This window comes from Dromiciops gliroides, chromosome 4 (genome assembly GCF_019393635.1).
Source record: "Dromiciops gliroides isolate mDroGli1 chromosome 4, mDroGli1.pri, whole genome shotgun sequence".
Classification (NCBI taxonomy): domain Eukaryota; kingdom Metazoa; phylum Chordata; class Mammalia; order Microbiotheria; family Microbiotheriidae; genus Dromiciops; species Dromiciops gliroides.
In genome coordinates, this window is record NC_057864.1 from 213,959,507 (window position 1) to 214,031,015 (window position 71,509).

The 71,509-nt window shown below is 40.8% G+C and overlaps 3 protein-coding genes across 5 annotated transcripts; 1 reads left to right on the plus strand and 2 right to left on the minus strand.

The window, feature by feature from the left end:
• Positions 1-4,625: 4,625 nt before the first annotated feature.
• NPB (neuropeptide B) lies at positions 4,626-8,151 on the minus strand. The gene is made up of 2 exons (XM_044000181.1): positions 5,064-8,151; positions 4,626-4,837 (listed from the first exon to the last, which is right to left on the minus strand). The coding sequence occupies exons 1-2, from the start codon at positions 5,295-5,297 to the stop codon at positions 4,709-4,711; spliced, it is 363 nt and encodes a 120-aa protein (XP_043856116.1). The 5' UTR covers positions 5,298-8,151; the 3' UTR covers positions 4,626-4,708.
• Positions 8,152-8,905: 754 nt separating this feature from the next.
• Positions 8,906-36,917, minus strand: ANAPC11 (anaphase promoting complex subunit 11). Of its 3 annotated transcripts, none has more exons than XM_044001631.1 (4): positions 36,745-36,882; positions 35,025-35,084; positions 33,457-33,583; positions 8,906-9,535 (listed from the first exon to the last, which is right to left on the minus strand). In XM_044001631.1, the coding sequence occupies exons 3-4, from the start codon at positions 33,563-33,565 to the stop codon at positions 9,390-9,392; spliced, it is 255 nt and encodes an 84-aa protein (XP_043857566.1). In that variant the 5' UTR covers positions 33,566-33,583; positions 35,025-35,084; positions 36,745-36,882; the 3' UTR covers positions 8,906-9,389. The 3 variants fall into 3 exon arrangements, with proteins under 3 accessions (XP_043857566.1, XP_043857567.1, XP_043857568.1); XM_044001632.1 differs by having other exon boundaries at positions 35,025-35,117; positions 36,745-36,878; XM_044001633.1 differs by lacking the exon at positions 35,025-35,084 and having other exon boundaries at positions 36,745-36,917.
• A 21-nt stretch (positions 36,918-36,938) lies between these two features.
• ALYREF (Aly/REF export factor) lies at positions 36,939-46,310 on the plus strand. Its single transcript, XM_044001630.1, has 6 exons — positions 36,939-37,313; positions 37,810-37,941; positions 39,353-39,500; positions 40,101-40,164; positions 40,267-40,444; positions 40,643-46,310. The coding sequence occupies exons 1-6, from the start codon at positions 37,074-37,076 to the stop codon at positions 40,655-40,657; spliced, it is 777 nt and encodes a 258-aa protein (XP_043857565.1). The 5' UTR covers positions 36,939-37,073; the 3' UTR covers positions 40,658-46,310.
• Positions 46,311-71,509: the final 25,199 nt, after the last annotated feature.

A 71,509-nucleotide genomic window follows, 5' to 3' on the forward strand; every position in this document is an offset into this window, starting at 1 on the left:
ATGAAGAAATCAAAGCTATCTATTGCCATATGAAAAAATGTTCTAAATTACTATTGATTAGAGAAATGCAAATTAAAGCAACTCTGAGGTACCACCTGACACCTATCAGATTGGCTAATATGACAAAAAAGGAAAATAATAAATGCTGGAGAAGCTGTAGAAAAATTGGAACACTAATGCATTGTTGGTGGAGCTGTGAACTGATCCAACCATTCTAGAGAGCAATTTGGAACTATACCCAAATACCACTATTAGGGCTTTTCCCCAAAGAGATCATAAAAAAGGGAAGAGGGCCCACATGTACAAAAATATTTATAGCTGCTTTTTTTTGTGGTGGCAAAGAATTGGAAATTGAGGGGATGCCCATCAATTGGGGAATGGCTGAATAAGTTGTGGTATATGAACATAATAGAATGCTATTGTGTGATGAGCAGGCAGATTTCAGAGAAACCTGGAGAGACTTACATGAACTGATTCTGAGTGAGATGAGCAGAACCAGGAGAACATTGTACACAGTATCAACAACATTATGTGTTGATCAACTGTGATAGACTTGACTCTTCTCAGCAATACAATGGTCCAAGATAGTTCCAAAGGACTTATGGAAAATGCTCTCCACATCCAGAAAAAAAAGAACTGTGGAATCTAGATACAGACTGAACCATACTGTTTCTATTGTTTTTGTTGTTGTTTTTCTTTTTTGAAGTTTTTCCTTTCTGCTCTGATTTTCCTTTCACAGCATGACTAATGCAGAAATATATTTAATGTGATTGTACATATATAACCTATATCAGATTGCTTGCTCTCTTGGGGAGGGAGAGGGAGAGGAGGGAGGGAGAAAAATTTGAAACTAGAAATCGTATAAAAACAAATATTGAAAACTATCCTTACATGTAACTGGAAAATAATAAAATACTATTATAAAAAATGGGAAAAAATAAAACAAAAAGATTCTTAGGTCACTATAAGGAGTGGAATTAAGTGACTTGCTCATTGTTACATCGCTAGTACAATCAGAAGTGGGACATAAATAAAGATCACAATACCTCCAAGGGAACTCAGATCTAAATTAGAGTTTGGGTCTTAGGTTTTTCTGTTAACCCCTTTTTTACCTCCTACATCAAAGTGACTTGCCCAGGGTCACACAGTTAGTAAGTATCTGAAACCAGATTTGAACTCAGGAAGACAAATCTTCTTGACTTCAGGCCCTGCCCTCTATCAGATGTTCCACCTGGCTGACCCATGAGGGCAGTAGAGGATAGTGAGTGGGGCTGTAGGGAAGTAGATTAACAAAACCCTTCCAAAAACATGCTGGATACTTAATAAATGCTTATTGACTAGACTACTCCCTGACTGGCCCTCCTCGGCCTCTTCCCTACTTTATATGCTTATAGAAGATCCAGGCACAAAATCTTATTCCCCTTCTTGTTCTCTCCCTTCATCTCTATCCCACATTGTAGTTAAGTCATTATCTCTCTCTGGCACCTAGTTCCTGTCACTCCCTGGACATTGCAGATCTCAATATGACAGCCAGGAGATTGAGCAAGAATTAGTAGAGCTCAATTGATCCTGGTTCCAGAACTGAAGGAGAAGGGATGGGAGTGCTCTAGGTCATGACCATAGAGAGAAGCAACTAACTGGTGACAAAGTGGATGTGGTTGGCCTGCAGCAGAAGACCCAGTGGAGGTAGTCAACCAATCAGAACAGGGAGGGCCAGGTCCAAGGTGGAGGTTCCTGCTATGAAAGAGAAAACCAGCAGGGGGCGTAGATTCTGGTCCAGCCTCCAGGCAGCTCTGGAGAAGATCCCATCCTGGTAGAGTATCTCTAATCTGCAGTGAGTTTCAATGAGTTTCCTTACTGGGATTTCCCTTCTGCAGTAGTGCCAAATTCAAATAGAAACAGATCCCTATGAGCCACATATTGACTAAGAAAACCATAAATTAATAGTGCTGGCGTTTAGTCATTTTCAGTTGTGTGCAACTCTTCATGACCCCATTTGGGGTTTTTTCTTGGCAGAGATACTGGAGTGGTTTGCCATTTCCTTCTTCAGCTCATTTGACAGATGAGGAAATTCAGGCAAACAGGGTGAAGTGACTCACCCAGGGTCACACAGCTAGTGTCTTTGTGACACTACCTGGGCTTAGAGAATCCATACTCTATTGAAATTGGCTTTTAAAAGCTAGCAGATTTGGGGCAGCTAGGTGGAACAGTGGATGGAGCACCAGCCCTGGAGTCAGGAGTACCTGAGTTCAAATCTGGCCTCAGACACTTAACACTAGCTGTGTGACCCTGGGCAAGTCACTTAATCCCAATTGCCTCACTACTAAAAAAAAAAACTAGCAGATTTAAGAACTTTTGCAAGAATAAGATCAGTGGTGCTGGGATAAGAAAAGAAATCACCAAGTTAATATACATTTTGCTTAAGAAAAGGAAAAATGATAGCTCCTGTAGAGGATATGGAAAAATGGATGCATTGATATACTAATCTTGGAGTTGTGAATTGGTGCACAACCATTCTGGAGGACAATTTGGAACTATGCCCAAAGGACTATCAAAACTGGGTATACCCTTTGATCCATCAATACCACTGCTGGGTTTATATCCCAAAGACATCCAAAAAAGAGAAAAAGACCTATTTGTACAAAAATATTTATAGCAGTTCTTTTTGTGGTGGCTAAGAATTGGAAATCAAAGGAATGCCCATCAAAATACATTTTTTAAAGCCAATTCTTCCAATTACATAGTAACCCTAGTCCCAAAGCCCATTAGTATGGGACTCTCTCTTTGTTGGAAGAGATCAGTATCTTAAGCCTGGGGGAGGGGCAGGGTGAAGTTGGTGAGAGCTGAAGAGAGGAGAGCTCGCTTTTGGCTTCCAGAAGCCAGACTGCTCAGAGAAAAGACTTTGGGAAGAAGCCAATATGAGGGAAACTAGCAGTCTCCATCATGTCCCTGTCCCCAAGCTTGCTAGACAGTTTGAGGAATTCCCCTTTGGAAGAGATCTCAGGCTCTCTTTCTGTTGGTTAAGCTGAATTACCCTGCTCCCAGTGGAAGAGCTCTTTCACTCTTTTGTCTGATATGCATTCTCCAATGTGTACTTTCTTTGATTTCTGTTTGGCTATGGAACTGGATAAATGAGGTAAGGTTTTCCCCCCCTAAGTGTTGTTCATTGTGGAACTGGTATTTGGTGGAAAAGGGGTCAAGCCTTAGATAGAAAGCATGGGGTCCTGCTTCTTACATTAATGAAACAACAATCAGAAGTTGGATTGGACTTGAAAACCACATCCTCTAGGCTAACTAATTAAGGGAGCAGATTGATATAATTCTAGCCTAAATACTCCCTCTTTCTAAGAACAGCAGAGTGGCCAAGGTTCTGGTCCCAACTTCCTGCTTACCCTCCTGGCAGGAAATAAAGTCTCCTCTGGAGAAAGATGGGAAAGAAGTCTATTCTTGTTCCCTTGGAATAATAATACCCCCATGCTATGAATGTGGAGGTCAGCCTTCCTATAATAGGATCATAGATTTAAGCCTGGACGAGAGACCTCAGAGGCCTACTCTAATTACTTAATTTTACAGATAGGGAAACTGAGGCCTGGGATATAAAGCTCAAGGTCATACAAGTAGAACTAGGACTTGAAATCAATCAAGTAAACAACTATTTCCCTCTGTATCACTATCACTTTTTTCCCCTTTAATTCAACTTTATTTTCAGGTCCCTTTCATAAATTCCTTCCTTTCCTCTTAGGTTTCTTTTACCCTAAGACTGAGTTATCGGGGGCAGCTAGGTGGTGCAGTGGACAAAGCACCGGCCCTGGATTCAGGAGGACCTGAGTTCAAATTTGACCTCAGACACTTGACACCTACTAGCTGTGTGACCCTGGGCAAGTCACTTAACTCTCATTGCCCAGCAAAAACCAAAAACAAACAAAAAAACAAAAAACGAAGAATGAATTATGAAGATCTCTCCTTCCTCCCTTTTCAGTTTAGTTTTCCCCAAACCTGCTGATCCAATTAATGAAAATTAACCAGATAGGGTCAATATTTTCTTTCCTAGCAATATTTGCACGTTAAAAGTATTACTGGAGGGGCAGCTAGGTGGCGCAGTGGATAAAGCACTGGCCCTGGATTCAGGAGGACCCGAGTTCAAATTCGACTTCAGACACTTGACACCTACTAGCTGTGTGACCCTGGGCAAATCACTTAACCCTCATTTCCCGTCCCCCCTTCCCCCCCCGCCCCAAAAAAGTATTACTGATGAAAGACAGGGAGCAAGCGTGATTCCTTCCCCAAGCATAGCCCCTGCTTTCAAACACAACAGAAAACCCTCCATGGGAATCACGACCAATGACCGAGTCCACAAGTAATGGAGTGTGCGTTCCACTTGATGAGGGAAAACGAAGCGGGCAGGACTGAAACGTAACGGGAACCTACAGCGCTGTTTTGCGTTTGGCACATCTCAGAAACTTTAAGGCTTCACTCAAATTTAAGAACTCTAGAGGGACCCTGCCCCGGACCTTATCCCTGACCCTGCCCTTGCCCCTTGCCCCTCCTCCTCCATACTCGTCCCTAGGAGCTAGCACACAGACTCTGAAGTTGTCTCATGTTTTCACTTTATTCATTTTGGGGGGAGGAGGGGGAGGAGGTGGGTTGAGACGCCGAGGCCTCAGCTCTTCATTTCCGTCCCAGGGATGCTGGGGACAGGATTCCTTCGTCAGGTGCTGAGACAGTCGGCCGAGTCCAGAGACAGGAAAACATCTGCCTTGCACTGGAAAGTCCCGAGTCCGTCTGGGAGCAGCTCGCAGCTCTGCAGATTCGGAGCGATGTCCTTCACACACACCGCCTGGGCGGGGAGGGGACCGGACGAAGATGAAGAAGGCATCCGCACGGCAGGCCCGGCCTCCCCCGGGGCTCCCTAGCCGTCCCGCGGCTCCCCCGGCGGTCCAGCGGCCCGCACCTCTTCCAGACCCATCCCTTCTCATCACCCGCCACCCACCCCAGCCCTCCGGACCCTTCTAGGTCACCCTGCCTTGTCCCTTCACGGGACCCCCCAGTCACCCAACACTCACGAGGTTCCGAAGGCTGGTCCGAGGCTCGGCAAAGGTGCTGCTTGCAGGGGCGTCCAGCACCGGGTCAGAGCGCCGGGCATACGGAGAGCGGCGGATGCCGGACAGCAGCCCCGACGCCCGGCCCACGGAGTAGTAGCTGGGGCCGGCTGACTGCTTGTACCAGGCGTGGCCGGGTGGCACCAGCAGGAGGCCGAGTGCCAGGATGGCCGCCACCAGCTTCCCGGAGGAAGGCATTGGGGAGCGCAGATGAGACGGACGGACTCACGACGGACAAGCTGTAGCAACCCCTCCTTCGGCCACCAGAAGCTCTGAGTCTCGGAGGAGCTCGACTGCTCCTTATATCAACATTGGGGAAGCGCACGCTGCGTGCGGAGAGGAGGGGGAGGCGGGCCTGGGGGGCTCCGAGCCCTCCCCGCCCCCCAGTGCAACACCCCAAACACAGCAAAGGCAGGAGGGAGGCGGGAAGCCGCGGGGGAGGAGGTGAGGAGCGGGCTCGGAAGCTTGTCTAAAACCCGGGCAGCACCACCTCCACTTGGGGAAAGGGTGTCCAGCCGGAGTTGTGGGAAGTTCTTTGCTCCCCTTCAGAGAGATGGAAGTGTGCAGCCAAAAAGCTCTCTCTGGCCTGGGAACCTGCAAAGTCTGGCCATCTCCTAGTGCAGCCACGCCCCGGGACTGGCTCAGCCCAATTCAGAAGGTGGAACCTGACGCTATCAGATTTAGTAGCTCAGGGGACACAAAGACATCAGGCCGACTGGATAACAGATGAGTTTTCTAGTCCAGGTGAGAACCCACACTCACGAGCCCACGAATGAGCTAGGCTGGATAACCGTAGAACCTAGAGCCGGCCATAGAACCATCCCAGTTTTCCCAAATATAGTCTGATGTCCCGCCCTTTCTCATGGACCCCTCCCTTTTACACAACCCAAGGGATCAAAACCCAATTTGTTTTAGAAGGCACACACACCAGGTAAGGCGGAAAACGTGGGCTGATACCCAAAGGATTTCAAGTATTTGCAGTTTATCCTAACTTAGCCAGCCCTAAGAACCCCAAGTTCAGATTGGGGAAAAGAAAGAGCATGGTCCGTTAAGGGTTGGGGCAATGGTGACAAATTGTGTGGCCAATTTGTTCCTGAACAGAATGATACAGCAGGTGTATAGCACGGGATAGGATCGGGCCAGCAAAGATATCCAATCTGGGCTGGTGGTAGAAAGTGACATTAACTCATTATTTGAAGTGAATAGAAAAGCAGCTCTTTGATATCAGCATTTAAAATAGGTTCCTAAACAAGGAGCACCACAAAGATTCCATGGAGATTCTGAAAGCTTAGCAGGGTGTTTCATCATGGGAGGGGGGGGTCTGTTTGGGTCAGTGACAATCTGAGAGACAAAGGGGAATGGTTCCAAAATACAAAGTCTTGGTAGCTTAAGAACAAAGGCCATTCTGGGGTGGGTGCCATTTCCTGGAACACCAGAGAAGAAAGGGGGGGGCAGTTCTAAACCAGTGGGTTCCCATAACTGGCAGAGGATCTGAGAATGACAGCCAGAGATTGGGAAGCCCACACTACTGAGATGACCATAGGAAGCAGCATATTTCAAGGAAGTTTTTAAGACTGGAGGGCAGACAAGGAGATGGACTTCCCTAATCTTTTTTTTTTTTTTTTTGCTGGGCAATGAGGTTTAAGTGACTTGCCCAGGGTCTCACAGCTAGTGTCAAGTGTCTGAGTAGTATTTGAACTCAGGTCCTCCTGAATCCAGGGCCTGCACTTTATCCACTGCGCCACCTAGCTGCCTCATCCCTAACTATTCTTACCTAAAACCTATTGCCCTTCTATGGTTGTAAGGCTAATAAAAGTAGGGTTACTCTCCTTTAAAGGGTATTCAATACTATCTGAAGAGTATTCATTAAATGTATACAGTGTGCATAGCATTAAGGGCCCTGAGAAATACAAAATAGGTTTGAAAAGACCTGCCCTCAAGGTGTCTACAGTTTGTTTTTTTTTTTAATGAGGCAATTGGGGTCAAGTGACTTGCCCAGGGTCACACAGCAAGTAAGTGTTAAGTGTCTGAGGCCGGATCCGAACCCAAGTACTCCTGACTCCAGGGCCGGTGCTTTATCCACTGCGCCACCTAGCTGCCCCATGTCTACAGTTTTTGTTAAGACAACCTATACTTTTTGCTGCTTCCCTGGAGAAATACTTCCAGCTCAGCCATGCTATGACTTTGGAAACATCCTCCAGCATCACTGACAGGCAAGCCTAGCCTGCTTCCTAAAGCTTATCTGAATTCTGAAGGAGACAGTGGGAATGGAAAACAAGCTCTCTCTATATTGAAGTTGAACTAGATTATTCCTAAGGGGCTTTTTTTTCTCTCTCCAACATTTTATGATGTCACAGGGCCAAAAATGACTATAAGTAACCTAAAGGAAAATGACAAACCCATGACAAGCTGGGCGTGCCGGTATTGTACTTCCTATTAGGGACACTGAGGCCGGCAGATCTCCTAAAGCTGGTAGTCCTGAGCTGCAGTTTGTTTACACCAAGTACTATGTTAACATGGTGAGCCCAAGAGTGAGGGTGGGAGTGGGGGGGTGGAGGTTGGAGGATGGTCTCAAGTTGCCTAGGAAGGTTCAAACTGGCTTAGATTAGAAATGGAGGAGGTCCAAGTTCCTATGCTGACTAGAATGGGACTGGACCCATGAATTTATAATCTGAGCAAGACAGGGAAACAGTCTTTAAAAAAAAGAAACACTTCATATCACTGATCTTAGTAGTGTCAAAATCTAGTGACCAATCATTATAAGACATGGCCAATGTGTTGATTTTACTTAACTGTAATAATTTGTTACGAGGGAGGGCTTTAGTGGATCAGGTACCATTAAGGTGTTACAATGATATGAACAAGAGTATTAATAAAATAAATGAAAGGGGGGGGGGGACGACAAATGACCAGCTTCAATGGCCAATATGGTTCCAGATCATATATTTAGAAATGGAAGAGACTTTAGAGGCCATAAGAGTCCAATTCCCACATTTTACAGGTGAGAAAACTGAGGCACAGAGACATTAAGTGACTTGTGTCCAGGGTCACCATAGGAAGTGTTGTTGTTTTTTAATTTGGGGGGTTGGGGGGGCAATGAGGGTTAAGTGACTTGACCAGGGTCACATAGCTAGTGTCAAGTTTCTGAGGCTGAATTTGAATCCGGGTCCTCCTAAATCCAGGGCTGGTGCTTTATTCACTGCACCACCTAGTTGCCCCTATACTAAGTGTTTGAAGCAGAATTTGAACCCAGGGCAAGTCACTTAACCCTCATTGCCCTGTCCAAATAAATAAATAAATAAATAAATAAATAAATAGAAGAATTTGAACCCAGGTCTTCCTGACTCCCAAGTCTAGTATCCTCTCCCCTATAACACACTGCCTTTCAAAAAAGCCCTGACTTAGACATGTTGAGGCTTGAACTTGAAGCTTCACACATACAAAGCATGCCTTCTACAATGAACTACCTCTCATTTTTCTTGTTCTATTTATCAGGGCTTTCATGGAGCCATTCAGGGGCAGAAAGTCTAGCTCCATTTCTGTCTGATTTCTCATCCTACAGAATTCACACCCTCCCTATACCCTTTTCCCACTCTGCCAGCAAGTAAGAACTTCTCTCAAGTCTGGCTATTACCCTGGACTGATATACATGCTGCAAGTTATGCTATACATGTAGAAATAGCTATTGTGTGTCCTAGTCATTGTTTTGTCCCCCTCCTAGTGTTTGTGTCTTCTTAACCTGTTTATGTCAGAGAGCCCTAAAGCAGCAGTAAGTCTCCTCTCATTTTTACAGGAGGGCCTCACTGTTGTTTCACAGAAATGTTTATTCATGAGTATTTTCATATCAAGATACATCAGAGGCGTATAAACCTATCAAGTGAAGAACTGGGGTGCCCTAGAGGCCTTTAGCAAAGCTCAGAGAGTTTAATGAATTTTAGTTCTCAAGAAAGTTTCAACACTGTCAATGGAAAAAACCAAAATCAAGTCAAGTCCTATTTCCAACCCTCTTATAATCAAAGAAGCCTAATCCTGTGAACCTACTCCAGCTTCTATGTGCTGGAAGAGAGGGTTAAAACACAGAGGAAAAAAAGGTGACTGTGTGCCCACTTTGTTCCCCATGTCGTTCCTATGATGTGAATGGTCTCAATGTTCCTGTTAAAAGGACCAAACCTACAGGAGTGTAAAAAATGACCCCATTTTGTGGCATGGGAAGGGGAATCTATAAGCCCAAGGTTACAGAGTTCTTCACCACATGACAGGTTTGAAGATAGACGTCACAGAAAGCATCAGTCATTCCTTGAACTTCCATTCTTGTCGACACATGGGACAATGCTGCTGTACTTGCTGAGAATTAAGCCACTTCAGAATGCAGTGCATATGGAAACAGTGTGAGCACTGTCCCCACACAAGAGGGCAGTCATCCCCAGGTACCTTACCTGCCAGAAAAAAAAAAAAAATTTAGGTGATAAGCAGCAAGTTTGCCATCTAAAGTTATAATTTACTGACTACACGAAATTCAACTATTTTATTCTTTTATCTTTAATTCAAACACTTATTCAGTGTCTACAATGTGCGAAGTACGTATACCCTTCTACCTGCCCCTATGTATACCCATCCATTTTTCCTTATTCACAAAACTGCCATGTTTTCCCCCTCCATCTTTAGGAACAGGGTAGTAAGTTAATAACAGTGATAGGTTGAAGGAGCTGAGGCACTTTACCTGCAGAAGAAAGACTTGGTGGGAGACACCATAGGCATTTTCAAAAGCACATTTAGGCTTGACCTAAGAAAAAATTTCCCAATAATTTCTTTTCTTTCTTTTTTTTTTGGGGGGGGGGTAAGGCAACTGGGGTTAAGTGACTCGCCCAGGGTCACACAGCTAGTAAGTGTCAAGTGTCTGAGGTCAAATTTGAACTCAGGTCCTCCTGAATCCAGGGCTGGTGCTTTATCTACTGCACCACCTAGCTGCCCTCTCTAATCATTTCTTTTTTGTTGTTTGTTTTGTTTTGTTTTGTTTTGTTTTGCAGGGCAATGGGGGTTAAGTGACTTGCCCAGGGTCACACAGCTAGTAAGTGTCAAGTGTCTAAGGCCGGATTTGAACTCAGGTACTCCTGAATCCAGGGCCAGTGCTTTATCCACTGCACCACCTAGCTGCCCCCTCTAATAATTTCTTAACATCCAAAAGTGAAATGGTGGCATTGAAAAGCTTTTGGACAAGCAAAATTAATGCTGCTAAGATAAGAGGGAAAATTTTTTTGTGTGTTAAATATCTGACAGGTACATAGATATAATTATAAGATATAATATCTTCTAAGATATTATAGGGAATTAATAGGTCAAAGAATATAAACAAAGATTTCTCAAAAGAAGCACTGAAAACTATTAACAACCACATGAAACACTGTTTCTAATCACTTAATAAGAGAAATGCAAAGGATGATAAATGAAGCTCCCAATTTTCCTTGGAAATATAGGATACTATAGATATAAAATACGGCCGAGATGGTTAGACAGCCACTGGATACTTTTGCAATCTCGAGCCCCATTACAATTGTCATTTTTTAATTTGCTTAGAGTTTTTTGTTGTTCTCTACAAATTGCCAGTAGACATTTCAAATTGGATGTCCCATAGATAACTCAAATTCAACATGTCCAAAACAGAAATCATTATCCCTGTGTCTCCTGGCCCCCAAATTCACCTCTCTTTCAAACTTTCTTATTGCTGTTGAGGAAACCATCTATCCTCCCCATCATGCAGGTTGCAGCCTGCATTATCTTTGACATCTCTCACTCCATATATTCATTCAGGTGCCAAATCTCATTTCTATCCCCACGACATTTCAAATTCCAATCCCTTCTTTCTAACTCATACAAAGTAGCTAAGTGTCAATGTGGATAGAAAGATGGGCCTGGAGTCAGGAAAGCCTGAGTTCAAATCTGGTACTAGACTTTTACCATCTGTGAAACCCTAGACAAGTCACTTAAACTTGTTTTTCCTCAGTTTCCTCAACTGTAAAATGGGATTTTTAACAGCACCTACATGGAAGGATTGTTGTGAAGATCAAATGAGATAATAATTATAATGCCTTAGCATAGTGGTATATAAATGCTTATTCCCTTCTTCTTCTTCCTTCCCAAATATTGCCATTACACTATCTCAGGACCTCTCTCACCTGTGCTACTGCAAAAGTGTCCTAATTAGTCTCCCTGCTTCAAAACTCTTTAATTTATCCTCCAACAGCTGGCAAACTTTATTTTCTTAAAGCCCAGGTCATTTCCATAATCAAAAACTCCACTGGCTCCCAAATGCTGTTTGGATCGAATTTAAACTGTTAGGCATATAAAGTCCTTCACAGCCTTGGCCCAAACTACCTTTCGGGCCTTATTATACATTACTCTTCTTTATGAACTATATGATCCAACCAAATTAGTTTTCTTTCTGTTCCTCAGATAGAATACTCCAACTTCTATCTTCATACCCTTTTCTGAGTATCTTCCATGTGTGAAATATACTCCCCTCACCTCTGAGACTCAGCTCAAGTGCCACCATTTTTGTGAAACCTTTCCTCATCCCTCCCAGTTCCCAGTGTCAACCCTTCCAAAATTATCTTTTATTTTTATATATATGTATATTCTTTACATCCTTATTTATGTACATGTTCTCTCTCCCTATAAAATATAAGTACTGCTTCCTTTTAGTCTTTGTATCTCTAGTACTTAACACACTGCCTGGTTGCTGATTTGATTTTTCTGGGAAAAGGGAATGGCTACAGGTGAAACTGATTGTAATGTAAAAATAAAAAGCATCAATCAAACTTTTTAAAAAGTGAAAGATACTGCCTCAAGAGTCAGTGGATTCCCTGTACACTGAAGGTTTTCAAACAGAAGCTGACTGACCACTCACTGGGAAGGTTAAAGAAGGAATTCCTACTCAGCTTAAGGAATTGGAGATCCTTTCCAATTGAGTTTCTTTGAAACGCCAAGAAATACCTCTGGTGTGGGTCTGGTTTCTTGTTTGCTGTTTTTTAGTCAACTTTGCCTCAAGGAGTAGACGTTCCTTCCCCCCCCCCCCCCAACCCTTTCCTCTTTTTAACTTCCTTATTACTGTCAAGGGCACCGCCAACCTCCCAGCCCTCCCAGGCTTGAAACCCAGGGAGTCGTGACTCCTCACTGTCTCAGCCCCAAGGTCTGTCAATTTCACCTTTACAACATCTCTCCTGACACTGCCACCACTCTACTGCATCACCGAGCACACCTTGAATCCTGCAATTGCCTGGGGCTGAGGCTGACTGTCTCAAGTTTTTCCTCACTCCAATCCATCCTCCATTCAGCCACTAGGGATTTTTTTTAAAGCACAAGTCTGACTATGTTATTTCTCTACTCAATAAACTCCAATGGCTCCCTATCATCTCCAAGATCAAATATAAAACAGTTTGTTTGGCATTAGAGTCTTTCATAAGCCAGTACGGCCTCCCCCCACCCCAACTTCCTGGCATTCCTCAAACAAGGTATTTGATCTCTTGGCTGCCTACAGTGCTCTCTCTCCTCACCCTGGCCTCCCTGGCTGCCTTCAGGGCCCAGCTAAAAACTCACCTTCTGCACAAAGTCTTTCCCAATCCCTTTTAGTTCTAGTGTCTTTCTTCTGTTGATGATTTCCTATTTATCCAATACATACCTTGTTTGTACATAGTTGTTTGTTTGTTGTCTCCCCCATTAGTTTGTAGCTTCTCAAGGGCAGGGACTGTCTTTCCACTTTCTTTGAATCCCCAGCTCAGTGCTCAGCACATAGGAGGCGCCTGATATATGTCTGACTGTTAGGACAGAATTGTATGGGGCCTCAAGGGTGCAGATTATTGTTCTGAGTTTTAGAACAGTTATATGGACACAAAGGCCCCACTGGTACTTCATGAATGATATGAATGAGGCTGAAATAGAGCCGTCTTCAGGGAAAACAAAACGGAAGTACAAGGAAGTATTTAAAAATCAGGTCTATTATGGACTGTCCACTGGGATCTCAGACTCTTTTTCTTATCCTGGGTGCCAGAAGGAAAGAACATCTTGTGTCTTACGATACAGGACACAAGAGTCTAATGAGGTGGAGACTACTCTAGGTTAAGTGTTTGTTTTTTTCATAGGTATATATGTTGCCTCCCCAACATTTCTTTTCTGTGATATCCCCCACACTGCCTAGAACAGTACTGAGCAATACACACAAGGAATACATAAATAATGCTACCTAGCCCTCAAAAGCTGGAGCCCTTTCATTCTCAAGGCAGTCTTAAGACAGGCCAGTGACACTTCAGATCTGCCAGATATTTCTAAAGAAGTGTCAGAAAAATCTTCCAATTCCTATGCCTGTGCAACTAGTAGAAGAGCTAGCAAAAACTATGACTGTTTGATAAATTGACTAGATTAATGGTCAAATACAATTAATGGACAACTTCAGAGGAAACTGGTAAAGATCTCTGAACTGGTAAGAGTGAATGAGAATAATACATACAATACTAACAACATTATAGAGAAAAACAACCTTTTTATTTGTTCAACGGGGAGTGGGTGGGAGGGATGTACATAAAATACTTAATTGAAAAAAATAAAAATAACTATAAAATTTATATATTTATAGCAGCTCTTTTTGTAGTAGCTAAGAATTGGAAATCAAAGGAATGCCCATCAATTGGGGAATGGCTAAACAAGCTGTGATGATGGTGATGGAATATTATTGTGCTATAAGAAATGACAAGCAGGATGATTTCAGAAAGGCCTGGAAAGACTTGTATGAACTGATATATTGTGAAGTGAGCAGAACCAGGAGAACATTGTACAGTGACAGCAATATTGTTTTGGGTTTTTTGGGGTGAGGCAATTGGGGTTAAGTGACTTGCCCAGGGTCACACAGCTAATAAGTGTTAAGTGTCTGAGGCAGGATTTGAACTCAGGTCCTCCCGACTCCAGAGCCAGTGCTCTATCCACTTCAACACCTAGCTGCCCCAGCAGCATTATTGTTAGATGAAGAACTGTGAAGGACTTAAGTCTTCTCAGCAATACAATGATCCAAAACAATCCCAAAGGACTAATGATGAAGCATACTATCTACCTCCAAAGAATGAACTGATACTGATTGAACACAGACTGAAGAATGCTATTTTTCACTTTCAATTTTTTCTTTTATTCAAGTTTTCTTATACAAAATGACTAATATGGTAATGTTTTACATAATTGCACATGTATAACCTATATCTGATTGCTTACCACCTCAGCGAGGGGAGAAGGGAAGGAGGGATAAAATTTGGAATTCAAAACTTTAAAATAAAGATGTTTATTATTTTAAAAAATAATTTATAGGACTTCAATATTGCAAATGAAAAACAACTTTGAAAGATTTAAGAACTCTGATGAATGCAATGATCAATTCTAACTCCAGGATGATGAAACATGCTTTTGACCTCTAAGCAGAGGTGTTGGACTCTAGGTAAAAAATAAGACTAGACATTTTCAGACATGAACAGGGTGTGAATTTGTTCTACTTAATTATATTTATATGTTCTAAGGAAAGGCTTCTTCTGGGCATGGGAGAAGCAGGTAGTAATGATACTTTTAAAAAAGATACAAGAATGTTTTAAAATTACACAGAAGAGAGTAGAAAAGTATAGAAGGGGATTAGACAAGGGAGGAAGTATGGATAACTACAGTTTAACATGTACAATTTTTAGAAATCAAGCTATATATATATGAGATTCAGTTTCATATACAATATATTTTTGGTTTTTGGTATATGGAAATGTCCATGTTTGTTACTGTCAAGTTCATAATTTTTTTTTCTAAAAGAAACAGTACATTCATCCCTCAACATAATTTCAACAATTCAAAGTTAGAAACATTCATACACATCCATATTTAGTCAGCTCCTTCTTATCTTCACAACCAATTCCTCAGATAACCAAGAATAAAGAGCCTTATACCAAACCTCTCTGTGCACCCACTTTTACACACACATATATCTGTAAGCTAAAAGCTGCTCTTTTCTGATATCTCCTCTCTTTCCAAGGTGCTATTATTAATGTCAGTCAGTCAACCAGTACTTATTTAGGGTTGATTATGTGCCACCAACCCCTATGCTGGGAAGGAGCCTCTGTGGAGATGCAGGCTGGCCACTGCTTTGGCACTGTCAACATCAGGAAACAATATGATTCTATCAATGGAAATGATACTACAGAAACATTACAATCTGCTTTGTCCTTGTACTTTAAAAATGGGGTAGAGAGGGGCAGCTAGGTGGCCCAGTGGATTAAGCACTGGCCCTGGATTCAAGAGGATCTGAATTCAAATCTGGCCTCAGACACTTGACACTTACTAGCTGTATGACTTTGAGCAAGTCATTTAACCCTCATCACCCAGCAAACAAAACAAACAAAAAAAGGGGGAGTAGAGAACCTTTCCATCTGCCTTGCAGCTTCCACTATGTTGTCTGTCTGTCACACACACACACATGCCCTTTAAATTGTGAGCTCTTTGAAAGCAGAGATAGTCTTACTTCTAAACCTGCAGTGTTTGATAACTGATTTATTCATTCTCAGCGATTTGGAGGTTTGTTAGTGGGGTTTTGTTGTTGTTGTTGGGTTTTTTGGCAGGGCGATGAGGGTTAAGTGACTTGCCCAAGGTCACAGAGCTAGTAAGTGTCAAGTGTCTGAGGCCAGATTTGAACTCAGGTCCTCCTGAATCCAGGGCAGGTGCTTTATCCACTGCACCACCTAGCCGCCCCCATGTGTGGGGTTTTTTTTAACATGGCTATTTTTAGTTTGGATTTCTTCCCCTGAGAAATGCCTATTCATATCCTTTGACTATTTATCTAGAGAGGCTGCTAGGTGGAGCAGTGCAATCTGGAACACCTGATTTAAAATGCAGCCTCAGATACTTCCTAGCTATGTGACCCTGTGCAAGTCACTTAACTTCTGCCTACCTCAGTGTAAAATGGGGACAAGTAGGGGAATATCTTGGCTATTTGACCTTTATCAGATAGATGTGCTACAAAGGTTTTTGTATTTTTTTCCTCAGTTGAATTCAAGTCTAACAGAAATAATTCTTAAATGCAAAACTTTTCAATTTTATGTAATCAAAACTGTCCATTTTCTCTCTTAATCCTCTCTTGTTCATTATAAAGGGCTCTTCCCCCACCCAAAGCATGGAAAAGGTATCTCCTTGAACACTGTGCACAGAGACAGCAATATTGTTTGATGAAGAACTGTGAATTACTTGACTTTTCTCAACAATGCGACGATCTAAGACAATCCCAAAGGACTATAGATGAAAAATACTATACACCTCCAAAGAAAGAACTGATATTGATGGAACAGACTGAAGCATGCTATTTTTCACTTTCTTTCATTTTCTTTTCTTTTAATCAAGTTTTCTTATACAAAATGACAAATGCGGTAGTATTTTGCATAATCATACATGTATAACTCATATCTGATTGCTTGCAGACTCAGGGATGGAGAAGAGGAGGGAGGGAAGGAGGGATAAAAATTGGCACCCAAAACTATAAATAAAAATGTTTATTACATTAAAAAAAGTTATCTCCTTTCATTCCTGTAGTCTTTTATACTATGACCTTTTATATCTAGGTCATTTAATATGTTATATGAGATGTTCATCCAAGTTATAGATTTGAGGAAGTCTGTGAACTTGGATGGGAAAAAATTTTCCTATTTTTACTCATCTCTAACTGAAATGTAGCAATCGTGATTTTTAAAAAATCATTATTATGAAGATTCCATAGGCCTCACCAGATTGCCAAAGGGGTCCAGGATACTAAAAAATAAAAATAAATAAAAGGAACCCTGATATAATGATAATTTCTGCAAGAGTACTTTCCAATTTTTTTACCCCAGCAGGTCTTAGATTTGCTGAACATTATGCTATTATGTTCTATTACATCTGGATCTTGGGTACCTAATCTGTTGTTTGTCAACTTTTCAGTAATCCTTTGGTAGTTTCATTAGTATGGCACTAAACCTATGAATTTAGGTAATATGATTTTCATTAGCATAGCCAAAACAAGCAATTAAGATCTGATATTTATCTTCCTTTATTTCTGTGAAGAATGCTTTGTAGTTTTTTTCAAAGAATTCCTATGTTGTCATGGTAAAATGACACCCGGATATTTTATACCTTCTGTGCTATTTTTCAGTGGAATTTCTTTTTCTGTCATACTTTGTTAGTAATGAACAGAAAGGCTGATGATTTCTGTGGGTTTATTTTATACACTATTCTGTTTCTATTATTTTTTTAGTTGATTCTTTAGAGTTCTCTAAGTTATCCTATCATTTCCCCAAAGTAATAATTGTTTTTCCTTTGCTCTATACTTATTCCTTCATTTCTTTCACTAGTTTTACTGTTATATCTAGAATTTCTAGAACTGTGTCAATAATCATGGTGACAAAGGATACACACACACACACACACACACACACACACACACACATATATTGGGGGGGGGGCCATGACGGTTAAGTGACTTGCCCAGGTTCACACTGATAGTGAATGTCAAGTGTCTGAGGCTGGATTTGAATTCAGGTCCTCCTGAATCCAGGGCCGGTGCTTTATCCACTGTGCCACCTAGCTGCCTCATAGACACCATATTTCCATTCCAGGATAGCTCTAAACTATTTATAATGTCCTTTAGTGTGAATCCTGGTTGAAATTCAATTTGTCTCTTTCTGGTTTTGGTTGGAAACTCCAGTTAGGAATTCTTTTGGCACTTCTAACTCAACATGTGTAAAAATTAGTTCCTCTCTCTAAAATAAAATAAAATAAATAAAATGAAATAAAAATTTAAAAATTGTCAGAAACTGATCATATCTAACTTCTAAAAATTCTATTCAAGCCATCGATTTCTTTGTTAAGTTCTTATTAGCTTTGTCTAATTCTTTTTGATTATGATTATGATTATTATTTTTGCAAGGCAATGAGGATTAAGTGACTTGCCCAGGGTCACACAGCTAGTAAGTGTCAAGTCGAACTCAGGTCCTCCTGAATCCAGGGCCAGTGCTTTATCTACTGTGCCACCTACCTGCCCCAGCTTTGTCTAATTCTTTTTTTTTTTTTAAAGTGAGGCAATTGGGGTTAAGTGACTTGCCCAGGGTCACACAGCTAGTAAGTGTTAAGTGTCTGAGGCCGGATTTGAACTCAGGTATTCCTGACTCCAGGGCTGGTGCTCTATCCACTGTGCCACCTAGCTGCCCCTTGTCTAATTCTTAAAAGAACACACTGAGGTCACCAAAAGCTTTGTTATGTATCTTCCTAAAATTCCTGAAACTATTTAGATGCTATGCCATTTGTTGAACATATATTACAGCACTGATATTATTTCATTATCTGTGGGGCTTTTAAGTATAATATAGTTTCCCTGCTTATCTCTTCTAATCATGTTTATTTCCTACCATAGCCTAGTCCGATATCAAGATTGCTTTTTTTTTTTTTTTTTTTTTTTTTTGGTGAGGCAATTGGGGTCAAGCGACTTGCCCAGGGTCACACAGCCAGTTAAGTGTCATGGGTCTGAGGCCAGATTTGAACTCAGGTCCTCCCGAATCCAGGGCCGGTGCATTCACTGCGCCACCTAGCTGCCCCAACATTGCATTTTAAAAATCTGCCCATAGCATTCTGCTCCTGCCCCTTGTTTTGCCCAATGTCACACAATTAGTAAGTAGAACAAAGATTTAAATCTAGGTCCTATGACTCTAAATAGAATTTTTGTTCCACTGCCAACCTTAACACTACCTCTACAATTAAGGAGGACTGATTTTGCCTCTTTAGTCCTTGAGGTGTTTGGCCCTTCTTAAATGACCACTCAATGTAGCTAAACTTTTTATATGCTTTAGCACGTAGTAAAGTATTTAATTAATGATTGCTAAGTGGACTGTGGTATACTATGACTCCAAGTCAGGTTCTATCTACAAGTTTAGTGTTCTTTTCACTAAGTCACAATAAAAGTCAATAACAGAATAATGTCTGCAATGGCTTTTAACAACTTGCAAATCTGAATGGAGTGGCAGAAGTAGGATAAATCAACAATCAGGATGAGCTTGTTCTATTCATCCTAGGTGAAAATCAGAGTAGAAGAAATAATGACTGTTTCAAACACCACTTACTGTGTGATCCTGGGCAAATTGCATAACCTCTCTCACCTTAAAGCTCTATATAAATGTTAATTTTTACAACTTTTGTTATAGACGAATACTTTTCAAGGTGCTAGATAAGATTTAAAAAATATTGCCTCTATAGTTAAAGAGCTTATACTTTAATACAGCAGTTCTCAAACTTTTTGGTCTCAGAATTTACACTCTTAAAATTACCGAGGACATGCCCAAAGAGCTTTTGCTTTATGTGAATTATCTGCAGATATTTATCATATTACAAATGAAAACATCTTAGTATCATTATGAAAAGCCTTTTTTTTTTAAAAACCTCTCAGGGACCCCTAGAGATCCCTAGACCACATTTTAAGAACCACTAGTCTAAAAGCAAGGAAAAGAATGACAGTGTTAAAAGAAATTGGAGAAGAAAGTGAATACTATGGAGGAGAATCAAAGAAAGCTTCATAATCTGAACTCATCTTGAATGAAGAGATATTTTTTTTTAACATATAAGGTATTTTATTTTTTCCGTTACATGTAAAGATAGTTCTCAATTTTTGTTTATACAAGCTTTACAATTTCAGATTTTTCTCCCTCCCTTCCCTCCCTCCCCCCTCCCCTAGTCAGCAGGTAATCTGATATAGGTTATATCTATATATCTATATCTATATAGATATAGATATATCTATACACACATGTATATATACACACATAATAACATTAATCCTATTTCTATTTCTGCATTAGTCCTGTTATAAGAGAAAAAATCAGAGCAATGATGAAAAACCTCAAAATAGAAAAAAAAAACAACAGCACCAAAACCAAAAGAAATAGTATGGTTCATTCAGCATCTATACTCCACAGTTCTTTTTTTTTTTTCCTTGGATTTGGAGATCCTCTTCTATCATGAGTTCCCTGGAACTCTTCTGTACCACTGCATTGGTGAGAAGAATATAGTCCATCACAGTGGATCAACACTCAATGTTGATAATACTGTGTATAATGTTCTTCTGGTTCTGCTCATCTCACTCATCATCAGCTCACGCAAGACCCTCCAGGTTTCTCTGAACTCCTCCTGCTCATCGTTTCTTACAGCACAATAGTATTCCATTGTATTCATATACCACAACTTGTCCAGCCATTCCCCAGTTGATGGGCATCCCCTCAACTTCCAATTCCTTGCCACCACATAAAGAGCAGCTATAAATATTTTTGTACATGTGGGTCCCTTTCCCCTTTCCATGATTTCTTTGGGAAAAAGACCTAGAAGTGGTATTGCTGGATCAAAGGGTATGCACAGCTTTATTGCCCTTTGGGCATAATAACTGAAAGACGCCAGTTTTTCAAGGACCACCCTTTTGGGGAGGAGATGAACAGTCCGCCTGCTGCGCATGTCAGACTGCCTGCCGGGTACAGTCCGCCTGCTGCGCATGTCAGACTGCCTGCCGGGTACAGTCCGCCTGCTGCGCATGTCAGACTGCCTGCCGGGTACAGTCCGCCTGCTGCGCATGTCAGACTGCCTGCTGGGTACAGTCCGCCTGCTGCGCATGTCAGACTGCCTGCCGGGGTTTTTTTTGACTTCCGGGGTGGAGAGAAGGGGAGTAGCCTTTTTTGCCGGCTTGGCGGGACTCCTGGCGGCGCGGGACTGACGGTCTGACTCACTCCAAAGGTGGCCTAAATCGGTTTGGTGAGTTTTTATAAGGAATATAGACTAAGCCTAGATTTAAGACGATTTGTACTGTATTTCTATTTTCCTATCCTTCTAATCAACAACACCTTATATACAATAAAGGCTCTATCTAGAAAACCAGAAGCTTCTTCCATTTACTAGTCTGGGAGATGAATTAAGGGAAGGGTTAAGTAGGGGAGATTTATGATCTAATATCCAATTTTAAATCTCACAGTTTGGCGACCCCGAAGGGACCTTAAGGACCCTCCCACCCTCCCTAGTTTGGCCATAAGCCGGCTAATTCGGTGGATTTTCCAAATACCCCCCCCCCCCCCCCCCCCGCGGACTTTCCCTTTGTCTAATCTCCCTTAAAGACTTTAAGCCTCTGAAAGTCTCGCTTTAAACAGAAAAGCCAGCCCAGTTTAAAGGGCAAGATGCTTGAATATTCTACCATCCCTTTGATTTTTCTCATCGGAATGTATTGGGACAGCATAACATCCCGACTTAGAGGAATAGTTTACTCAATGGTCCTTCATAACATTATTGGTTTTTTCCTCATTCAGGCAGCAAAAAGTTTTTTGTATAATAGTATACGTGAGAATCTTTGGGAAAATACGTTTAATATAAGTAGAAATTTTATGCCTGCAATTGAAATACCTTTTAATACCACATCCATAGTTCATACGACTAAGGATTTTATTCTTTTTTGTTGTTTTTTTTTTGTTTTTGTTATTATCATTGTTTTTGTTATTATCATTGTTATGATGTGGGGGAAACTCTCACATATGGAGAGAGACCTCAAAATGGCTGTTTCTACTAGAGATGATCCAAGTTCAGAATCAGATCAGCAGAAACTACTCCCTCTGCAGGAAGCTATAGAACATAGTAAGAAGGGAGTGCCAATTCAAGTCAGAAAATATAGCCCCTTTAGACCAAGTGACTTGAGCGCATGGAAATCAATCATCCCTAGTTTTGAGAAAAATCCAAACACTGTAATTTCACAGTTAAGGACTATATTTAATGCATATCAACCCAGTTGGGCTGATGTTACTTGCCTTTTGGAAACTTTACTGTCCCCAACTGAGATTACAGATATTATCTCAGCAGGAAATGCCCTTGTTGCGAAAGGTAAGGCCGATGTGGAATGGCCTCTAAAGGATCCAGAGTGGAATTATAATGATGATAGGGATTTCCAAAGATTAAAAGATGCTAGAGAAACACTTCTGAAGGGAATGGAATCTTGCTCTAGAAAACCGGAAAACTGGCAGAAATTTTTAAGCCTACCTCAGGAGGCTAATGAAAGACCAAACAGATTTTATGATAGACTTTGTGAGGCCGCTAGACAGTACACCAGATTGGATCCAGTAGATTTAAGAGATTCCTGTATCATTCTCAACACATTTGTTTATAATTCACTGCCAGAAATACGCAGATACTTTCTGAAACAATGTCCAGACTGGAGAAATCTCTCAGTAGATAGAATTAAGGAACTTGCAAATTATGTCTTTGACTCACGTGAGGAAGATCCAGATCACCCTAAACAGAGCATTCTGGCACCAGCGATTCCTAGTCAGCCATGTGGACACTGGAACAAGGACACTAAGGTGTGTTGTTACTGTCGTAAGGAGGGGCATGAATTGAGAGAATGTAGGACTTGGAGAAGAAATTCTAATTCTAATTACAGGCGAAATCAAAATAGAAATAGATCCTTTTGGAGGAATACAGAAAGGCAGTACCAGAATAATGGTAACCAAGACCCCCCTCAGAAGAGGACACAGGAATGATGGTGTCTTGGGGAGGAATGGAACATAGATAATGAAAGCCATATATTCCCAGATCCGGATTTTTTGAATGCACTTGTGCCAGTCCATTCACCTCCCCAGAGTAATGAACCACATGTCACCTTAAAAGTGGGGGAGACTTATTATGATTGTCTGCTAGACACAGGAGCCTCTAAATCAGTATTAGTAAGCAAACCAGATGCTGGGTGTAGACCTGTAGGATTTTTGAATGTAGTGGGAGTCTCAGGAAAGAGCCAGAGAGTGGCAAAATTGAATCCTCGCATGGTATCTATGGGGCCCTTAACAGTGGAACATTCATTTTTACTCATGCCTGATGCCCCTGTAAATTTATTAGGTCGTGATCTCCTTTGCAAGCTTAGAGCAACCATATCTTGTGCTCCAGATGGGGCTGTCTCCTTACAATTGCCAGAGGATACTGTTCATTTATTACCAATTTTACTTACAGAAGCTCAAGGAACAGCAGGGGAGGTATCCAAAATCCCCTCTGACATTCCTGAGTCTTTATGGGCCTCATCCCCTAATGAGGTGGGGCTCCTTAAGTCTGCCATGCCTGTTACCTTTAAAGTTAAGGGGGGACCACCCCCCTCCATTCCACAGTATCCATTGTCTAGGGAAGCAATAGAAGGGATCACCCCTATAATTGAGGCTTTGAAAAGCCAGGGTATTATTATTCCATGTCATCACTCTCCATGCAATACTCCCATTTTGCCAGTTAAAAAACCCAAGCCTGGGCCAGATGGTAAACCTGTTTATCGTTTTGTGCAAGATCTTAGAGCGATTAATAATTATGTTATTCCTAGACATTCCATAGTTCCAAACCCGGCTACGATAATTTCCTCGATTCCCTATGAATCTACATGTTTCACAGTGGTAGACCTTTGCTCTGCCTTTTTCTCCATACCAGTACATGAGGACTTCCAATATTTATTTGCTTTTACCTGGAAAAATAGACAGTGGACCTGGACTAGACTCCCACAGGGATTTGTAGACAGTCCCACATTATTTTCCCAAATTTTACAGCAGGATCTGGCCTCTATTACCTTTAAGGGCTCCATACTAGTACAATATGTTGATGACTTACTTTTGGCCTCTCCTAATGCTGAAATTTGTCAGGAAGATAGCCGTCACTTACTGCTGGAGCTGCACAAGAGAGGACACAAGGTTTCCAAGACAAAGGTACAATGGTGTTTGCCCCAGGTAGAATATTTAGGATTTATTTTGGCTGCTGGAACTCGCTCTGTCTCTTCTAAGAGAGTCCAGGCCATTCAACAACTCTCTGCCCCCACTACTAAGAGGCAGTTGAGAGCCATTCTGGGAGCAGCTGGGTACTGTAGACAATGGATACCCTCTTTTGGTGAAATTACTAAACCCCTCATAGCTCTTACAAAAAGTTCTGTTCCAGACAGTTTACAGTTGGATCCCCAGCATCTCTCAGCCATAAAAGAATTAAAACGGGCCTTGTTATCAGCACCTGCCCTAGGACTGCCAGATTATAGTAAGCCTTTCACTCTCTTTGTGCATGAACAAAGGGGGGTGGCTTCTGGAGTCCTGACTCAGTCACTGGGGCCTAACCAACGTCCTATAGCCTACTATTCAATTCAGCTGGACCCTGTAGCGGCTGGAGCGCCACCTTGCCTTAGAGCAGTGGCGGCCACAGCGCTTTTGGTAGAAAAAGCCTCTGATTTGGTCCTAGGTAACCCTCTAACTGTGCAATGCCCTCACGAAGTGGAGGCTCTCTTACTACGTCACAGGACACAAGCCTTTTCAGATCAAAGGCTGGCTAAGTATGAAATAACCCTGTTAGGTAATGAGAATATCACTTTAAAACGCTGCACAGTTCTTAATCCAGCAACACTACTCCCTAACTTACCATTCTCAGGGGAACCATTGCACGACTGTGCTTCTTTAGTTGCTATGGCTGAAAAACCCCGTGACGATCTTTTTGATACACCTTTAGAAAATCCTGATCTTGTCCTCTATACAGATGGTTCCTCATTTATGAGAGAGGGAACCCGTTTTACTGGAGCTGCTGTAGTTTCTGATTATGACACCCTCTGGGCAGCTTCTCTGCCTTCCCATTTTAGTGCACAGGCTGCTGAACTTGTGGCTCTTACACAGGCCTGTAATATAGCTAAAGATAAGAGTGCCACCATTTTTACTGACTCGAAATATGGCTTTGGCATATGCCACTTTATTGGTATGATTTGGCGTCAACGAGGCTTTCTAACATCCTCGGGCAAGGCTATTGCCAATGGGGACCTTATCAAGGACCTCTTAGATGCCCTAAAACTGCCTTCTTCCCTAGCCGTTGTACATTGCCCTGCCCACACAGGGAATAGTGATCCTGTTTCAAAGGGAAATGCACGAGCCGATTCTGCAGCCAAGCTAGCTGCATTAGAAGCTCCTGAACATGTATTTAACCTTTCACCTTCTGAGGATATTCCTTCCAACCTAACCTATGACAATTCTGAAGTAGAAAAGTGGAAAAAGAAATTTAAGGCAAAACAGATCAATGGCATCTGGGTGTCTCCGGAAGGTAAGCCATTTCTTCCCCGGAAATTCTACCACCAGGTATGCCTCTCTGTTCACAGAAAAGGCCATTTTGGTACACAAGGCATTGTAGACTCTATTAAGAGAACCTGGATAGCACCAGGTGTGACTAATACAGCATCTCGAATCTGCTCGGGCTGCTCCACATGTCAGTCTTATAATCAGTATGCTTTTAAGGCCAAAGCTTATGGAGGGCGTCCTCTAGCATATACACCTTTTGAGCACTTACAAATTGATTATATTACTATGCCAAAAGCAGGACATTATAAATTTTGCCTTGTTATAGTTGATCAGCTCACTCGGTGGGTGGAGGCCTTTCCCAGCCCCCGAGCCACAGCTGCCTTTGTTGCCAAAATTCTTCTTAAAGAGATAGTACCTCGTTTTGGCCCACCAGCCCGCATCGATTCTGACAAAGGCACACATTTCACTGATTCGATTTTATCCCAAATCTACTCTTTCTTGGGAGTGACTCCAAAATTCCACACGCCCTACCATCCACAAAGTTCAGGCCAAGTCGAACGTATGAATAAAGAGCTTAAGAGTATGATTGGCAAATTATGTACTGAAACCCATTTGAAATGGCCTGATGTTCTACCATTGGCATTATTCTATCTACGAAGTAGACCAAGAGGAGAACTTCATATATCTCCTTATGAAATGCTTTTTGGTCACCCTCCTATCCAAGCTAAAACTTTTTCCCCAGTTTATACATCACTGGTGGGAGGTGATACTTCTGTTGCTTCCTATATACAGGAATTACAGACCAGGCTACGTGAACTCCATGAGGCAGGAGCTGTGGTCCAGGCAGGACCATTAGACTTTTCATTGCATAACTTCAACCCAGGAGATAAAATATATGTAAAGAATTTTCAGAAAACCAGTGGAACTCAACCTGCCTGGGAAGGACCTTTTCAGGTATTATTGACAACTCCTACTGCCATTAAAATTGGTGAAAAAGACTCATGGATTCATTGCTCTCATATAAAGCCTGCACCATTCATAGGTGAAGAGATTTCAGATAGACCTGAGGTAGACGCTAAAGAGGTAAAAACCCTAAAGATAGCAACTGTTAAAGAGCAAAGGGAGTTCAGAGGAAAAAGGCAGTTCCCATTTAATAATCCCACTGATCAGTTAAATGCTTTGGGACTCAGTCTTCGTAAAGTATCAGGAGACGGAAATTGCCTTTTTAGGGCTTTAGCAGACCAGCTAGAAGGTCACTGTAGAAATCATCTCAGACACAGACAAGAAGCTGCTTCTTATATGATTAACCATAGACAAGAGTTTGAGTCTTTTATAGTAAATGACTCCCCTTTTGAAGAATATGTTGATGAATTAAAGAAATTTGGAAAGTGGGGAGGAAATGATACAATTGTAGCATTTGCTAAGCAGCATCAGCTGAATGTTGTGGTTCATCAATTAAATCAGCCTTTATTGAAAATCAGTGGCACAGACAAAACTGATGCTAGAGAACTCCACATTTTCTACCATAAAGAACATTATGACAGCATTAGAAAGATCAATGACAATTCAGAAACCCCTGCCACTTTGGCATGCAGAGAATTGGGGAACCAGTTAAAACAATGTGGCATACCCCAAACTCTAGCAGCTTAAATACCTTAAAATTTAACAAGCATTTCCTTCCACAGGCAAAAGCACTGAAGCACATGGCCTAGTTTTCTGGCCCACCTCAATTTCTCCCACCCTTTTCCCTACCCTATACCTATTTTTTTTTTAATCCTTTTTGCTTTTTGTTTTGTTTTGACTTTTGAAAGGCACTGAAAAGACCTGGAATTCACCACACCTTTAAATTCTTTAAGAGCACAAAAGGGTGCTTAGCGAATCTTTTGCCTTTTATTTTTGGTTTTTGGTTTTGCTTTGGTTTTTTTTTGTTTTTTTTTTTTTACTTTTGTTTCTTTTGCTTTTCTTTAAAAACCCGATTTTGTGAACTAAGTGACTTTTCAAAGGCATTTTAAGTATATGCTATTGAATATTGAATCTTGCTTATTGAAGTCTTATTTCTTTTTGATGAATTAATCACCACTTTAAGTATCTGCTACTGTTATACTAGAGAATTCATGTATAAGATGATGTGGTCTACTTGCTAAAAGAAGATTATGTAATAATGTCTAAAAGAAGATTATGTAACAATGTCTAATATAATCAGCTATTTACATTCGTTTATTATTTATATGTCATTATACTCTGGGTATGGTTTGGAATTATTGTATATATCACTAATATATTCTCAGTTATGCAGCATAGCACACATTTTTACCATCATATTGTCTTTGGTGAAATTAATGAGATTTCAGAAATATGGAAACTTATCATTTCAGAGACTAACTTGCTGTGAACTCTGATGCAGGCCCTGGAGAGAATATATGTGCAACAAAAGGAGAGACAGGTATACATAAGTCCATGGTTTGCTTATGATGGTGACTATGTAGAGCACAATTACTAGGCACAGTCCAGTATTCATCCTCTCTCCCTCCTAATTTAACCTAATTTAACTGAACTTACTTATCTTTTTATCTCACTCAGTTGAATTCACCTGTGGCCTAGCACAATCACTGGCTGTCTCGGAACCATGAGATATGGTATGATAACCTTTCCATAACATTTTCAGGTGTCATGAACACATACTAAATTTGACTTTGATCCAGACACATGGTGGTAAAAAGTGTTACTGATTGCAAAATGCTATGCTAAGGTTTAGTAAAAAAAAAAAAAATACAGCAATTCAAACAGTTAAAGAAGAAATCCAGCTTTCCAGACCAGAGTCCAGAGTCCAGAATCCAGTTTTCCAGACCAGAATCCAGTTTCCTCCTGATGACATCTTACCACTTCAAGAAGACAAGAGAACTCAGAGACTTTATATGAACTGTTTTGCTTTATTAGCTTTTACTATCTCCTTTCTGTTATATACTATCTGTAACATGTACTCTCTGCAGAGGCTCTCCCTTTGCAAGACTAATGTCAAAGCGTTGGTTCATGAGGAAAGAAAAAAAATCGCCCCTCTGGACAAAACTTTCCTCTCTTCCTTTTCTGTATTGTTGTTCGCATATTATTAGTCAGCAGAAGTTATTATATTCTTTTTACTGTTCCATCAAGGAAACATTCCATTTCTTGAGGAAGCAAAGGGGGGAAATGTGGTAAAATATGAAAGTTTTTAACAGTCGGTTAGGATAACTGAAAGACGCCAGTTTTTCAAGGACCACCCTTTTGGGGAGGAGATGAACAGTCCGCCTGCTGCGCATGTCAGACTGCCTGCCGGGTACAGTCCGCCTGCTGCGCATGTCAGACTGCCTGCCGGGTACAGTCCGCCTGCTGCGCATGTCAGACTGCCTGCCGGGGTTTTTTTTGACTTCCGGGGTGGAGAGAAGGGGAGTAGCCTTTTTTGCCGGCTTGGCGGGACTCCTGGCGGCGCGGGACTGACGGTCTGACTCACTCCAAAGGTGGCCTAAATCGGTTTGGTGAGTTTTTATAAGGAATATAGACTAAGCCTAGATTTAAGACGATTTGTACTGTATTTCTATTTTCCTATCCTTCTAATCAACAACACCTTATATACAATAAAGGCTCTATCTAGAAAACCAGAAGCTTCTTCCATTTACTAGTCTGGGAGATGAATTAAGGGAAGGGTTAAGTAGGGGAGATTTATGATCTAATATCCAATTTTAAATCTCACACAACAATGCATTAGTGTTCCAATTTTCCCACAGCTTCTCCAACATTGATTATTTTCCATTTTTGTCATTTTAGCCAATCTGATAGGTGTCAGGTGGTACCTCAGAGTTGTTTTAATTTGTATCTCTCTAATTATTAAGAGATTTAGAGCATTTTTTCATATGGGAATAGATAGCTTTGGTTTCTTCATCAGAAAACTGCCTGTTCATATCCTTTGACCATTTCTCAATTGGGGAATGACTTGGATTCTTATAGATTTGATTTAGTTCCCTATATATTTTAGAGATGAGGCCTTTATCAGAAGTACTGGCCACAAAAATTGTTTCCCAGCGAGAAAGATTTTTTTTTAACAGTAAAAGATGTGGAAGTAGCATACAATACATATGGAGGGTAGTCCTTGCTAATGAACAATAATAGTAGGAGAGGGCAGTAAGAGAGCAAGATCACCTAGCAGTCCAGTTTGGCTAAAACAGAAAAGCACGTGAAGGGGAATAAGGCTGGAAAGATAGTCTGGAGTCACACTGTGGAAGGCCTTGATTCTGTTTTTGTTTTCTTTTCTTTCTTTCTTTCTTTCTTTCTTTTTAAATCAGATTATGCGGGCAGCTACGTGGCGCAGTGGATAAAGCACCAGTCCTGGATTCAGGAGGACCTAAGTTTAAATCCAGCCTCAGACACTTAACGGTTACTAGCTGTGTGACCCTGGGCAAGTCACTTAACTCCAATTGCCTCACCAAAAAAAAAAAAAAATCAGATTATGAATTAAGGAAGATTATTTTGGCATTAGTGTGGAGGACAGCCTGGAGGTTAAGAAGCCCATCAGGAAAAGGTTACATTACTCCAGATGAGAGGTAAAGATGCCCTGAACCAGGGTGGTTACAGTGTGAACAGTGAGGAGGAGATGGATGTAAGAGATATCTGGGAGGTAGAATTGCCAGAATTTGATATCTAATTGGATATGGTAGGTAAGAAAGAGTCAAAGATCATGCTGAAATTTCTAGTATTTTTGTTTGTACACCTCATCATTTTGTGTGATAATTATTTTCAAACATAAATAAACAAACAAATAATTTTTAGTGCATTTAGCATCATTTCAGATTGATTACACAAAGCATGAAGATTAATAATTTCTAAAACTCGGGGGCAGCTAGGCGGCGCAGTGGATAGAGCATCGGCCCTGGAGTCAGGAGTACCTGAGTTAAAATCTGGCCTCAGACATTTAACACTTACTTACTAGCTGTGTGACCCTGGGCAAGTCACTTAACCCCAATTGCCTCACTTAAAAAAAAAATAATAATTTCTAAAACTCCTTGATCACATCTAAAACATTAAGAGATTAACAAAGCTGTGTTACTACTGTCTGCTAGTCTAGTCATAGAAATAATCAACTTTTTAATAATGCCTCTGAAGTCTCTGAGTTCTACAGTCCTCCTTACATGAAATGACTTCTCTTAATCCCAATCCAATTCCAGAATCACACATGGTCAAGTGGTAGCAATAAGAGTAGAAGAAACCCGTTATTATTCCCAACCATTTCCAGTATTGTGAGTGGGAAGGGGGACTATATGTTTAAAATCCAATTCAGACACTATGTGACCCTAAGAAAGTCATTTACCTTCTTTGGGTCTTTCTTCCTCATGTACAAAATGAAGTAATTAAAGCACTGTCACCTCTTTGCAGGAGACTTTGAGACCATTTTCAGCATGAGCCAATTTTCCCTTTAGCAAAATGATTGAAAAGAATTTGCTTCTTTACTCCAGGGAAATGACAGAAACATGGTTGTGGAAAATGTCCCAATGTCACCATTGGCAGATGGAATTCAAAAGAGACTGAAAGGGAGAGAAGCAATGCTTCTGGTTGCCATGATCCAATCCCTTCCAATAAATAGTGGAGTCCTTGTCAAAAAACCATTTTAAAAAATTAAATTTAAAAAAATAAAGTAAAAGGAAGGAATTGGACTCAACAACATCTAAGGTTTCTTCCATCTCTAAATCTATGGTCCTACCATCAGGTTCCATAAGGGAGAATATGTGGGTTCTGTGAGAGGCTTAATATTAGGTCAAGGAAGGTACTAATTTAGGGAAAAGAGTAGGAAAATTAGAGAAAGGAGTGGGGATCGGAAAGAAGATAGGGTATATGAGGACAGTTCCCCTGAGGTTATTCTCCTAATTGGAATGAGCCAGACTACTCCCGATCTCAGTAACAGAATCACACAATCACAGAATCATGAATTATTCAAATAAGCACAGATAAGAAACCACCACCCAGTCCGCAGAGTATCTTTTTAAAGAGCATTCCCCTCATCCTACACACATACCATAAGCTAGTCCATTCACCTCTCTATGACCCCATTTCTGACCAGTATTCTACAACCTATAACGTGAGGCATCATGGTATAAAGGATAGAGAGCTGGTCCTAAGGTCAGTAAGATCTAGTTAAAATCCCATTTCTGATACATATTGACTGTTCAACCTTAGACAAGACACTAAATCTCTAAGTACCCCAAGTGACTCTCTAAGACTATATATTGCAAAGGAGGCAAAAGGTTTTTGCATTGTTAGAAGTTTTCTCATTTGTAGTTTGCTGTACTAATGAAACTACAGATCTGCTCCTCCAAAATTCAATAATAACAATATTCATACTACACAGTGCATTCAGTTTTTGTGATGGTGGGAACTTTGTAAACAGTGAAGTACTATACAAACCTAAAACAGAGAGGCATGGCCCAATAGAAAGTGCACTGGTGGGGCAGCTAGGTGGCGCAGTGGATAAAGCACCAACTCTGGATTCAGGAGTACCTGAGTTCAAATCCCACCTCAGACACTTGACACATACTAGCTGTGTGTGGCAGCTAGGTGGCGCAGTGGATAAAGCACCAGCTCTGGATTCAGGAGGACCTGAGTTCAAATCCCACCTCAGACACTTGACACCAGCTGTGTGACCCTGGGCAAGTCACTTAACCCCCATTGCCCAGCAAAAAACAAAAACAAAAACGGAAGTGTACTGGCTCTACAGTCAAAAAAACTGAGGTAGAATTGTCCCCTTGCCCCCCATGCTGACTGCTGCTATGCCTTTAGCCAAGTCACTTGCCTGGGCTTCAGTTTCCTTACCTGTAAAATAAAGGAAAGAACTGAGGGCCCCTCATTTCTAGATCTTAGTCTAATGATTCCATACACACCCTAGATTATGGTTAAAATGCCTGGTTCACATTCTGAGAGCAATTTGGAACTATGCCCAAAGGGCTATACAACTGTGCATACCCTCTGATCCAGCAATACCACTGCTAGGTTTATATCCCAAAGATATCCCCCAAAAGAGAAAAAGACCTATTTGTACAAAAATATTTATAGCAGCTCTTTTTGTGGTGGCTAAGAATTGGAAAGCAAAAGAATGCTCATCAATTGAGGAATGGCTAAACAAGCTGTGGTATATGATGGTGATGGAATATTATTGTGCTGTAAGAAATGACAGGCAGGATGATTTCAGAAAGGCCTGGAAAGACTTGTATGAACTGATGTATAGTAAAGTGAGCAGAACCAAGAGAATGCTGTACACAGAGACAGCAATATTGTTTGATGAAGAACTGTGAATAACTTAACTATTCTCAGCAATACAATGATCTAAGAAATCCCAAAGGACTAATGATGAAGCATACTATCCACCTCTAAAGAAAGACAGATACTGATTGAACACAGATTGAAGAATGCTCTTTTTCACTTTCTTTCATTTTTTTCTTGTACAAAATGACAAATATGGTAATACTTTGCATAATCATACATGTATAATTTATATCTGATTGCTTGCCACCTTAGGGAGGGGGGAGAGGAGGGAGGGAAGATAAAAATTGGAACCCAAAACTATAAATAAAAAATGTTCATTAAAAAACAAACAAACAAACAAACAGGGGGGCAGCTAGGAGGTGCAGTGGATAAAGCACCAACCCTGGATTCAGGAAGAACTGAGTTCAAATCCAACCTCAGACACTTGACACTTACTAGCTGTGTGACCCTGGGCAAGTCATTGCCCTGCAAAACAAAACCAAAACAAACAAATAAGATGCCTGGTTCAAAGAACTCTTTTGACTACAGAACCAATTGATTATTTCATTTTTATATCTAGAGTCAATTTCTTGTGTTCTTTAAGCAAAATACACACATCCAACTTAGCCTACCTTTTCACTCAAAAGCCTGAAAATCATCATTGCCTTGGTTTACTGTTTTTGTTTTGTTTTTTGTTTTTTTTTCAGGGCAGTGAGGGTTGTGACTTGCTCAGGGTCACACAGCTAGTAAGTATCAAGTGTCTGAGGCCCCATTTGAACTCAGGTCCTCCTGAATCCAGGGCTGGTGCTTTATCCACTGCACCACCTATAATGTTTTTGGGTCTTTTTGGCCTTGGTTTACTGTAAAGAATTTCCGTCACCTATGCAATGAGAAATGAGTTCATCTTGATTGGGACCCATTAGTAAATACTATTGTAGGAAAAAAACAAATAAAATGAAGTAGACAGATGTACTTACAGTCTGGGCAGCAGCCATTAAAAGCCATTCGACAAATACCACAATTTTCATCATTGGCAACCCAAAGCCAGGAGGCTACACCATTCCAACACTTAATCTTCACCTTCATGGTAAATGAGTTTGTATCCTAAGAAGGAGAAAGGGGAGTATCTTGTTGAATAGTTTGGAGAGGACACCAACTGTGGTAGAAGTTGAGGGTGACAATCCATTCCATGGTGAAGGACCTGGGTAACTAAGTGCCCTGATTATGTCTTTGTTTTTGTTCCTCATCTCAGAGATTCCTAATCAACATAAATCTAAGGGAACAACAGGGTATCTTTAAAGGCATATAACCAGGAAGGGAATGATCTTTTTGCAAATAAATAGTTTTAGGGCTTGCTAGAAATAGTCATCCCTAGATATTTGAGGGTTTCACATTCTAGGCTTTGGTCATTTGAAGGTTGGCCATCAATAATTAAATGGGAATTTTTGGAGATTTGCCGAGTATTGTGGAAAACTGCAGATGACTGGTGTATGTAAAGAAAACAAAAAAATTAGTAAAGTCATACATTCATAAATACTGTATAGTATTGTTAATCTAATTTTATCATTTACTACCATAAGTATATATACATAAATCTATTATAAAGTTAAATTTTGTTAAAAGTTTCCCTGAGCTATACATTCTATGACTACCTCCCTCCTCTTTGTTTCTCTACCGTCCAGATTCAGTCACAAATTTCTTTTGGTCTTTTTTGGCCGGGCAATGAGGGTTAAGTGACTTGCCCAGGGTCACACAGCTAGTAATTGTCAAGTGTCTGAGGCTGGATTTGAACTGAGGTCCTCCTGAATCCAGGGCCGGTGCTTTATCTACTTCACCACCTAGCTGCCCCAGTCACATAATTTCTTAATCTCTCTCATGTAGAAACTGCAACTTTTTTTATAGGTACAGTATATTTTGTTTTGTATGTTAAATAAATATAATTTAAATTATTAAAAATTAAAGTTTGGGGAGGGGCCTAGAGTTATTTCTGGTTTTTCATTCTCAGGAGTCCAGCAACTCTAATCCTCAAGAATGTCAAGGGATGTGACTATACCTTTATCCACTTGAAGTTTAAAAAAACAAAAACAAAAACAAAAAAACCCAACGAAACCAAAGGCCTGCCCCGGAGAAGATTTATCTCCTGGGTCTTTTTTGCTAAAGAAACATGCCTGATATTTCTAACAAGAAGCTTTGAAAAAACCAAACATGACAGGTAAGGAAGAGAGTGCTCCCTATCTATTTGATAGGGGTTTGGTTTTATAATCAATCCACTAAGCTTTTCCTAAGGGCTTCTTTGAAAAGCACATAAGTTACCAAATGATTTTAACTTTTACTTAAAAAAATACTATACAGCAGTCCTGGGAAGTTTTTCTTTACGGGTTATATGTATATATATATATATATATATATATATATATATATATGTCTACATGTATAAACTAGAGGTACAGACACACATGTATGTCTACATATAGAGACATAAACAGTAAAGTAGATCATCACAAGGCATCAAAATCAAAAAGTTTTGGAGCAAAAGATCGCTCACCTTCTAAAAGTCTGTACTCTCTCTCTATTTTTTTTCTATATTCACTCCTTTTCTTCCTTCCTGTGGGATAAAGTTTGAGGAAAATTTTGTACACTAAAAGAATCAATGACAAAATAATAAAGCATATTTTAGTAAATAAAAATAAAGCAATTCTTCAAAGTTTAATTCTCCCCTAAAAACCTGATGTCCCCCAAATCCATTCCTTGAATATTCTAGATTCCACCACTTCCTGGCATAATAGAAAAGAAAAGTGGGCCCAAAGCCAGATGATCCCAATTTCCATTCAAGTTTTGCAAAGTATATGACCCTTATCAAGTATCTTCACCTCTCTGAGCCTTAACTTCTTTTATTTCTTTTTCTTTTTTTATTTTTTGTTGGTGAGGCAATGGGGGTTAAGTGACTTGCCCAGGGTCACAGAGCTAGTGTCTAAGGTCGGATTTGAACTCAGGTCCTCCTGACTCCAGGGCCAGTGCTTTATCCACTGCGCCACCTAGCTGCCCCATCAATTTCTTTATCTTAAAAATGTTGGGGGGGAGCGGGACAGTAACATTTAGACTACTTGCTTCAAAAGCTTGCTAGGTTTCTTGCAAACTTATAAAAAGCCTATATAAAACTGTTAACTACTACTAATAAAAGTGAGATTTGAGCAGTCATTTCTTAGCATGGGTACACTACCATCATCCCAAAAGAAGAAAAGCTCCTTGATGGCAAGAATGGTTTCTTTTTTTTGGGGGGGGGGGAGCATTCCCAGAATCTAGCATCCAAAAAACGCTTAATACAAGCTTCACGGTAAGGGCAGCTAGGTGGCGCAGTAGATAAAGCACCAACTCTGGGTTCAGGAGGATTTGAGTTCAAACACTTGACACTTACTACCTGTGTGACCCAGGGCAAGTCACTTAACCCCTATTGCCCCGCCCAAAATAAAATGAAATAAAATAAAAGCTTCACTGAAAGGAACTCAATACATGAAAAAAAAACAGCATGAAATCCTTAAGATATCTTCCCTGAGAGCAGGAGGCCTCTCCTGGGTCTGCTGCCAGGAAGAAGCCTGGGCAGGGGAGCAGGGACACACTTTATGCCCAAATCGGTCTCCTTTCCCTTTCTGGAGTGACGCATGTTTGCTCCCTCAAGCCTAAAATCACCCCATATTTTCACGGGCTCACTAGTCTCCGACCCCCGTCCCCCGCCGAATTCCCATCGGATTTAGGCTTCATACATACGCAAGGCAAGCGTCAACCATCGTGCTCCCCCCCTCCCCGCCCGCCTTGAGCCGGTCCAAGCCCCCTACTCGGAATTCTCAAGAGTCCGAGCCTCTCCTATCTGCTCCCCCTCCCCCTCGGAGTTCCCACCAGAGTCCCAGCTCCTCCCCCTCGGAGTTTCCACTCGAGTCCAACCCCTCCCTTCCGCTCCTCCTCCCCCTCGGAGTTCCCACCTCCTCCCTGGTTCCAACTAGAGTCCTAGTTCTCGCGTCTCCAAGTTCCCACCCAGAGTCCTAGTCTCCTCCTCGGAATTCGCACCTGAGTTTGATCCCCTCCCGTCTGCGCCCCCTGACCAAATTCTCTCCACTACAGCTCGCGCCCCTCAACAGGACTCTCGCCCGTCCTCGCCCCTAGTCCTCGCCCCTTGTCCTCCCCCCATCCCGGTTGCCCCCGGGCTCGCCCCTCCTCCCCGCGGGCTCCAGGCCCCCGCCCGAGTTAGCGCCTCCGGCTCGAGTTGACACCTGAGTTCGTGCCGATCTCCCGGAGCTCGCGCCCTTCCGTTGGCACCCTCGTGACGGGTACAAGAGGAGCAGCAGGAACAGCAGTCTCCAGTCTGAAGAGAGAGAAGGCAAAGCTTCGACCCCGAGCGCAGCCAGCCAGCCAGCGAGCCAACCCCCGCCCAGCCTCCGCCCAGCCTCCGCCCGGCAGCGCCCACCAGACCCCCCGCCCGACAGCCGGGAGGCAGGCCCAGGCTTCCCGGAAGCGCCCTGAACCTTCGGCTGGGAAGGAAGTGACGCGCCGACGTGCTGACGCGCGGGGTTCGTGCCGAGGCCCCGATTCCGCGCCCGCCATGGCCGACAAGATGGACATGTCCCTGGACGACATCATAAAACTCAACCGGAGTCAGCGGGGCGGCCGCGGCGGGGGCCGGGGCCGTGGCCGGGCCGGGGCCCAGGGCGGCCGCGGCGGTGGGGGCGCACAGGCGGCAGCCCGCGTGAGCCGAGGCGGGGGGCCCATCCGGAACAGGCCGGCCATGGCCCGTGGAGGCGCCGGGGGCGGCGGCAGGAACCGACCCGCGCCCTACAGCCGAGTGAGTGAGCGAGCCTGGGGAGAGTGGGAGGCCGGGCCGGGCCCAACCGGACGGGACCGGACCGAAGCGGGCCGGGTGGGGAGCTCCGAGGCCCAAGGGGGCTGAGCCCTGTGAGGCCGAGGCGGAGAGGAGAGACGATGGGATCGTGTGTGGGGGCGTGCGGGGGGGGGGTGGGAGGGCACGGGGAGCTGACCCACGACCGCGGGATCGCCGGCTCCTTCACTCCACCCACCCCCCCCCGAGGCCTTTTGTTTCTCGTGGGCGACCGAGGTCCTAGGCCCGGAGCCTCATGGCGACCCTGCGGGCGGGAACTGGGGCCTGCCTTGGGCGGCGGGAAGGCGGGGGCGGGAAGGCGACCGCCTCCCCCTCCTGCCCGGGTCCACAGATTGGGGTGGGGGGGGGCGGGGGGCGGGACGGGGGCTCAGGAAATGAAGAACCCGCCAGGCCCCGGCCGGGGTGGGGGGGGACGACTCACCAACCTTTGTGTTTGTTTCAGCCAAAACAGCTTCCAGATAAGTGGCAACACGACCTGTTCGACAGCGGCTTTGGAGGCGGGGCCGGCGTCGAGACCGGTGGGAAATTGCTGGTCTCCAATCTGGATTTTGGGGTCTCAGACGCGGATATTCAGGTAAGGTGTTTGGAGGCGGCCGCCGAAACGACCCTTGTCAGGAGCCAAGTGCATAGTCTGCATTGTGCTGTTTGGAGTTCCACCCCCTCCCTGCCTCGGAGGAGATGGCTTCTCCCCCTCCTCTCCCCCCAGCACACCCTGGGAGGGACTTGTCTTCATCTTTCTGTAGCAAAGGCTGTGCCCATAAGTTGGTGTTTTTGCAATGGCTTAGGGTTCAGGGTGCAGTGAGGAGGATGGGGTTGACCAGTGCAGGGCTGTAGGGACCTTGTTTAGGCTGGGTCTTTTGCTTCCAAGATAGGCCAGAGTTAACAATGTTCCAGGAGGCGGGGAAAAGTAGGCTCAGCCTCGTTTTTTAGGTAATTTATTTTTGCACGGAAAAATCTGGGTTTGTTGAGAGAGGAAGTGTAACTTCTCTCAGGCTAAAAAAGAGCAATGAGGCAGTGTTATTTTCGTTTGTTGCCGCCTTGTAGCCCTGATTGGCTCCTAATCAAAATATGAGCAATGTTAATTGATGTTAATTCTTCTGTTACCGATATGTCCTTCTGCAAAGCAGCTGTTTTTTGGATTAAGCCAAAAAACAGCACTTTAAAAAAAAACTCAACCCTCTTCTTAAGAAACTCCTTTCTGGGAGTAAAACTTTGGAGATTGGAAGTGGCTGGGACTGGATGCTAGACTTTCCTGGGTCATACTTCCTAGAGCCCAGCCATATGGCTTTGCTGTGGGAGGACAAAGCAAGGCAGACAAGCACTCATGGTGTGTCAACACTTTTTTTAAGGTGGTTTCTGGCATCCACTGGAAACCGCTTTTGGTGAACTCCACTTCCCGCTGTGTGCCTGCGGCCGGAGTATCCCCACACTCTGGGTTCCCTCTCCAACTCCCAGCCTGCCGTGAGGTCAGGGCAGTTTCCATGGCAGCGCTTGACGTCAGACTTTGCGGCAGGCTTGAGTAGGAGGAGAGGGAAACGCAGGTGAGCCAGAATCTGCCTTCTGGGGGTGGGTCTGGGATCAGGTCTACTGAATCACTGGGCCCTTAAGTGTGTTCTAGTGGCCGGAAAAAGTTTCCCTTGCTCTGTGACCTGGAGATTTTCTCATTTCTTAGAACACTCTTTTGTTAAGAGTGGTTTTTCTTATCTGTGAAAAGACAGCTGCTGAACATTATGCCCCCACCACTGGGCAAAGCACTCTTTGGCCCATAGCATCATACAGATGGCATGCCCCAAAGCTGGCATGACCCAGGACAGGCCCAGCTGCTTTTGAAAGTTGCTGTTCCACTCCCCCCCCCCTCTAACCCCTAGATGTGTGTTCCCTCCCAGGAACATAATTCCTAAAGCAGATGTTTCAGGGATCCTCTTCCTTGGACACTATAGGATAGGAGAGAGCCATGTTAATCTTTTTGCCTTTCCTATTTTCAGGAACTGTTTGCTGAATTTGGAACTCTGAAAAAGGCAGCTGTACATTATGATCGGTCTGGCCGGAGCTTAGGAACAGCAGATGTTCACTTTGAGAGAAAAGCAGATGCTCTGAAGGCCATGAAACAGTATAATGGTGTCCCTTTGGATGGTAAGTTGAGCCTTCTATCATTGAAGGGCTGGGTGCTTCATTTTGTGGAGTGTGGGGCTGTCATCTGCCCATGTAGGAATATGATTTGCCCACTCTGGCCGAGCACACTTTGCATTTGCCCGCTTTGTCTCTCTCTTCCGTTCTGCCACCTTTCGTGCTGCCCCATACATCTGGACCAACCTCTTGTGACCCCCTCCTTCAGATCCTTCCTGAAGATTCACTTCTGTGAGGCCTTCCCAGATCCACCATAGTACACCTCAAAGAGCGGGGCTATAATGATAAAGAAAAAGGTACTGGATCTTTTTCCCACTAGGTCAGCCAGGCATATTTCCCTCTTCTACCCATATCCATCCACCAAGAAAAAGTTACTGAATATTTGCCCAGTTTTAACTTTGTCAAAGAGGAGATTGGTGGTTTCTCTCTTGCCATTTGTCTTTCTCAAATGTTTTCCAGTCTTTCCCCATGTTTGTATTTAGAATGAGACAGCAAGGTGTACCCATCCAGTATTATTTGCATGGAGCCTAGAACATTGCTAGCACTATGTGATTGATTGTTCTATAGGAAAGGAATTGATGTTTCTTTTCTCTTCCTCTCCTGTAGGTCGCCCTATGAATATTCAGCTTGTTACATCACAGATTGATACACAACGAAGACCTGCACAGAGGTTAGTTCTTGGCTTTGTGGAATTGAGTCAGGGCTAAATAATCTTTTGGGGAGACTTTGGACATGTGAGAGTGAACACTGTTCCTTTTAATTTTTCATTTAGTGTAAATAGAGGTGGAATGACTAGAAACCGTGGTTCTGGAGGTTTTGGTGGTGGAGGTGGCACCCGGAGAGGCAATCGTGGAGGCAATCGAGGACGAGGCAGAGGGACTGGAAGAAATTCGAAACAACAGCTTTCCGCAGAAGAACTAGATGCACAATTGGATGCTTATAATGCCAGGGTAAGTACAGGGGTAGAAGTGTGGGGTGGGGAGTAGCTCCAGAACTGTTAGGAATAGCCTCTTTCCAGCATCCGCTGTCTCTAAGGGACAGAGCAAATCAGAGTGTTGGAAGTGAGGCATTCTCAGTCTTATCTGAGTTATCTTTTGCTGTGTGTTAAAATACTTTCTTACAGTGCTTGTTTATTTTTTTTCTTTCAGATGGATACCAGTTAAACTAGCCAACATATTCCCTGCATGGAACAGGACCCAGGAATCTCATTCTTTACCCTTCTCACTGGAGGGCGGAGTAGAGGACTGTGGCTCTGCTATCAATGATGGATTTGTTTCTTTTATGTTTCGAAATAGGATTTAAAACTCATGTAAAGGTTTTTTTTTTTAATTCTGAAACAGACCTGTTTTGTACCAAGTTATTTTTGGGATAAATTTTACTGGTTGCTGTTGTGGAGAAGGTGGCGTTTTCACCTTTGCCATAATAAAATAGAAATGTGTGTAGAAGTGGAACTGTTTGCTTCATCCCACTGCTAGTGGGCTGTGTACGTGGCGCAGAATTTTCATGTCCGAGTTGGTATGTTGCTAAGTAGACTAGATGAAAAGCTTCCATTGGGATTGCTATTTGGTCTGACCATACCATCCCATTCAAAAAACGAATCTGTTTTGAAGAACCCTGTTTCTGGCCCAGATGTGCACAGTGGGGTCTCATGGATTTAGAGGTGAGGTTCAAAAGGGTGGATTGGTTATGAAAAAACGATTGTAAATGTATTCAACATGAGATAGGGTTGAATATACTTTTATATAAGGGGTGAAAGAGGTTTCCCATCAACATTTATTGGAACTATAAAACTTTTTTTGACATTTGTTTTTCTTCATGCTCTGAATCAAATCCTAGAATTTACTTTTTAAAAAAATCTAACAATCCTGGCTTTCCCAGTGGTCTTTGGGACAAGGAATTAGGGGCCAGTTAACTAATTTCTTGGGCACAGAGCATAATACCCCGTTATCCAGGAAGCTGGTAGTCTACAGTAGACAGGGTGGCCTCTGAAGAACTGGGGTAGTGACATGCTAATGTTTGCTTATTCTGCTTTGAACAGGATAGTTTCTGATCCCAGGCCAGAACCACCCACTTTGGTAACAATGCTGTACCAGTGTGCCCTGTATTTCTGTGGCAAAGGTAAATTAGTAGCCCATTTCTCAGATTTGCTGCCCCTTCCCTCTCCTAATATCTTTAAAGTAAATACAAGGTGCTCCCTAACAACCCTGTTCAGAGGGAGTGGATTTTGGGGGTTTTTTGTGCAGTAGTATGCACAATTGAATCTTTCACCTCTTTGCTTTGTGGTTCACTGGAATATACAAGAGGGGGAAAAAAATTCCTTGCTTACTCAGGAATTATTTATAAAAACGCTTGGGATTTCTCAGAAGTGAGCTGGGCTGGTAAAGTCCCAGTTGGCCAATCTTGTGAACTGGATTAAGGATTTAAGGATGTCAAGCTACTTTTGTAGGGACTCCATATGCATTCCAGAAGCCTTTCCCCAGCAGAACCAATACCAGTGTCCTATGGATAGAGGAAGCCAGTGGAAAGTCCATCTGGTTCAAAGGACCATAGATAGTGCCCAAAAAGTCAGTGGCATGACTCAAGCCTACCGTGAGTCATGCTTAAAGTAGGAAACTTGGCTAAATGGGTGGCCCTTTTAAAGATGGTTACCACATCTAATTGTCATGAGGTCTATGGCATCACTTTAGTAGCTTTCCTTTTAGCTGGTACAGAATGTGGAAGTCATTTGACTGTTTTACTCTACCAGAACAACTCAGGGCAGAAGTTCTTTGAGACCCTGAACCTCCACTTTCAAGACCTTGGATCGCAGTGGGCTAGTAGCTGGTTGTTAAGAATCCAAAGGGAGACTAAGGCTGAGTTACCACCAACCCTAACCCTGTTGTTTCTTGGCTTATGGCCAGGATTGAGCAATTTGTGTGATCCCTGAGTGATAAGGAATCTAATGGAGATAAATTATAGTCTTAAGACTTGGGTTAAAAAATAGTTGATTTCATAAGCAAAAGATAGAAAGCTATATAGACTTTGATTTGAAAAAGATCAGAGGGTTTTTTAAGTGAATTGTAAACTTAATGGGTCAACAGAAATAGTATGGCAGCCAAAAAAATCTTGTTATCCTGGGCTATGTCGAGACAGGCATAGCTTCCAGGAAAAAGGTTCTAGTCCCTTTGCACTGACATTGGTCAGATTGTATTCGGTATATTGTGTTAAGTGCTAGGTTGCCACAGTTTGGAAAGAATGTTGAAAAGCTTAGGAGACATAAAGACAGGGGAAATGGATTTAATCAAAAGACTTGAGTCCAAGCCATACAAAGATAAGCTGAAGGTACTTGAGATGTTTTACTTGAAGAGAATGGGAGAACAGGAGAACTTTCTTAAAGTACTTTAAAGGCTCTTCTTTAAAGAGGTGTTAACTTTATTCTGATTGTTTCCAGAGGGCAGAACTCTAGAAGCAATAAGAAATTTTTGAAGTGACAAATTTAGGCCAGAATAGAAGGGAAAACTTCCTAAAAATTGGAGTTTTTAAAAAATGGAATGGACTTCTTGGGAGATGATAGATTTCCCCTCATTGGAGGTACATATGCCGGATCATTTCTCTTATGAGGATTATTTTTCTGCTATGGATTTAACAGCTAGCCAGTGAGTTCTTTTCCTTATGACAACCTGGGAGGTAGGCAGAGCAAATTTTTTTTTTTGGCAGGGCAGTGGAGGTTAAGTGACTTGCCCAGGGTCACACAGCTAGTATGTGTCAAGTGTCTGAAGTCGGATTTGAACTCAGGTCCTCCTGAATCCAGGGCCAGTGCTTTATCCACTGTGCCACCTAGCTGCTCCCAGAGCAAATATTATTAACTAATCAGCCTGAAGTCTCACAGCTGAGTTAGTGCTGGATAGAGTTGGAACAGTTGGAACTGGATCCCAGGTCCTCTGACTGAGAGTCTGCTGTTCTTTTCACTCTGTTCATTACTTTTGCAAGGTGTAAAGTGTTCGTTCTCCAAGCAATTTGCCAGAGAAGTTACCCAGAAAGTAAGAATTATAAAAATGGATGAAGTAATAATGTTGAGCTGCCTCAGATATTCAGTCACAAGAGAGCTTACCTTAGAAAACAAGTAAACTAAGAAAAACTTTCCTATACTTATTGCGTGTTTCTAGACAGAATTGTTAATAGAATGAGAGCAGCAGAGATAGAATATTTAAGCACTTGGAAGTATTATGTCACAATGAATCTCTCTGAGAGCACTATTCCTGGCCCAGTGGTGAATAGCATGGGATCTTAAGAGGAAAGGGTCAAAAGGTAGATCAGTAAATGAAAGATTGCTGTAAATTTATTAAATATATATTTATTCAGTATGTGATCAGAGGCAAAGAGGGGGTCTAGTCCCTAAAGATATTTAAAGAAATATTCAAATAGGACAGCTGTTCAATAGAGAAAATGAAACAACTGAATCTCAGTGTCCACTGGCTTCAGAAATTGTCACAGGAAATAGAAGATCAAAAAAGATGGCTGGAGCTAGGATAGTGGACAAGTATAAGGCACTTCCTTACATTTCCATTACCTGTTTCATGATGCATTTCAACTTTAACCATTTGTATTATCAGTCACTTGCTATGTGCAATATACAAAGTGTTCAATAATGTTGATTGTCATTTATCATTCCTACATAGAATAGCACAAAATTCTTCCACTTAAATTTTATTTTGAATTTATTTATTTTTTTGGTGGGGCAATGGGGGTTAAGTGACTTGTCCAGGGTCACACAGTTAGTAAATGTCAAGTGTCTGAGGTCAGATTTGAACTCAGGTCCTTCTGAATCCAGGGCTGGTGATTTATCCACTGCGCCACCTAGTTGCCCCCTTTGAATTTATTTTTGATCTTATATTTACTGACATAAATATAAAAAGGTTGTACATCACTGTCATTTCCAGGTATATTACCTTTCCTACCTGGTGAACAAAAATTGTAACAAAGATGTTCAAAGACAGAAGAAAAGAATTCCATAAAATCAATAAACAAAATTATAAGTAACATTCCATATCCATAGTTCCCTACCTCTGCAAAGAACGAAGAGAGGTAGGTGTAGTTCTGGTCATTAGAATTACAGTGTTCAGTTTTAACTTTTTACTATTTCCATATCAAATGAGAAAATAGCACCAATACCTGGCACATAGTAAGCACTATATAAATGCATATTCTCTTTCCTTTTCCCTTTCCATTTACATTGTAGTCATTGTGTATGTTTTTCTGGTTCTGCTTCTTTCACCTTGCTTCAACTCAAATCTCATGCTTCTCTGAATTATTCACGTTTGTAATTTGTTATACCACAATGTTATTCCGTTACATTCATGAACCACAATTTGTTTAGCCAATTAATGGGTGGTACGTACCTTCAGTTTTTTGTTACCACAAAAGTACTACTACTATCTTATACATATAGGAATTTTCTGTTTTTGACCTGCTCCGGATATGTGCTTAACAGAGGGGAGACAAAGGGTATGTACATTTCTTGAACAATTCCAAATTGCTTTTCAGAATGAATCAATTCATACCTTTACCAACAGCCTTCCTGTCTTTCTCCAACTCTTCAAATATCAACTGTTTCCATCTTTTGTCATCTTTTTGGCCAGTTTGCTAGTATGAGGTAAAAACTCAGTTGTTTTGAGCTAGTGTTTTTTTATTTTTAGTGATTTGGAGTCCTTTTGTATGTTTGCTAATAGTTTACAATTCTTTTGAGAACTTTTTGTTTATATTTGACTACTTACCCATTAGGGAAAGATTCTTGGTTGTCTTATTTGTTTTAATTTAATATATATCTTGCATTTCAGTCCCTTAGCAGAAATATGCAAATTATTTAATCTAATCAGCCCTTTTCCTTATGCTGGTTGCATTGATTTTGTTCATAGAAGCCTTTTAATTTCATGTAATCAACATTTAAATTTTTTGTGGTGGTTGCCTTTTGTGTTATTTGTGTGGTTAAGAATTTTCCCACTATCCATACCTGCAAAAGGTACCTGATCTTGTTCTCTCTAATTTTTTATAGCAACTTTTTATGTTCAGATCTTCTATCTTAAGATGATTGTGGTGTATAGTACAAGATGTTGGTCTAAACTTCATTTCTGACAAACTGTTTTCTAGCTTTTCCAGTATTTCTTGTTGAATAGGGTGGTATCCCCCAAGTAGTTTATGTTCTTGGGTTTATTGAACACTGGATGATTGAGTCTGATTGATTCTGATTGTCCCTACTGTGGTCTATTCCACTGATCTGTTTTTTTTTTAACCAATACCAAATGGTTTCGATGATTACTGCTTTATAATATAATTTGAGGTTTGGAAGTATTATCTATTCCACTTTAATTTTTAAAGGTTGATTCTTTCCTTAGAAGGGTGGTTGGTTATGGTTGTGGAATTTTGCTCTCTGACTTGATCAGTGTTTAGGTGGTTTTACCTGTTTTTTGTTACAAGAAAAGGCAGGCTCACAGGGTAGGGGGGGAGGGTCAGGGACAGAGACTCAAGAGTTGGATTGTACCTTAGATATCATCTGGTTTATCCCTAAGGTTACAAAGCTTGTAAGTGGCAGAGCCCAGATTCAAACCCAGGTCCTGTGACTTCAATTTCACTGCTGTAATATAAGGGGGGGAAACCACATAAAATAAAACTTGTAAAATTAAAATTTTTTTTTTATTATATGAACTTGACAACAAACATTTCCTTACACAAAAACAAAACAAAACAAAAAAAAGGATTGTATATGATACTGTGAATATCTGATGTATGGCTTGGTTTTTTTAAAAATATAAATTAAATTTAACATGGTAGTTCAAACACTGCCCTGCTTTTATGTGTCCCCTTCTCTCTAGACTATCACCTTTCTGGTGGGAAGTGTGTTTCATCATCAGTCTTCTAGAGCTATGATTGGTCTTTCCCTTGATCAGAATTCTTAAATCTTTCAAAGTTGTTTTCCATTTCACTGGTGTAGTTGATGTATAAATTGTTCTGGTCCTATTCTGTAACAGTTTATACAAGTCCTCCCAAGTTTATCTGAATCTATCCCTATCATCAGTTTTTACAGTGCAGAGATAGTCCGTTATATATCATCATTTGATAAGCTATTCCCCAATTGATGGGCACTTATGTTGTTCCCGACTCTTTGCTATAAATATTTTTTAATATGTGGGTCTTTTCTTTCTTGTTTTTTGTTTTTAAACCTTGGGGTGTATTTTAAGTAGTGGTATCAGTGGGTCAGGGGATAACACAAAGTTTAATGACCTTTGGGATATGATTCTAAATTGCTTTCCAAGGTAGTTGGACCACTTCATAGCCCCACCAAAAGTGGATTGGTGTGCCAGTCCTTTTATGACCTCCAAAAATGGTCATTACCCTTTTTTCATCATCTTGGCCCATCTGAAAGTTATGAGGTGGAGCTTCAGAGCTATTTTAATTTGTTTCTCTTATTAGTGACTTGGAACATTATTTTCTATTATTATTGGTAGTTTGCATTTCTTGCCTTGAAAATTACCTGTTTATATTCTTTGATCATTTATCTTTGTCCATATTGACCTGCTTTTATTTTTTTGTTTTGTTTCAGTTTTTTTTTTTGGCGGGGCAATGAAGGCTAAGTGACTTGCCCAGAGTCACACAGCTAGGAAGTGTTAAGTGTCTGAGGCCGGATTTGAACTTAGGTCCTCCTGAATCCAGGGCTGGTGCTTTATCCACTGGGACACCTAGCTGCCCCCTTGATCTGCTTTTATAAAGGGAGTTTCCTCACTTGGGAATATGCTATACTGATGAAATAGGTCTGACCCCTATCCCTCTCCATTTCTGTCCCTAATTTCACTGTTGTAACTCCCTATCTAGGATATTTTTAGATACCTTGGATATCTTGGACCTTTTTTAGATAAATTTGCTGTAAAGATTTTCCCCCCAATTAATTATTTCTCTTCTGATTCTAACTGTATAACTATTTTTGTAAAAACTTAAATTTTATGTAATCAAAATTGTCCATTTTGTCTCCTATAGTTCTTTTTAATCCCTAGTTTGGTCAAAAACTCTTTCTTTATTCTCAGTTCTGAAAGATATCACCTTCTGTTCTCTAATTTTTTTATGATAAGATTTTATATTTAGATATTTTCATTCAGAGCTTATGGTGGCAAATGGTGTGAAATGTTAGTATAAACCTAATTTCTGACAGACTGCTTTCATGTTTTCCCAGCAGTTTTTAAAATCAAATTGTGAATCTTTTGTTGAATAGTGAGTCTTTGTTTTAAAAAAAAGTTTAAGGGAGAGAGGGCTGTGTTAAGTGGAGGCACAGATATCATGGGAATCAATAACAAAGTTGAAAATAATGAACTAATTTATTCTGCTCTCCTGTGTCCACAAATTCTTTCCATTTTGTGGCCACTTAGAATCACAAAATTGGAATGAACCTTAGAAGTCGTCTTGCCCAGTGTGTACCTGAAAAGGAATACCTATTACAACATTACCTCCCAAAAAGTCCAGGTCTATGTTTGAATACCCCCCCCCCAGTTATAGGGAGCTCAAGTTTTTCTTTATTCAGCTAAAATCCTCAATTTATGCCAATCCCTTCCAGTCATAATTCCCTTTTAAGTCTTTTCCATGTTAAACATGCCAAGACCATCAACTTATCCTTCTATGGCATGGTTGGTAGTTGCCTTAAGATTCTGATTGACCTCCTGGACAATCCCTAGCTGGTCAGTTTCCTTAAAATAGGGATCTCAGAGCTGAACACAATACTCTCAGTGTGTTCTGATGAGGACAGCAAGATTATCACTTTCCTAATTCTTGGCATGAGTATAAAATGGAATTTTGGGGGGTGGTAGATGTGTGTCATGTTACACTTTTGGCTCGTTAAGCCTGTACTCTACTAAAATTCCAGGGATTTTGCCATAAGAAATGTCTAACTGACCACATGTCTCCCATTTGGTACTTATGCTACTGATGTTATGAACTCAGATGTAGTACTTTTATTGCTACTAAATTTCATCTTATAGATAATGTGATGAGTAAAATTAAATGTCACCTATTCCTGTCCCAAGTTTGGGGAAAATTAGCTGGGGTTTCTAATATATTTGTTACTTATAAATTAGAAGCTTTAGCACCAGTTTGGGGGCATTAAGCATTTATTAAAGCATACCAAGTATTAGTAAAAAGAGAACACCTGGGTCGGAAAGTTAAGAAAAGGCCTATCTAGCCTAGAGCTCCAGCCTGGCCTGATTCTTCCTCAAGCCCTCCACTAGGAGCCTGTTCAAAAGACCCAACTGAGAGTGAAAGCTGGAAGGTTTCTCTTTGTCTGGAGGAGAGGTGGTCTTTCTACACTGCTTCAAGCTAATTGGCTAACATCACCCAAATCCATTGGTTCACTGGACTTGAAGGTGGTCCTGTATTGAGGTAAGAGTTCACAGCCTCTGAGAACATACCCTCTTGAGGGCCATTCAGGTGTGGTTTAAATTGAATTAACTTACATGTTTTGTTTTGTTCGTGGGGCAATAGGGGTGAAGTGATTTGCCCAGGGTCACACAGCTAGTAAGTGTCAAGTGTCTAAGGTCGGATTTGAACTGAGGTCCCTCTGAATCCAGGGCTGGTGCTTTATCCACTGAGCCACCTAGCTGCCCCCATTAAGCATTTATTAAGTAGATAACTGCTAGGCAATGGAAATATAAAGATAAAAATGCAAAATACCCCATCTGTGGGAGCTTATGTTCTATCAGGGGAAACAATATAAATAAAGAAGATAAAAAATATATAGCAATTAAATGCTAGGTAATGTGTGGGGGAGGGGGGTGGATCATCAGGAAAAGGCTTTTGTAAAAGATGTTACTTTAGCTGAGTTTGAAAAAACAAACTAGAGTTTTATTTTGTTTTGTTTTTACATATAAGGTATTTTATTTTTTCCGTTACATGTAAAGATAGTTCTCAACTTTTGTTTATACAAGCGTTACAATTTCAGATTTTTCTCCCTCCCTCCCCTCCCTCCCCTAGACAGCAGGTAATCTGATATAGGTTATATCTATATATCTATATCCATATACATATAGATATATCTATACACATATATATATATATATATACACATAATAACATTAATCCTATTTCTGCATTAGTCCTGTTATAAGAGAAAAGATCAGAACGATGATGAAAAACCTCAAAATAGAAAAAAAACCACCAACACCAAAAACAAAAGAAATAGTATGGTTCATTCAGTATCTATACTCCACAGTTCTTTTTTTTTTTTTCTTGGATTTCGAGATCCTCTTCTGTACCATTGCATTGGTGAGAAGAATATAGTCCATCAGAGTAGATCAACACTCAATGTTGATGATACTGTGTACAATGTTCTTCTGGTTCTGCTCATCTCACTCATCATCAGCCCACGCAAGACCCTCCAGGTTTCTCTGAACTCCTCCTGCTCATCGTTTCTTACAGCACAATAGTATTCCATTGTATTCATATACCACAACTTGTCCAGCCATTCCCCAGTTGATGGGCATCCCCTCAACTTCCAATTCCTTGCCACCACATAAAGAGCAGCTATAAATATTTTTGTACATGTGGGTCCCTTTCCTCTTTCCATGATTTCTTTGGGAAAAAGACCTAGAAGTGGTATTGCTGGATCAAAGGGTATGCACAGCTTTATTGCCCTTTGGGCATAATTCCAAATTGCTCTCCAGAATGGTTGAATCAGTTCACAGCTCCACCAACAATGGATTAGTGTTCCAATTTTCCCACAGCTTCTCCAACATTTATTATTTTCCTTTTTTGTCATTTTAGCCAATCTGATAGGTGTCAGGTGGTACCTCAGAGTTGTTTTAATTTGCATCTCTCTAATCATTAGAGATTTAGAGCATTTTTTCATATGGGAATAGATAGCTTTGGTTTCTTCATCAGAAAACTGCCTGTTCATATCCTTTGACCATTTCTCAATTGGGGAATGACTTGGATTCTTATAGATTTGATTTAGTTCCCTATATATTTTATTTTGTTTTTTTGTGTTTTTTTTTTTTTGCGGGGCAATGGGGGTTAAGTGACTTGCCCAGGGTCACACAGCTAGTAAGTGTCAAGTGTCTGAGGTCGGATTTGAACTCAGGTACTCCTGAATCCAGGGCCAATGCTTTATCCACTGCGCCATCTAGCCGCCCCCCCCCCCTATATATTTTAGAGATGAGGCCTTTATCAGAAGTACTGGCCTCAAAAATTGTTTCCCAGCTTTCTGCCTCCCTTCTAATTTTGGATGCATTGCTTCTGTTTATACAAAAATTTTTTAATTTAATATAATCAAAATCATCCATTTTGCATTTTATAATATACTCTATCTCTTTGGTCATAAACTGTTTTCCTTTCCAGAGATCTGATAGGTAGACTATTGCTTTCTCTCCTAATTTACCTATGGTACAAACTAGAGTTTCTAAGAAGCAGAGATGAGCAGAGTGCATTCCTGGGATAATGGACAGTCAATGCAAAAAGGTCATTTTGACTAGACTGTAGTGTGTATGAAGGGAAGTGATGTGTAATATGTCTGGAAATATAGGCTGGAACTAGATTCCAAATTGGTTAAGCTATCTCCCAGCTTCGTATAAACTGCAAATCTGATAAAAATTTCATCTGATAGGCTTGTCTCCAAGCCATTGATAAAAACAACTATTCCCCAGTGAGTGTGGTAAAGATATGAGCAAACATTTATTTTTTTAAATTTATATAGTATTTTTTTTCCAATTACATGTAAAGATATTTTTTGACATTTTTTTTTGTAAGATTTTTTCATTCCAAATTTTTCTCCCCCACCATGCAATCTGATATAGGTTATACATATACAATCATGTTAAACATATTTCCACATTAGTCAATGTTGTGAAAGAAAAATCAGAACAAAAGGGAAAAACCATGAAAAAGAAAACAAAAAAAGAATGGTGTCCCTCATTCTGCATTTAGATTCAATAGTTCTTTCTCTGGATGTGGAAAGCATTTTCTATCATAATTTTGGAATTGTCTTGGATCATTGTATTGCTGAGAATTGCTAAGTCTATCATAGTTGATCACACAATGTTGTGACTGTGTATAATGTTCTGGTTCTGCTGACTTTGGTCAGCATTATTTCATGTAAGTCTTTCTAGGTTTTTCTGAAATCTGCCTGCTTAATTCTTATAGCAGAATAGTATTCCATTACATTCATATGCTATTCAGCCATTCCCCAATTGATGGGCATCCCCTCAATTTCCAATTCCTTGCCACCACAAAAAGAGTTGCTATAAATATTTTTGTACGTGTGGGTCCTTTTCCCTTTTTTTATGATCTCTTTGGGATACAGACCTAGTATTGCTGAGTCAAAGGGTATGCAGTTTTATAGCCCTTTGGGCATAGTTCCAAATTTGAGCAAACATTTCTTAAAAGAATTGAAACTAGCCATGGTAACTAGAAAGAAACGTGCAGAAAAGGCCAAATTTGTCCCCATATTCACATTATGACTTGTAAATCCCCAAAACACCTCCACAGAAAAAGGTACTCGCCTTGGGGGTTGGCTTAGGACCCCAGGAACTCCAAATTAGGATAAGCCCTCCCCAGTACCTCCCCAAGGTGGAGAATATTATGAGACTGATAATCAATTTATACTATAAATATAACTGTCTTTCCTTTTCCTATTCGAGACATACCTATCCACTATTCTGGTTCTCTCCCTGTGGTCACCCACAGTATTGCAATAAAACTTGGGAAACTGAGTCACTGAGTCTTCTAATTCTTCTGGGATGACTCACAATCAATTTGACCCCAAATTCCAGCCCACATCATTTGACAAAGTCCCAGACTCAAATTCTTTTTCTTTTTTTTGAAAGCAGTGGTGTGAGATCTTGTTAAGGTAACTTTGGGATCTGCCTTTAACTGTGGCACTCAGGTTTTGGCTCATATGGGAGGTCGGCTCACCAAATGGAGCAGGGGTATTTCTCGTTGATCTGGAATCAAGTGATTTACCCTGAGGGATTTTGCAAGTCCCAGCACTTTGGGGGATGCCCTGGATTGGGTTCTTTGTGGTTAATTAATTGATACCACATGGATGCAGGTGTGGTGTTGGTAACCTCCGGAAGGTTATGGATGGGTCAGGAAGTTAGGGTAGTTCGGGGTGCATTTTGACAAATTGGGACAAGTCCAGTAGCAGTGATCTGAAAAAGAAAATGGGTGGTGTTTTATTGCAGTACTCTCTGGCCACAGCAACCCCCTCATTCCGGTCTTGGGTTCCCCAGGATGGAGTAAGCATGGTGTTTTTCTCTTCTGTTGCCTCAGAAACCTCAGTCTCATTGGGTGGGTCCCCAAGATCTGAGGTAGGATTTTTCTCGGGTGCGGTCTTATCCCAATCCACCTTAAAGGGACAGGAAAAAAGCATTCTGCATGACCCCTCAGGTGTATCCTTACAAATTTAGAAAAGGAAAAAAAAATTGGACAAGGGTGAAAAGAGACAAATGACATATTTGCAAGATTAGCCCCTGCCAGAGTGGGCTGGTCAGGAAGAAGTAATATCTTATGGCTGTTTGTTTGCTTCTCTGTGTACAGCTGCTAGTCTGCTTGTTGTCTCATGCATTTATGTCTGTCATGTAATTTTATTGAACAATGTGTGGGGAATTTTTGGTTGTACCCCTGTAGCCTTTCAGAGCAGTGGCCAGGCTCTGAAGGTGGGGGAAGGGAAGTCTCTGACTTCTGTACAGGTGTGTGTTTACTTAAGAGTTTTAATTTGGAATTGGGATGTAACTTCTTTGCTAGGCATTCATAGCCTTAGATGAACATTGTAAAAGCTGGTTGAAAAAAATGCTGCTACTTTGAAATCTTTTGTAGTGGAATGGTTAAAAATCAGGAACTATTTGTAATGTGTAAAAGTTTTAAAGAAAAATGATCTCTAGTCAAGCATGACTTGTGGTTTCTTGGCTGCTTTCTTTACGCGCGGGCCCCCCCCCCCCCCCAATCTCAGGGGCTGGCTGGCTGCGCAGCAAGGGAGTGGTGAGAGAGAGAATGTTTAGAAAATCTTAAGAAACCGTCCAGAGAATTTTAAATTATTGGTAAAAGCAAATAGAAAGCTGTGTTGTTTTAGACTGACTATTCAAAGAATTTGGAATCTTGAGGACAAAAAAAAGGGGGGGAGGGGAGTATATTTAAGATGCACTCCATTTTAAGTGCTCACCTGCCATTTCAGAGTTTGTGAATTCTAGAAGAAACCAAAGAGTAATTGAGTTTGATTGGAAAACTTAAATGCTGTTGGAATACTGCTAAATTTTGGGGGGCAGCTAGATGGCGAAGTGAATAGAGCACTGGCCCTGGAGTCAGGAGTACCTGAGTTCAAATCCGGCCTCAGACACTTAACACTTACTAGCTGTGTGACCCTGGGCAAGTCACTTAACCCCAATTGCCTCACTAAAAAAAACCAAAAAACACAAAAACAAAAACAAAAAATACTGCTGTTTTTGGTTTTTTTTTACCAAGTTCAAATCCTAACTCATATATTTATTAGTTGTGTGACCCTGGGCAAGTTTTTTTTTTTGCAACAAACATTTATATTATTTTTTCCAGTTACATGTAAGGGTAGTTTTCAACATTCATTTTCATAAGATTTAGAGTTCCAAATTTTTCTCCCTCCCTCCCTTTCCTCCCCCCTTCACAAGATTGCAACCAGGTTATATCAATACAATCCACAAGTGTTCTTTTTATCAGTTCTTTCTATGGGGGTGCACAGTAAGCTTCCTCATTAGTTCCTTGGAATTGTCTTGGATTATTGCATTGCTGAGAGTAGTTAAGTCGTTCACAATTGCTCATTGAACAATATTGCTGTCACTATGTACAATGTCCTCCCAGCTCTGCTCACTTCACTATACATCAATGTTCATTAGTCTTTCCAGGTTTTTCTGGGATTATTCTGTTTGTCATTTCCTGTAGCACAAGACCATTCCACTACAATCATATAGCATAGCTTTTTCCATCATTCCTCAGTTGATGGACATTCCCTTGATTCTCAATTCTTAGCCTCCACCAAGAGTTGCTATAAACATTTTTTGTACAATTTTCCCCCCTTTTCTCTTTTTCTTTTTTTGTTTGTTTTTTTTGTGGGGCAATGAGGGTTAAGTGACTTGCCCAGGGTCACACAGCTAGTAAGTGTCAAGTGTCTGAGGCCGGATTTGAACTCAGGTCCTCCTGAATCCGGGGCCAGTGCTCTATCCACCACACCACCAAGCTGCTCCCCCTTTTCTCTTTTTCATGATTACTATTGTTAACTGTTTCCCTTCCATCCTATTCCTTTCCCCATGATATTTATTCTATTATCCATCTTCTTTCATCCTATCCCTCTTCAAAAGGGATTTGCTTCTGTCTGTCCCCTCCCCCACTCTGCCCTTCCTTCTTTTGCCCCTCTCTCTTTATCCCCTTCCCCTCCTATTTTCCTGCAGGTTTAGAGAGATTACTCCACCCAATTGAGTGTGTACATTATTCCTTCTTTGAGCCAATTCTAATGAGATTGAGGTCTTTGAGCCAATACTGATGAGTGTTAGGCTCATTTACTGCCCAGATTAAATAGATTACTCCACCCAGTTGGGTGTGTGTGTGTGTGTGTGTGTGTATGTATGTATGTGTTAATCCCTCCTTGAGGCAGCTCTGATGAGTTTAAGGTCTTTGAGCCTTTTCTGATGAGTGTAAAATTCATTTACTGCCCTGCTCCTCTCCCATCTGTTCCCCCACTCCATAAGCCTTTTCTTGTTTCTTTCATGTAGGATTTCACCTCTGCCCTTCTCCCTCCCCCAGTGCATTCCCTTCACCCCTCAATTTAATCCTAAAAATGTCATCACCTAGCTAGGTGACACAATGGACAAAGCATCACCCCTGGACCCAGGGGGATCCCAGCCAAAACCCAGCCTCTGACACAAGACAGTCGCCCACTGTATGACCCCAAGTATGTCCCCCAGCTCCAATTTTTTATGGTTCTCTAGGGTCTTGTATTTGTTGTTGTTTTTTTGTCATTTTTTTTTTGAGGGGCAGTGAGGGTTAAGGGACTTGCCCAGGGTCACACAGCTAGTAAGTGTCAAGTGTCTTAGGCCAGATTTGAACTCAGGTCCTCCTGACTCCAGGGCCAGTGCTTTATCCACTGCTCCACCTAGCTGCCCCCTAGGGTCTTATATTTGAAAGTCAAATTTGCCATTCAGTTCAGGTCTTTTCATCACAAATATCTGAAAGTCTTCTTTTTCATTAAAGTCCCATTTTTTTCCGCTGAAAGATTATGCTGAGTTTTGCTGGGTAGGTGATTCTTGGTTGTAATCCCATTTCCTTTGCCCTTTGGAATATCATATTCCATGCCCTCTGTCCTTTAATGTAGAAGCTGCTAGATCTTGTGCTATCCTGACTGGGGCTCCACACACAGTACTTGAATTCTTTCTTTTTGGCAGCTTGCAATATTTTCTCCTTGACCTGAGAGCTCTGGAATTTGGCTATAATATTCCTAGGAGTTTTGCTTTTGAGATCTCTTTCTGGAGGTAATTGGTGGATTCTTTCAGTTTCTATTTTAGCTTTGTCTTCTAGATTTTCAGGGCAATTTTCCCTGAGAATATCTTGGAAGATGATGTCTAAGCTCTTTCCTTGATCATGGTTTTCAGGTAGACCAATAATTTTCAAATTATCTCTCTTGGACCTATTTTCCAGGTCAGCAGTTTTTCCCAGAAGATATTTCACATTGCCCTCTATTTTTTTTATTCATTTGGATTTGCTTTATTGTGTCTTGGTTTCTCATAAAGTCACTAGCTTCCATTTGTTCAATCCTCATTCTTAGGCAATTATTTTCATCAGAGAGTCTTGTACCTCCTTTTCCATTTGGCCAATTTGACTTTTCAAGCTGTTGACTTTTTTCTCATGTCTTTCCTGCATCCCCTTCATTTCTCTTTCCATTTTTTCCTTTACCTCTCTAACTTTATCTTCAAAGTCCTTTTTGAGCACCTCTATGGCCTGAGACCAATTCATATTTTTCTTGGAAGCTTTAGATATAGGGGCCCTGGTGTTGACATTTTCCTCTGAGGGTACCCCTTGGTCTTCCTTGTTACTGAAGAAACTTTTCACCTTTCTGTCTGCTCATCTTGCCTTTCTTTTACTTGACTTTTAGCTCCTTAAAGTGGGGCACTGTTTCCAGGCTGCAGTATCCCAAGCTTCAGAAGTCCCAGGTGGTATGATTTAAGGAGAATCAGGTTCTTCCCTTGCCCGGCCTGTTTCCTGGTCCTAGATGACCCCAGACCAACTTGCTAATCAACCAGCTTTGTGTGTTGTGGTTGTTAGCTCTGACGAGCCTGTGCCCCTTCCCCACCTGGGCCACTGCTACTCGAGCCTACCTCCTGGTTCTCAGCAGGGGTGAAAAATCCAAGTTCTGCCTCAGCACCAGCATAGACCCCTGTAGTCTCTCCCCAGCCCAGGGCTCAGCCCTCTCACTGGACTGTGAGCTTAGTTCTAGATAACACTGGTGCTTCAGCTGATTTAGAGGCTCTGGGGGTCCCCTTCTCTGGTGAGATCCAGTCCCCTTCCTGGGACTGGATCTGTATCAGGGTGACTGTGGGGTTGGGCTCAACTCCTGTCTCAGCACAGCAGCTCCCTCCTTCTGACCTTCCAAGCTGTTCTTGGTTAGAAGATGATTTCAGTACATTCTTCTGTGAGTTTTGCTGCTCTGGGCATTTTCCTATGGCGTTATTTCTACTCCTAAGTTTTAAAGTTACTTTTAAATTGGTGTATGTGTGCTAAAAAATTATTGGAAACAAAACAATTGATGGTTTTAACAAAAACAGGTATAGTTGTTTTTTCCTCTAAGACAGAGAAAAGCACTGGACTCTGGTTAATCATTACACAGAAAAAAACAACCCTTCTAGACTTCTTTTAATTTGTAAACTTGCCAGAAAAGAGCTTGTTACAAGGAATGGTTTTGCTGAGGATTTATAAGGTTGCTAATTGTATAGAAGTAATTTCTAATGATTGATCTTTACATCAGGATAAAGTTTAAACTTAAGAAGAAGGAAAGAAAAACCAAGCAACATGTGTGTGTCCTGGTAAATCTTTTTTTCTCATTGTAATTTCATAAGAGTAGAGGTTTGCTATTTAAGATAAAATATTTTGGGGACAGTAATTTATGTTGTTTTGAGTTTTTAATTCAGGTATAATATAATCATGTCCCTGCTTTTTCTTTTATAGTAGATTTCTATAATCAGAGCAAGTGGTCTGTAGAAGAAATGAGCACAATACAAGTATGTAAGATCTTAATGTTTTCAGTTTAAATGTGTGGTCACTTGATATGTCAAACCAACAAGGTATATTAATATTCAGGTTTGTCATCTGCCTGCTAATGTTTACATGGTATTATGATAAGGTTAAATTAACTGGGTATCTTTTTGGATTAGAAGAAAGAAAGTGAAATTCCTCCCCATTAGATGAGAGGGAGGATGGTAACTAGGAAACACAGTTATGCATTTCAGGTTTTATCATAAATCTGCCCAGTCAGATCTCTGTTATGTACTGCCAAGGACACCAAGCTACCAACTATATAGTACAGGGCAGACCTTGCTGCTAGATTAGTTGCCAGGTCCATTGACTGGTCAACCCTAGCCCAAAGGTATTTCCACTTTCTATACCAAGGAAGAGATTGTAAGTCTTTAGTGTTAACTACCAACTGCTTAAATCCATATGTTATCTTGGGCTATTTGGATCTCAGGGTAAGAAGGCTACTGCCTCTTATACTAGAGTCAGAAGAGGAACCTGGGATAACTTTCTTTGGTGGGTCTGGAAAACTGCTGCCCTCACTATTCCTTTTGTTGGGTAACTTGAACATGAAGCTATGCTTACAAATTTAACTTTGGTAATAGTGTAAGTTTCTAATTTTACTGCATTAGGGTTACAAGAATTGGAAGAGTGCTTTAACTCTCTGGCAAATGTGGTCCTGGACTGAGGCGGAATCTATATGGTTCAGAAGTCTTCCTGAAGGTTGAGCTGTCATACAGAGATTACCTGGATGGCTGAAACTGTTCACAACTGCTTGCTTCATCCAGTTTTTCATGGAACTCTTAGATTTATTCTGTCTTAGGGTCCCTGTTGCCCCTTGGTTTGTTTGTAAATCATTTGTGTTTTGTGTTGTGGTCCTTGCATTTGTAACTCTGGTTCCTAGATCTCCCTCAATTCATAAAATCCCCGTGGGCCCCTACTTCGTCCCTGTTCAGCAGGAAGTATATACAGAAGAAATGATCATTGTCCTTTCTCCCAAAGTATATGAAAAGAGGGGAATAATGTAGGAGGCAAAAAAAAGGGTTAACAGAAAAACCTAAGATCCAAGCATGAGCCCTAAAAGGGATTCAGACCCCAGTTAATGGATAATTTACAAGTCAGGATGCTAAGTTCTCTTACCCGTGGTAATCAGTACCCATAATTGGAACATAAAGGGGCAGGTCATATAACAATGAGACATTGACAGGCTATAGAAATTCAAACTAGGAATAAATGATAAATGAAGATGTTTTGTAACTAGCCATGGGAATCAGAAAGAGACATGCACAGAAAAGACCAAATTTGTCCCCAGATTCACCTTATGATGTAAATCCCTAAAACACACCTCCACAGAAAAAGGTACTGCCTCAGAGGTTGGCTTAGGACCCCAGGAACTCCAAATTATGATGAGCCCTCCCCATACCTCCCTAAGGTGGAGATTATTATAATGAGACTGATAATCAATTTATCCATACTATAAATATAACTGTCTTTCCTTATTCGAGAGATACCTTTCCCCTATTCTGGTTCTCTCCCTGTGTTTACTCACAGCATTGCAATAAAACTTGGGAAACTGAGTCACTGAGTCTTATAATTCCTTTGGGACGATTCATGATCAATTGGACCCTTAATTCCATCCCACATCAGGTCTGTGCCTCCAACCTGTACTTGGAACTCTTCGATTGTGGGAACCCTGCTGCCTGGGGTTCTAAGGGTAACCCTGTTCTAACTATTTCTACAACTCTGTAACTCGGAATCTCCTGGCAATGTGCTTCCCATTAACAATCGCCAGTATACTAAATTGGCTCTTACCAAAATCATTTACTCAAATGACATTGCAAGAACATTTGGTATAAAACATTCTGGGGCACATATACACAGATTCCAAGGAAATTCACAACTCTAGAACTTCAGGGGCCTCACTGTCCTTTCTCTAGAGATTTTTCTCAAAATTTACTGCAGGGAGTTGATGTGGGATGGAATATAGGGTCAAATTGATCATGGAGCATGCCAAAAGCATGGCAAGACTCAGTGACTCGGTTTCCTAGATTTTATTACAATACTGGGTAACCATAGGGCAAGCATCATGGAGGTGTCTCTCGGATAAGGAAAGACAGTTATATTTATGGTATGGATAAATTATCAGTCTCATAATAATCTCCACCTTGGGGAGGTACAGGGGAGGACCTATCCTAATTTGGAGTTTCTGGGGGCTGGAGCCAACCCCTGAGGCGGGTACCTTTTTCCGTTGAGGTGTGTTTTGGGGGTTTACACGACATAAGGTGAATCTGGGGATAAATTTGGCCTTTTCTACACATGTCCCCTTTTGATTCCCATGTCGAGTTTAAAAATATTTTCATTGATCAGTTTGAATTTCTATACCCTGTTAGTGTATCATTGTTATAGTTAAGGTATCTATGACCTACCTCTTTATATTCTTGTTATGGGTGCTGATTAATGTGGGTAAGGAGAACTTAGGCCTTGACTTGTATTAATGAGGACTCAAGTCTTAAGTTATGCATTAGCTGGGGTCTGAGTCCCTGTTTGAGCTCATATCTAAATTAGAGTTTGGGTCTTAGGTTTTTCTGTTAACCCCTTTTTTTACCTCCTACATCAGAGTGATGGTAATGAACAAGCCAGCCTGGGTGAGGCAGGTCACTCTGTTGCTAGGGTTCCTTCTCATAAGGTCTCTCTTTGTTGGGCAGATCCAATCTTTATTGTCTCCAGCCTGGGGTGCTATTGGGACCTTTTAGAAAAGGTCTGAGAACCAAAGCCCAGGATTAGCCAAACTTTATTACCTGAGGGAATTGACTCAGGTTTATCATCTAAGCTGGAGGTGGGAAAGGTATGAAGGGATTCCTTTCAAGAATTCTTCCTGGAAAAACAAACAAAATAAATACAAAGGGCAAAAGGGCAGCTAGGTGGCGCAGTAGGTAAAGCACTGGCCCTGGATTCAGGAGTACCTGAGTTTAAATCCAGCCTCAGACACTTGACACTTACTAGCTGTGTGACCCTGGGTAAGTCACTTAATCCCAATTGCCTTACCAAAAAAATAAATAAATAAAAGAATTCTTCCTGGTTCACAGCTCCCCACCTAATTTATTGTGACCATTAAGTAATTATCTCTGCCAGCAAGGTAAAAACCAAGCAAAGTCTATATGCCTAATAACTACCAAAACTGGGTTCAGGGTTTCCTAGTTGTTTGGGGTTTTTTTTTTGTTTTTTTTTTTTTAAATAAGGCAGCTAGGGTGGTGCAGTGGATAGAGCACTGGACCCAGGGTAAGTAAGGTTCATCTTCCTGAGTTCAAATCTGGCCTCAGACACTTACTAGCTTTGTGACCCTGGGCAAGCCACTTAGCCCTATTTGCCTCGGTTTCCTCATCTGTAGGATGAGCTGGAGAGGGAAGTGGCAAACCACTCCAATATCTTTGCCAAAAAACCCCCAAGACCCCAAGCAGGGTTATGAAGAGTTAGATATGACAAAACAATAACAAAACCCAAAGATTTTTCCTGTTCTGTTGGGCCGTGCACATGATTGGCTGAGTTGGGAGAAAGGTACTAAAGCAGGGTCTAGTCTAAGGTCTAATTCACTGTCCTGTTAACCTTTTTTGCCTGAAATGATCCAATCATCTCCCGAAAAAAGCTCACCTTTTCATCCCATTGTCTTTATTCTTGTCCCTCGACTTGGAGACTTGCTGAAGTCTAAAAGTGGCCTCAACATAAAACCAGCAAGTCATAAAAACTAATTGGTACTAGTTAAAAAAAAAAAAAAGAAAAAGAAGTGTCTTCCTATTGGGCAACAGCTAAACAAATTGTGATATTTTTGTAATTGGGGGAGGAGGTTGGGTGGTATGAGGGAGAGGTTGGCCCATGCTCAGATCACCTGAAATGGAGTCATCCAAGTGGAAGACTCTGGGGACTTGTTTCTGGGAGATAGAATTGGTTCATACATAGACATTCTGCATTGGCTTGCTACTTGGTGAAAAGCAGTCTTTTTCCACTGGCTGCATAGCCAGAACTGTCTACATCTTTAAAAACTACCTGAATATGCATAGATGGCTGTCTTTCCTGCAGAACTCCATTCAGCAAGTAACGCTACTTGGTAAGGGGGTGGGCCTTCCCTTCCTCCAGGACACCGTTCCCAGCCACATGGCCACAAGAAATGGGATTAAAGTTTTGGTCTTGTTCTGTTTCTCCTCATTTCTAGGTCCAGGAGCTGGAGCCATGGGGATCCTGGAGTCTAGGATTGTAGGCTAAATGCTGCAGTTAGCTCATCAGGGAAGTCCTGAGAAGCAAGGGTCAAAGGATGCATGCCCAGTGGGGCTTTGAACTTGAACTTGATGGAGGCTATATAAGAATTGAGTTAAGCTTGAGCCTAATTTTCCTCCCCTCTCCAGAGACTGGGGTAATGGTGCTATAGGGGAGATTATGTTTTCTGAGGTATTAGGGAAAATATTTGAGTGGGGTTTTTTTTTTTGGCATACCCTTGAAGTAAATTAATATTTGTCAGTTGATAAACATTTATTAAATGCCTGCTATGTGTGAGGCACTGTGCTAAGCACTAGGAATACAAAGAAAGGCAAAAGATATTCTGTCTTCAAAGAGCTCACAATCTAGTGGTTTGGGGGATTGGGGGGTGGGGTGTGGAGAGACCACATGTAAACAAATATATATGATGTTAAGTGGTTAAAGGCAACTAAGGTGCTAGTCATTGGCCCCTAAGAATGGGAGGAAAATAATTGGTGGAGATTGAACCAATGGCATAAGAATAGAAACTCCCCAACTCTCTCAGGAAACCAAAGAACCTTAAAGTAAGGAGGGTCCGATAAAATACAGCAGAACTGATCCTTATAATGAGACCAGAGCAAATCCATGTTACTTAGAAATGTGATAGAATACTATAATACCATAAGAAATGATGAATGAAACAGATTCCAGAGGAAACTGAGAACTCTATGAACTGACACCCAGTGGTAAGCTGAACTAGGAGGAAAATTTACACAATGATAACTACACTATCGAGAAAAAGCAACTTAAAAAGACTTTTAGAACTCTGGTCAATGTAATGATAAATCATGAATCTAAAAGAATGATGAAACACAGTTACTCTTTGACAGAAAGGTGATAAATTGAAGAAGCAGACACAGATTTTTAGATATGGCCCAAATACCCATTTGTTTTTCCCATTTATGCAGCTATGGATTGAGGGATATTCTTTAGGTTTCTACACAAATGTGCTCAAAAGGGGGCAGCTAGGTGGTGCAGTGGATAAAGCACTGGCCCTGAATTCAGGAGGACCTGAGTTCAAATCCAGCCTCAGACACTTGACACTAGCTGTGTGACCCTGGGCAAGTCACTTAACCCTCATTGCCCGCCAAAAAATTTTTTTAAATAAATGTGCTCAAAAGGAAAGAAAAAACAATAAATGACATTTGTGCTATGATATATCTTTTGAAAAATATGGTTTATTGCTGGACAGTAGTGTTGCTTTGAATTAAAATCCAGGCACTGAACCACACAATCAAATAAGAGTGGTAAAGAAAAAAAGGCAGTGAAGTGGCTCAATGGATAGAGAGTGCTGGGTTTGGAGTCAGGAAGACCTGAGTTCAAATCTAGCCTCAGAAACTTACTGACTGTGTGACCTTGATCAAGTCACTTAACCTCTGTTTGCCTATGATCACTCCCTTGTCAAAAGGAGAAGGAAGTGGCAAATCGCTTCAGTATCTTTGCAAAGAAAATTCCTTGGACAGAGGTCCATGGAATCAGAAAGAGTCTGGCATGACTGAAACAACAGAAGAAAAAAAAAATCAATGCATTATCTTGCTACTAAAAAAAAATAATCACAATGCATTATCTTAATGGAGTACAATTGCTATCTGTTAATTGGGAATGTGTAGGAAGTAATAACTGAAAAAAATAGTATGTTATGCCTAGCATTTAAAGGGAGTGCCATTTGTATTTTAAAATCCACATATAGGGGCAGCTAGGTGGTGCAGTGAATAAAGCACCGGAGCTGGAGTCAGGAGTACCTGAGTTCAAATCCGGCCTCAGACACTTGACACTTACTAGCTGTGTGACCCTGGGCAAGTTACTTAACCCCCATAGCCCCGCAAGAAAAAAAAAAAAGATTCACATAGTTCTTCCTCTAGCATCTTCATCCCTTCATCCAGGGATAACACAAGAATGTTTGAATTGGTGTTGTTTCCTTACCAGTTATCTATGTTTCAGAGCAGATATTGGAACCATTCACTTTTTTTTTTTTTTTTTTTTTGCAGGGCAATGGGGGTTAAGTGACTTGCCCAGGGTCACACAGCTAGTAAGTGTCAAGTGTCTGAGGCCGGATTTGAACTCAGGAACTCCTGAATCCAGGGCCGGTGTTTTATCCACTGCACCACGTAGCTGCCCGGAACCATTCACTTTTACAAAGGGCTTGAATAGACTTCAGTTGTCTGGAGCTAGTAGTTGGGTCCCCAAGATAACATTTTTATTTACAAATAACATTTTAATCTACAAGTTCAGAACAGTAAAAAAAAAGAAATAGTAGGGGATTTTCACTCCTACATATCCATGATTGTGGACTCTGGCATGTCTGATGATAATAAGATTCATAATAAGATGTTTCTATTCCTACCACGTTCAGAGGAAATGGCTGTAAAAAAAAGAGGAAGAGAAACATTAAAACTATTCTGCTAGGGCTGGGTTTAAAAACCACAGACTGAACGGTCATAGCTATATTGGGGAAACAGTTCTCTATAGCTCTGTTTGATCCCAGGCAAATGGAATAAAGACTTCTTAGAAAAGTCCAATTCATGTATCAAAACTCCACATAAAGGACCAGTCCTGGAATCAGGAAGGTCTGAATTCAAATGCAGCCCCAGGGTTTTTGTGACAATCAAATGAGATATTTGTAAAGCGCTTTGTATAGTATCTGCTATGTAGGCACATTTCCTTCCTTTCCTTTCATATTCAGACTGTCTTAGCCAGAACCATGATCTAATATGAGTAACTTTTTCTGTTTAGTGGGGGAACAAAGTCAAGAGGATCCTGTGACTATTTTCATAAGGCTGTCCTCTTAACCTTACTAACAACATATATTTACCTGACTATAAGATTAGATTGTAAGTTCCTTGAGGGCAGAAGCTGTCTTTTTTATCTTTTTGTATCCCCCATGCTTAGCACAGTTTTGGCATATAGTAGGCCCTGAATAAATGTTGATTGATTGATTGATTGATTGATTGAAGAGGGGTAGAGAAGAAAGGCTTCACTTTCTGTAGGCAACCCTTGGCACCTTCCCATGCATGATAGTTACTGACTCAGGAGGAAAATAAAAACTTTTATCTGTAGTAAAAATCAGATCAAATAAAAATCATACTTCCAACTAAATGCACTATTGGTGGAGCTGTGAACTGATGCAACCATTCTGGAGAGCAATTTGGAACCATCCCCAAAAGACTATAAAACTTTACATACTCTTTGACCTAGCAATACCACTACTAGGTCTATATCCCAAAGATCATAAAAAAGGAAGAAGGACCCGCATGTACAAAAATGTTTATAGCTGCTCTTTTTGTGGTGGCAAAGAATTGGAAATTGACAGGATGCCTATCAATTGGGGAACGGCTAAACAAGTTGTGGTATATGAATTTAATGGAATCCTATTGTGTTGTAAAAAATGATAAACAGATGGATTTCAGAAAAACCTGGAAAGATTTACATGAACCGAATGAAGTGAGCAGAACCAAGAGAACATTGTACACATTGTGTGATATCAACTGTGATAAACTTAATTTTTCTCAGCAATACTATGATCCAAATGTAATTAGAAAGAAAATTTTAAAAAACAATTTAAAAAGAAAAACCTGGAAAGACTTACATGAACTGATGCTAAGTGAAGTGAGCAGAACCAGGAGAACATTGTATACAGTATCAGCAGCATTGTGTGATGATCAACTGTGATAGACTTAACTCTTCTCAGCAATACAATGATCCAAGATGATGTCAGAAGACTCATGGTGGAAAATGCTATCCACATACAGAAAAAGAACTATGGCATCTGAATGTAGGTTGAAGCATATTATTTTCATTTTTGTTGTTGTTGTTTATTCTTTCTTGCATTTTTTCCTTTTATTCTGATTCTTCTCTTAAAACATGACTAATGTGGAAATAAGTTTAACATGATTGTAATGTATAACCTATATCAGTTTGCTTGCTGGCTCTGGGAGTGGGGAGGGAAGGGAGGGTAGGAGAAAAATTTGGAACTCAAAAAAAAATCTTTGCATGTAATTGGGAAAATTAAAATAAAACACCTTTAAGACCTATTTGTACAAAAATATTTATAGCAGCTCTTTTTGTGATGGCTAAGAATTGGAAATCAAAGAATGCCCATCAACTGGAGAATGGCTAAACAAACTGTGGTATATGATGGTGATGGAATATTATTGTGCTAGTAGAAATGACAAGTAAGATGACTTCAGGAAGGCCTGGAAAGACACGTATGAAATGATGTATTGTGAAGTGAGCAGAACCAAGAGAACATTGTACACAGAGACAGCAATATTGTTTGATGAAGAACTGTGAATGACTTGAGTATTTGCAACAATACAATGATCCAAGACAATCCCAAAGGACTAATGATGAAACATACTATCCACCTCCAAAGAAAGAACTGATATTGATGGAACAGAATGAAGCATGCTATTTTTCACTTTTTTCTTTTAATCAAGTTTTCTTGTACAAAATGACAAATATGGTAATGATTTACATAATCATACATGTACAACCCATATCTGATTGTTTGCCTCCTCAGGGATGGGGGAGGGGAGGGAGGGAAAGAGGGATAAAAAATGGAACCCCAAACTATAAATTTAAAAGTTTATTTTTTTATAAAAAAAGAAAAAAATAAGCTTTACATTTTTAAAAAAATCATAGTTTCAAAGAGTTTCTTCTTTCCACAGGAAGTTCCACTGTTTAAAGATAACTAGTTCACAGTGTGTCATAGGTCATCAGAAAAAAAAAATCTATCGTTTGTATTCATTCATACAATGTGTTTTCTAAAAACATCTACCTCTTAATAATTTCCAATGCAAACATCAGTCATCACAATAATTTCAAAATTAACACAATCACATTCTGGGATTTTACATAAAAAGTGATTGTATGACAATTCACTTTAAACACAAAGATAAGTGTTCTAGTTGGTCTGAATGATTTAATATACATATTGATCTTTAGGACAAAAGTCTTTTAAAACTGTGGTCTATGGATCCCAAGACTGAAGGTCCTGATGTTTTAGTAGCAGTGCTCGACGTCTAGGGGTCTCTGGTGAAGTCCTTTCCTCGTCAGGCTCCAGGGCTTTCTTCTCTCTGGACCAAGTGGAGAGCATTGGGACAGCTAGGTGGCACAGTGGATAAAGCACCGGCCCTGGATTCAGGAGGACCTGAGTTCAAATCTGTCCTCAGACACTTGGCAGTTACTAGCTGTGTGACCCTGTTTTTGCCTAGCTAAAAACAAAAATACAAAGTGGAGAGCACTGGCCTGGGAATTAAATCCTTTACACACAACATCAAACTCTTTTTTTTTTTTTTTGCAGGGCAATGAGGCTTATGATAATGTTGTTGCCACTTGCAAGAAAGCTCCATGCCATCAATATCTGATGGACCCACTATGGATGAACCGTGATGAGATAAAAAAAAAAAATTGTGAAGATTTGGAGACCCTCATCATCAATATCCCAAAAGAGGACAAGCTTGGAATTTGGATAACTTTAATGCCAGAATGGGCACAGACCATCAGACATGGCAGGGAGTCCTTGGGAGGAATGGAATTGGAAACAGCAACAGCAACGATCCCTTACTACTGAAGACTTCTACATCTTGTGACCTAATCACCAACACTATCTCCTGTCTACCTAAACACAATAAAACTTCATGGATGCACCCTCCGCAAACATTGGCATTTAATAAACTCATCTTCCCGAGTTCAAATATGACCTCTGATAGTCGTGGGCAAGTGATTGATTTAACCCTGTTTGCCTCAGTTTTTTCATCTGTAAAATGAGCTGGAGGAGGAAATGGCAAACCACTCCAGTATCTTTACCAAGAAAACCCCAAAGGGGCAGCTAGGTGGCACGGTGTATAAAGCACCAGGATTCAGGAGGACCTGAGTTCAAATCTGGCTTCAGACACTTGACACTTACTAGTTGTGTGACCCTGGGCAAGTCACTTCACCCTCGTTACCCCACCAAAAAAAAGAAAGGAAGGAATGAAGGAAGAAAGAAAGAAAACCCTAAAAGGGGTCACAAAGAGTTGGACATGACTGAAAAATGACTGAACAACACAAAGTCTTCTAATATCTTAGGTTTAAGATCAGAACAAAATAAAACACTTTTAGGTCATTCAACAGTTAAGAAAAGGAGTTTTACTTAGTCATAGCAGGAGAAGAAAATTATAGGATAAGCATTGAGGATGATTCAGATAAATGAAGCTCCCTTGCCTGAATTACCCATCATAGACCACTAAACATCAGAAAGAATCTAGATCTCCCATATGGCTGTTTTATACTCAGGCAACCAAGATGTGATGTCAACAGTCTTTAAAACTCTTTAATTTTTTTCAATAAAAAATTGCTATTTCATCCCTTCCCCTTATTGAGAAAGAAAGAAAAACAAAGCCCCTGTTATAAACATGTAGACTCAAGCAAAATGAATTTCCCCCATAGGCTATGTCCCAAAATTTTTTTTTCAATCTGCACTGTGAGTCCATCAACTCTGTCAGGAAGTGGATCACATATTTCATCACGAGTCTTCCAAAATTATGTTTGAGCATTATTTAGAACTCTTTACAATAATGTTCTTACATAAATTGTGCTCCTGATTCTGCTCACTTTACTCTGCTTCACTTTATATGTCTTCCTAGGTTTTTCTGAAACTGTCCCTGTCTTCATTTCTTTTTAAATTTTTATTTATTCATTTTTAACTATTTTTTCAAATTTTGAGTTCCAAATTCTTTCCCCTCTTCTGCCCCCCCCACTGAGAATGCAAGCAATATACTATTAATTATACATGTGGAATTGTGCAAAACATTTCCATATGAGCTATATTTTTTAAAGCAAAGAAAATACAGAAAGTGAGAAAATTCTACTTCAATTGCACTCAGTTCATCAGTTTTCTCACTGGAGGTGGATAGCATTTTTTTCATTATGAATCCTTTGGAATTGTCCTGGATCATTGTATTGATTGATCAGAGTATTGTATTTAATTGATTATTGTATTTTATTGATCAGAGTATTGTATTGATCATTATATTGTATTGATCAGAATAGCTAAATTTTTCACTGTTGTTCATCATTACAACATTGCTATTACTGTGCACAATGATCCCCTGTTTCTTCTCACTTCACTTTGTATCAGTTCATATAGGTCTTTTCATGTTTTTCTAAAATGACCCCCTTCATCATTTCCCATAGCATAATAATACTCCATCACAATCATACATCACAACTTGTCTAGCCATTCTCCAATTGATAAGCATCCCCTCAATTTCTGATTCTTTGTCACCACAAAAAGAAGTGCTGTAAATATTTTTGTACTTATAAGCACTTTTCCTTTTATTTCTTTGGGATATAGACCTAGTAGTGGTATTGTTGAGTCAAAGGGTATGCAGAGTTTTGTAGCCTTTTGGGCATAGTTGCAAATTGTTTTCCAGAATGGTTGGACTATTTCACAACTGTACCAATAATTCACTAGTGTATCTATTTTTCCTTCATCCCCTCCAGCATTTGTCATTTCTGATAGGTGTAAAGGTGGTACCTCAAACTTGTTTTAATTTGTATTTCTTTAATCAATAGTAATTTGGAGCATTTTTCCCATATGACTATAGATAACTTTGGTTTCTTCTTCTGAAAACTCCCTATTCATATCCTTTGACCAATTGATAAATGCAGGGCAATGAGGGTTAAGTGACTTGCCCAGGGTCACAGAGCTAGTAGGTGTCAAGTGTCTCAGGCTGGATTTGAATATATATATATATATATATATTCACTGGCTTATTTCACTGGCTTCACTGTGAGATTTAAAATTGGATATTAGATCATAAATCTCCCCTCTTTAACCTTTCCCTTAATTTATCTCCCAGAATAGTAAATGGAAGAAGCTTCTGGTTTTCTAGTTAGAGCTTTTATTGTATGGTAGTCACAAGGTGATGTTGATTAGAGGGATAGGAAAGTAGAGATACAATACAAATCGTCTTAAGTCTAAGCTTAGTCTATATTCTGTATAAAACTCACCAAAAGCCCAAGGCCACCTTTGGGGAGAGAGAGAGACCGTGTCAAGTGCGTGCTGCTGCTAACCTCGAGCCGGGCCGAGTTGAACTCCCGTAAGCATTAGTCTATGCAGCGCAGACAGGAGACCAGCAGAGCAGGAAAAAGCTCCCACTTCCGTTCTCTCCTTGCCTTTTAAGCTCGAACCCCAGAAGTGGAGTGTTAGCAGGCCGACTGGCGTGCATAGCTCATGCTGTTGGTCTCCTCCCCGAAAGGGTGGTCCTTAAAGAAAAACTGGCGTCTCTCCATTATCGCTAACCGACTGTTAAAACTTTTTACCACATTCCCCCCTTTTGTTCCTCAAGAAACAAAATGTTTCCTTGACGGAACAGTAAAAAGAATATAATAACTATTGCTAACTAATAATATGTGAACAATATAGAAAAGGAAGAGAGGAAAGTTTTGTCCAGAGGGGCAATTTTTTTTTGTCCTCATGAACCGACGCTTTGACATTAGTCTTGCAAAGGGAGAACCTCTGCATAGAGTACATGTTACAGATGGCATATAATAACAGAAAGGAGATAGTAAAACTAATAAAGCAAAACAGTTCATATAAAGTCTCTGAGTTCTCTTGTCTTCTTGAAGTGGTAAGATGTCATCAGGAGGAAACTGAATTCTGATATGGAAAACTGGATTCTGGACTCTGGTCTGGAAAAACTGGATTCTGGACTCTGGTCTGGAAAGCTGGATTCTCTTCTTTGACTGTTTGAATTGCTGCATTTTTACTAAACCTTAGCATAGCATTGTCAATGATCAAATTAATAAATTCCATTACATTCCCTCCTTTATATCCTTAGACTTCCAATAGAGGGTTGAGGTAGTTATGCAATCTGTAACACTTTTTACCACCATGTGTCTGGATCAAAGCCAAATTTAGTATGTGTTCATGACACCTGAAAATGTTATGGAAAGGTTATCATACCATATCTCATGGTTCTGAAACAGCCAGTTATTGTATATGTGTGTGTGTGTGTGTGTGTGTGTATGTATATATGTGTGTATATGTATGTGTGTGTGTATATATATATATATGTATATATATATATGTATGTATGTATGTATGTATATATTCTTCCTTCTTTGAACCAATTCCAATGAGAGTGAGATTCAAGCATGGCCTGCCACCCTTCCCCCTTTCCCTCTCCTTTGTAAAAAGCTCTTCTTTGCGTGCCTCTTTTATGTGAGAAAATTCCCTGTTATATTTCTCCTTTCCCCCTTCTCCCAATGCATCCCTTTCTCACCCCTTCATTTTTTTGAGATCATTCCAACATAATCAAGTCACACTCATTTCCTCTGTCTATGTAAACTCCTTTTTATTGCTCTAATAATCATAAAATTCTTAGCAATACATGTATCATCTTCCCATATAAGAATGTAAACAGTTTAACATTATTTAATTCCTTATGACTACTCCATGTTTACTTTTTTATGCTTCTCTTGAGTTTTCT

What these genes read in the sequence shown, in the direction of transcription:
- NPB (XM_044000181.1), bottom strand. Translation starts at nt 5,297, where the DNA reads ATGCCTTCCTCCGGGAAGCTGGTGGCGGCCATCCTGGCACTCGGCCTC. An exon ending in GGACCAGCCTTCGGAACCTC is followed by an intron (nt 4,838 to 5,063) that starts GTGAGTGTTGGG and finishes CTCCCCGCCCAG; the next exon opens with GCGGTGTGTGTGAAGGACAT.
- ANAPC11 (XM_044001633.1), bottom strand. Translation starts at nt 33,565, where the DNA reads ATGAAGGTGAAGATTAAGTGTTGGAATGGTGTAGCCTCCTGGCTTTGG. An exon ending in TAATGGCTGCTGCCCAGACT is followed by an intron (nt 9,536 to 33,456) that starts GTAAGTACATCT and finishes TTTTTCTGGCAG; the next exon opens with GTAAGGTACCTGGGGATGAC.
- ALYREF (XM_044001630.1), top strand. Translation starts at nt 37,074, where the DNA reads ATGGCCGACAAGATGGACATGTCCCTGGACGACATCATAAAACTCAAC. An exon ending in TCTCAGACGCGGATATTCAG is followed by an intron (nt 37,942 to 39,352) that starts GTAAGGTGTTTG and finishes TCCTATTTTCAG; the next exon opens with GAACTGTTTGCTGAATTTGG. An exon ending in CAACGAAGACCTGCACAGAG is followed by an intron (nt 40,165 to 40,266) that starts GTTAGTTCTTGG and finishes TTTTTCATTTAG; the next exon opens with TGTAAATAGAGGTGGAATGA.